Source organism: Ursus americanus, chromosome 25 (genome assembly GCF_024610735.1).
Source record: "Ursus americanus isolate L20-20 chromosome 25, mUrsAme1.1.p, whole genome shotgun sequence".
NCBI classification, from domain to species: Eukaryota; Metazoa; Chordata; class Mammalia; order Carnivora; family Ursidae; genus Ursus; species Ursus americanus.
This window is the reverse complement of record NC_142151.1, coordinates 43416486-43478121: the sequence shown is the minus strand read 5'-3', so window position 1 is coordinate 43478121 and position 61636 is coordinate 43416486. Positions and strand designations below refer to the sequence as shown.

At 45.4% G+C, this 61636-nt stretch overlaps 3 protein-coding genes across 9 annotated transcripts; all 3 read left to right on the top strand.

Annotated features, from left to right (window-relative positions):
• The first annotated feature begins 8805 nt into the window (after positions 1-8805).
• KRT5 (keratin 5) lies at positions 8806-14917 on the top strand. Its single transcript, XM_045800780.2, has 9 exons — positions 8806-9421; positions 9972-10186; positions 10966-11026; positions 11137-11232; positions 11816-11980; positions 12372-12497; positions 12770-12990; positions 13753-13787; positions 14248-14917. The coding sequence occupies exons 1-9, from the start codon at positions 8864-8866 to the stop codon at positions 14568-14570; spliced, it is 1800 nt and encodes a 599-aa protein (XP_045656736.2). The 5' UTR covers positions 8806-8863; the 3' UTR covers positions 14571-14917.
• A 16931-nt stretch (positions 14918-31848) lies between these two features.
• KRT6A (keratin 6A) lies at positions 31849-36774 on the top strand. Of its 2 annotated transcripts, XM_045800785.2 has the most exons (10): positions 31849-32158; positions 32219-32388; positions 33307-33521; positions 33867-33927; positions 34085-34180; positions 34306-34470; positions 34955-35080; positions 35915-36135; positions 36354-36388; positions 36502-36774. In XM_045800785.2, exons 1-10 carry the CDS (start codon positions 31849-31851, stop codon positions 36735-36737), a joined length of 1635 nt encoding a protein of 544 aa, XP_045656741.2. In that variant the 3' UTR covers positions 36738-36774. The 2 variants fall into 2 exon arrangements, with proteins under 2 accessions (XP_045656741.2, XP_045656739.2); XM_045800783.2 differs by having other exon boundaries at positions 31849-32388.
• An 11943-nt stretch (positions 36775-48717) lies between these two features.
• Positions 48718-61306, top strand: LOC123794628 (keratin, type II cytoskeletal 6A). 6 transcript variants are annotated; one of them, XM_045800790.2, is made up of 11 exons: positions 48718-49027; positions 49088-49257; positions 50176-50390; positions 50736-50796; positions 50954-51049; positions 51175-51339; positions 51824-51949; positions 52784-53004; positions 53223-53257; positions 53371-53499; positions 61185-61306. In XM_045800790.2, the coding sequence occupies exons 1-11, from the start codon at positions 48718-48720 to the stop codon at positions 61304-61306; spliced, it is 1650 nt and encodes a 549-aa protein (XP_045656746.2). The 6 variants fall into 6 exon arrangements, with proteins under 6 accessions (XP_045656746.2, XP_045656743.2, XP_087711553.1 ...); XM_045800787.2 differs by having other exon boundaries at positions 48718-49257; XM_087855427.1 differs by having other exon boundaries at positions 48718-49257; positions 53371-53520.
• Positions 61307-61636: the final 330 nt, after the last annotated feature.

The following is a 61636-nucleotide window of genomic DNA, read 5'->3' as shown; positions in this document are numbered from 1 at the left end:
ATCATCTCATAGCTCCAGAAGGCAGAGTCGGAAAGGGGTATCTGCTGGGCTAAATTCAAGGTGTGGGCAGGGCTGCGTTTCCTCCGGAGGCTGTAGGGGAGAATCCATTTCCTTGCCTTTTGCAGCTTCTAGAGGCCACACACCTGCCTTGGCTCGCAGGTCCCATCCTCCCTTCTTCAAAGATGGCCATGTTGGTTTTCTGGCTTGATGTCACTCTGACCTCCCCTCTGCCTCCCTCTTCCACATTTAAGAACCCTTGGGATTATGTTGGACCCACCTAGATAATCTAGGGTAATTTCCCAATTTTAAGGGTAACTGATTAACAACATTAATTTTTTTCTGCAGCCTTAATTTCCCTTTGCCAGGTAACGTAACATTGCCCAGGTTGTGGGGATTAGGGCATGAACATGTGCCCACCCCAGATGGTGGTAGGGTTGGGGCGGAAGGGGGACCCAGAGGAATGAGGAGGTGAGTATAAGGCCAATAGGAAGCTACTGTGTGTTCTTGAGCAAAGGAAGGCCATGCCTTACCAAGTGACTGGGGATAACTTCAATTCTCAGGGTTATTGTGAGATCATTTTCCAGACTCAGAACAATGGAGCCATGCTATGTCTGAGGTCTTGCAGACCATAACACGTTATTGTTCTCTGCTAAGGGCAGTGTGCCAACCTGCAGGAGGCCATGGCTGGTGCCAGAGTGAGGGCCCCCAGCCCTCGGGGATGCCCAAATCAGCTGGCAGCTAAGGACTGCCCGAGAGGTTGGATAGGTCATGACATTCTAGAAGGCTGGGAGGTATTGATTGCTACCGAGTGTCTCCCTGGCCTTGAATGGTGAGGCTGCCCCTTCCGGGGAGGTCTGGTGGGTGAGGAGGTAGATGGGTGGGACAGGCCCTTGGGGCAGACTCAAACAGGTTGGGGCTCCCAGGCCGCTGAGGAGGGAAGTAGGGCATGGTGGGGGCGGGGTGGGGGGGTCATCATGAATGAAGCTTTTGTTTACTCCTTGACACATACGCTGTCTGGGAAGGCTGATGGGTAAGTGACGAACACCCAGGCTTCTTAGATCCAGAGAGTCAGGAAGTCCCACCTTGCGGGGGCATCCTGGTGTTGATGGCCCTAGAGGTACCTCCAGAATTTCTGCATGAGCAGGGTTTAAGGACTGTGATCTGGTTGGGACGGAGCAATGGAATGGCAGAGCCGGCTCGGAGCTGGTGTGCAGAGTAGCACCTCGTTTTCGTTTAGGTGGTATGGTGACTTGAGGAAGCTTTGGTGTGTGGGCTGCTGATGGAAATCATGGGGTCCCCTTGGTATCACCACTTGGGTGCTGGTTGAGAACATAGGCACTAGGAACAGCCAGACCTGGGGTCAAACCTCAGATTTGCCACTTACTAGCTGATGACCTTAGACAAGACAGAATTCCTTTCTAAGGGTCAGAAAACAGGGATAAGAATAGCTTTACTGCCTATGGTAACGTGAGTAGTAAACAAAACAACGCATGTTCCATCTTAGCACAATTTCAGGCACACAGTGAGGCTCCCATAGCCATTGATTTCAAAAAAGAGCAAAAGGAGGGGCACCTGGGTAGCGCAGTTGTTAAGCGTCTGCCTTTGGCTCAGGGCGTGATCCTGGCGTTCCAGGATCGAGTCCCGCATCGGGCTCCTCCGCTGGGAGCCTATTTCTTCCTCTCCCACTCCCCTGCTGTGTTCCCTCTCTCACTGGCTGTCTCTCTGTCACATAAATAAATAAAATATTTAGCAAAAAAAAAAAAAAGAAGAAGAAGAAGAAGAGCAAGAGGAAATCAGGCCCAATGTCACCAAAAGAAATGAGGCTGCATATCTGAGTGAGATGGGGTTCATTTCTTTTCTGAGTGGGGTGGCCTCGCTCAAAGGGTTGGTCTAATCCCTCGGAGGCCACTTGGTAGCCCATCCATCCCGAAGAATCAAAAATGCCAAATAACCCTCAGGCTGGATCACCCGTTCTTATCCACTCATCTTCATGGCCTCTGTTCAACCAGAGCAAAGTTCGGGGGGGCCCTATCTGGGTGTCTTGGTGTAGAGAGTTTCAAGGGTGGGAAAGATGAGAAATAGAAGGAAAGGTTGGAGGCTGAACCAGGACATTGGGCCACACATGCGGGGGCTGGGAGAAGCGGTTGTCGGACACATCTCGGCCATCTGGGATAGACTGCTGCAGAGGCTTCTGGGCCTTTGCCCCGTGTCTGGAGCCAGGGACGTCGGGAGAGGAGTGGTAGTAGGCGATCCCCAAGCTTCTGCCCCAGGAACATTGTATTGGATGACCCCAGTCCTGTGGAGTCTTGCCCCAGAGTCCCAGCTGCCACGCCTCAGGTCCTGGCAATCCTGAGAGGGGTGGGGTCTCCCCAAGGACCACCCCTCTGTCCCCACTCAGGGATCCAGCCTCCTCCCTGCCAGGGCGGCTGCAAGATGCGGACACACGCTGACTGCTGTGCGGCATCTGAGGCTCTCTGTGCTTGCTGCCCTCACAGGCTAGCCGGAGACCAGAGCCGCTGCTGAGGGCCTCGTCAGGTCAAGTCAGAGTCATGGACCAACAACCTGATGATCAACAATGGTGAAGACAAGGGATTTTGGAGTCACACTTGCCTGTGTTCATATTGAGGCCACGACACTTCCCAGCTACTTATGTTATCTGGGCCTCAATTTCCTGATTCGTAAAATAAGGCTAATAACCGGCCCCCTCATGATGTTGTAAGGGTTAAATGAGCTGCTACATCCAGACCCGTGCCTGGCCCTCAGCCACTGCTGTCTATGTGTGCCTATCGTTCCCGCCTTCTATCACACCACAGAACACATCCTGAGCACGACCCGTCCCACGCTCTGAGTTGTTCTGGGATCACGGACAGTCCAGGTTCAGAGAGGTGCCCCATCCAGCCATTGTCGGACACCCATTTGGAACAGACTGCCCGAGAAGACTCTGGGTCTCTGCCTCATGTTTTGTGGCAGAGAAGCCAAGACAGAGAGAGAGTCAGAGAAAGAGAGAGACACAGAGAGACAGAGACAGGTGGAGAGACGAGGCAACACTCAGTGTAACTGCCCTTCTTAGCATGAAATGTGGGGAGAGAATGGGCCTAAGGGTGGGGGTGTGAATGGATCCACCTGGCTGGACAGGGGAGTTGATACTGAACGGCCATGGGAATCCAGGGACTGGGAGGGATGAGGGACAGTGGGAGCCCTCGAAAGCAGCTCCGGAGCATATGGACTTCAGTAGACAGCCAGCTGAGAGCACGATGTGGTAGGCACATAGGCAAAGAGTCACTTATGATTCTCAGTCCTTCTATCGGTGGGAGGAGGGATGGGAGAGGGGAAGGAGGTAAGGGGTTTCTGCTGCCCATCTGGCACCTGGAGGGACCAGGCCTGTCAGGGGCAGATGCCTTGAGGGGAGAGGGCCTCGGTGTTGACTTTGGCTCAGAGGTTAGTCTCCATCCAGCCCTTGCACAACCACTTGTTGTCCCCAGGCGGCTGATAGGGGTCACCATCCTGGGCCTGGCAAGGAGATTGGGGAGACCCAGCCCTGTCCTCAGACCCTGAGTCTCCCCCAAGGGCCTGTCCTGTTCGCTGCTGCACTCCTATGGTGGTGGCCCAGTGCATGGCAATCCCTCCCCGCCGACAACTGGTCAAAACACTTGTGTTAATGAAGCAATGCTGAAATGATTGGTACAAGTGCTTTCTCCGTTGCCTTGGACATTGTGTCTCCCTTGGAGAAGGCTAACCTATTTTCACCAGCCCTTGACAGTGATTGTTGGTCCCAGCAGACAGTGAGAGAGGCCAGTAGTTCATGTGCCTATACGGCGTGAGGACAGGACCTGGGAGTGCGGGGGGTGGGGGGGTGTGCCGCTGGGCAGAGAAGGTGTCTGTGTGCCTCCAGGACTGTCCCAACTCCCAGTGTGTTTCCTAAGATGGCCCTGGGTCTTCTCCCCACTTCCCCCACACCATTGTCTGTACCAACTCACCCCATGTGATTACAGCTCATGCAGAGTTGGGGGGGCACAAAGGAAACCAGTCTCTGTCCACCCACCCCCCCAGTGCCTTGCCCTAGGGCTGGACGAGGAGGCAGTGCACCAAGCCGCAGTCTCTGCCTCCACCTTCCCTTCCCTAGCGTGGCCGCTGTGGTGGGAGGAGGAAGGAGCAGGGAGGAAAAGAACCCGGCAGGCTAGGGATGCAGGAGGGGCTCCTTGCAGCCTCTGACCCCATCAGGATAGAAGCCTGGGATCAACGCGTCGCGTCCCTGCCTCTCCTTTGTAGAGAAAGTACTGCAAGTTCCCAGAGCTCCAGGCACACTCATACCCACATGTAAGGACCAAAGCAAATGCCAAGAAAGTGCTAAAAGCCCTTGTTTGCTTCTTTACCTTTTTAGATGCACAGATGCGAAGTTTGTAGGACAGTGCCTTGCATGCGGTGTGGCCTCTATAAGGGTTTATTAAAGAAAATAAAACCACCCTCCATGAGAAAGCCAAGCACAGAGGGTTTTGCTGTATATCCTTTTTTTAAGTCCCTCTGACTAATTAAAGTATTTGTTGATTTCCAGCCCATGGTTTCAATCAACCCAGGGGGATTTTCAAAGGCTTTGGTATGCCATTGGCAAAACACCCTTCAAATGAGGGAAGAGCATTCCCCAGACTTGCAGGGGCCTGTCGGAGGGCAGCTCAGAGCTCTGTCCCACAAGCTCCAATCGCCTGCTTAGTTGGAGGGGGGAGGCTGCTCCCCAGGGCCCCCTGCGTGTTTGCCCCACCCTTCCTGCCAACCCCAGCCAGCTCGAAATTCCAACTCCGGCTCGCACGGCCCCTTTCCTTCTGCGTCTGCAGACCGTGCTTCCTCCCAGCACCATGGGGCAAACTGCAGGGCAAGGCCAGGCTATGTGTCCGGGGTCCCAACAGTGCAAGGGCCACCCAAGGACCAAGACGTGGCCCAGAGTAGGCCCACAAGCCTCTCTACCTATGCTGTAGCTCACAGTTTGTGTGAAGCCCTCGTACCAGAGAAGTCAACCCAGGGGCCCACTTGTCACCATGACCCCCATAACAGCAACAGGACACCACCTCCGAACCCACCCAAGCCAAGGCAGAGTGTTACTTTGCTTGCGGACATTTGTGTTCCTACTTGGGTCTGGTTTCAGCTGTGGGGTTTGACAGTCCTGGAGAGTGGGGGTGGCCCTCCCAGCAGCACGAGGAGGCCCCCGGGGGCACAAGGCCACAGGAGGGTGGAGTGGTGTATCCAGTTCCCCAGTCTGCAGAGGGGCCGGGCTCCTCTATGGCCCCTGCAGTCCTGAGAATCTAGCTGAGATCAAAGCTGGGACCCAGAGTGGAGGTGGGGGCAGGATTCCGCTGACTTTGGGTGGAGGCAGGAAAATTCTTCCGTCAGTTCCTCCCTGAGGCAGGGCCTTGGAAGGAGGTGCCGGGGCTGGCACGCCGTCCACCTGCCCTTGCCCATCCTGCCGAATCTGGCTCCGTGCTCCCAGACGGGGCTGCCAGCTGCTGCCCAGTGAATAGGGTGATTCATGCTCCAGCTATTGCTCCCCACTTTTTGTGCTGAACATGCAAGGGATAGCAAGCCTGCAAAGGCGAGGGCACTACGGCTTTCTTTCTCTCCCAGAGGGGTGCGGGGAGGCTGGGGCAGGGCACAGGGGCTGCTAGGGACCTCAGGTGCAGAGTGCTCTCAGGGCCCGCGGTGCTGGGAGAAGAATGGAGCCAAGTGCAAAGGATGAAGAGTCATAAGCTCCATCTTCAGAGGGTGCCCAGGCTAGAGGGGGCAAGGGACCTGCCTTCTGGACATGGACCCAGGGACAGAAGCGGTAGACAGGACTCAGAGACTCAGCATGGGGTTAGGGAGCGCCTCACGCCAAGATCTAGGAAAGGAGTGGAGGGAGATGTCATACATTTGCCAGTTCAGTTCAAAAATGTTTGCTGAGCACCTCCAGTGTGTCGGCCTGGGCTGGGCGTGGGGCGGCAAAGTGAAGGGGAGCCAGGGCATTCCCTGACCTTGGCGAGTGTCCGGTTCAGTGAGACCTAGAGGCTGTGTGCAAAACAGTCTTCTGTTACCTGTCGGGTCTACTTCTCACATTTTCTATGAAAGGCATACAGATGGCAACGGGGCTCTGCGGAGGGGACCCCGGGCTGGAACTGCAGGATTAGCCCAACCCTTGCCAAAGGACACCTGGATTTACCCTTCTCGCCACTTGCTCTGTGAGGCACCCCTCTGTGTGGGAGGCTCAGGTGTCCTGCCTCCCTCTGCGGGGACACCCGCAGGGCCAGCCACTGCAGCTCACTTAGCCCTGCACTCGTCTTTTGCTGATGGGGAGCTGGGCAGCTCGTGCTGCCATGACTTGGTAACTCATCCTGTGGGCGCCCGGCAGAGAAGCTCAGTGAGCTCCGTGTAATCCCTCCCTTCCCGCCACAGTGAAATGCCAGGCCGGGGTGGGACTCTCCCTGTGGTGTTCCTGGGGCCTGGCTCCCCCCATCCCCAATATTTATAGCTGCCCAGGTCTGGCACTGCAGGAGGGGCTGCCTTACCTGCTTAGGGGAGGGTTCCCACAAAGCTCGGACAGAAAAGTGCTGCTTCCCCCCCACCCCCACCCCCCACTCCAAGTCAGGCACCCAAACACTCCCTGCCACAGTGACTCGCCACCCACACACCTTTGGTCCCTGGCATTGAATCTGAGCTTGGCACACTCTAGAGATTCTCAGACTGGCCTGAATGCATTCCTGTTCTCCCGAGTCCTTCTCTTTCCTCTACACAGCTGGCAGGAGGAGGGCTGGAGAAAAGAGAATGTCCCAGTGTCTTGGGAGGGGTGGGGCTTCCCCGAGGGCCGCAGAGACTGTACTCAGGACCTGTGCGGGGGTGGGAGGGTGCATGCCCTGATGGTGATCTCCCAGGGGAGAGGGAGACCCATGCTAGGCGTCCTCAGACGCCTGCCTTCAGCTTGGCTACGATCTCTCAGGGGCTGAGAGTCCCCCAATATGTCTCAGGGTCCCCAAGACACTCCCGTCTGTTCCCCAAGAGGCCACAAAGTGTGAAATTGGTGAGCTCGGTCAAGTTCATCTCTGAGAGTCTCAGGAGTTCTCCAGGCGGGGAGGCAACCCAGACCTCATTGCCCAAGACCTGTGAGGCGAGCTCTGGCCGTCGGTCTGTCTGTCTGGATTTACCTGTCCACTGCTTGCTCATCCCAGCCCTCTGGTGAACAAGCACATCTCTGCTGATCCCCAGCAGCTGAGAGGCATTTTCCCACAGCCGCGGCTTCCCTGGAGCCAACCGCAGGCCTGACCAGAGATTCTTGAGTCTGGGCTGGGTCCTCATTCCTTTACTCCTGAGAATGTACTCCCTCAGCCCGAGGCTCTCAATCCATCCCCTACCTCCCCAGGTGCGCCCCCCACCCCGCCCCAGCTCTTAATGGCCCAGTTCTGTGCCTGCTTCTGTTTTGGGGAGGACGAGAAGTGGCCCCACTCAGGTCTGCGTCCAAAAGAAGGGGCGTGGTTTAGGACGGACACTTGCTGAAACGTAACCAGACCCCTCTCTTCCAGGTGGGCTCGCGACACCAGCTGCCTGGTCCCCCAGATCTGCTCCCCAGGGCCTATCTGGCAGGACGATCCATAGTCTTAGAATTCCATTTTCCATTCGCCTGGCCCTCAAGGAAACTTTGGGGCTGGCGCTGAGAGAAAGCGCGGCAGTGCCCGCTGCTCGCAGCGGGGCGGTTCTCCGTTATAACAGGCCGGCAGATTCTCAACATGTTCCTGATGAGATTAGAAGCTCCTGCAGGTATGTGTTTGCGGCAGTCTCCAGCCTGTATCAACAGATACGATGACTCATTTCTTCCCTAGTGGAATAACTGAGGGCTTGCTGGAACACACCGGGGGGGCTGCGGGAGTGGGCAGAGCAGCTCCCTCTGAAGACAGACGTGACTGCCAGGCTGAGTCTAGGGACCTTTTATGAGGGATTGCATGGGTCCCCTGGATTGGCTAAGGCCCCGCGGGGCCCTGGGGAGGCCAAAGAGCAAGAGGGAAGGTCAAAGCCACAGAAAATACTGAATCAGGAGGAGCTGTGGGGGGATTGGCCTGCCCCTATAGGGCGCAAAGTGATATAGACCCAGGGCTGAGGATGTCCCACATTCTCTGTTTCTGGAGCTTGGGCTTGGGGAGCCTTTCTGGCCCAAACCCTGCCAGACAATCTGCCCAGTGGGTTCTGGGATAACTTTGCCTCCCCCCCAAAGAAAGAGATTCTGCAGTAAAGGACAGAAGTCTATTTTCCCCTCTAGCACATAGCTGAGATGTCAGGTCACGTTGGCTTTTCAAGTGCCAAGGTCCCTGCAACAACCCTCTGCCTAAAAGAGTCAAAAGAGCAGATCCCTGCCAGCGGGGGACTCCAATTCACGGACTGTGTACACTGTGCCGAGAGGGCTGATGATATCCCCGGTCCCGTAAGGAGCCCTTGGGACATTGGCCACATGCCCCCTTACTTTCTGGTGTCCTTCTGGGGGTGCCTGCAGCCCCAGGCCCCCCTGGTGAAGAGAGACTGGCTGGCAGCATCGCCAACTTTCTGCCAAGATATCGGCGCTGCAAGGCAAGGTTATTCCTAACTGAGCACAGCCTGCCAGGAAGCAAGCGTTTGCACCCCACACCACTGTGCAGGTGTGACGGTGAGCTCACAGCTGCCCCCCAGGCATGCCCAGCCCACTTAATCATTCACAGCTCGACAGCTCTCCCGCCCAACCCAGTTCTAGGGAATAAAAAGGGGGGATTGCCGTTCCTGGGTAACAGAGCCACCTTCTGCGTCCTGCTGAGCTCTGTTCTCTCCAGCACTTCCCAACCCCTAGTGCCCGGTACTCTTGCTCTACCAGGAACAAGCCATCATGTCTCGCCAGTCGAGTGTATCCTTCCGGAGTGGAGGCGGCCGGAGCTTCAGCGCTGCCTCTGCCATTACCCCGTCTGTCTCCCGCACCAGCTTCACGTCCGTGTCCCGGTCCGGGGGTGGCGGTGGCGGCTTTGGCAGGGTCAGCCTAGGGGGTGCCTGCGGAGCAGGTGGCTACGGCAGCCGGAGCCTCTACAACCTGGGGGGCTCCAAGAGGATCTCCATCAGCACTAGCGGTGGCAGCTTCAGGAACCGATTTGGTGCAGGTGCAGGTGCCGGAGGCGGCTATGGCTTCGGAGGTGGAGCTGGGAGTGGATTTGGTTTTGGCGGTGGAGCTGGTGGAGGCTTTGGGCTCGGTGGCGGCGCTGGCTTTGGAGGAGGCTTCGGTGGTCCTGGCTTCCCCGTGTGCCCCCCTGGAGGCATCCAAGAGGTCACGGTCAACCAGAGCCTCCTGACTCCCCTCAACCTGCAAATTGACCCCGCCATCCAGCGGGTGCGGACGGAGGAGCGGGAGCAGATCAAGACCCTCAACAACAAGTTCGCCTCGTTCATCGACAAGGTGAGTGGGATCTTTCGTGAAAAACCGCCACAAGTGTGGAATAAATGCCAAAGAAAGTGCAAAGAAGGGAGATTTTCTGACTTTGTGCACATACCTTCCTAGGTGGCCGTTACAGTTTTTTCTGTGTCCTGGATCTGTGGCCCATTTTCTTAGTTAGACGGCTTCGTTGGCTACTTGGGAAGAGAGGGTCTTACTTCCTGCCCTTCAGAGATGACCTCATAAGGGCTCTTTGATGACTGTGGGGCAAAGACAAGAGTTCTGTGCTTCCTGTAACAGGGCTGATTGACTAGAAAGGTAGATGAGTTCATTGGGCAGTAGCCTGAGTGTCTTCACAGCCGCCCAGCTGGGTCCAGTGCTGTCCGGGTGTCCTGTCTCCCCTAGAAGAGTGAGGGCAAGCGCCTCACTTTGCACCTCCCTTCTGGGAGCCCAGGGCCAGGCGCCGTGCATGGAGAGGTGGAGGGGACCAGCAGGAAATGGGAGGAAAACTGGTGAATTGATCATCGAAACATGAAATTCAAGTTTCTCCACCTTCACACTCTGCCCTCTCCAGGTGCGGTTCCTGGAGCAGCAGAACAAGGTCCTGGACACCAAGTGGACTCTGCTCCAGGAGCAGGGCACCAAGACCGTGAGGCAGAACCTGGAGCCCTTGTTTGAGCAGTACATCAACAACCTCAGGAGACAGCTGGACAGCATCCTGGGCGAGAGGGGCCGCCTGGACTCGGAGCTGAGGAACATGCAGGACCTGGTGGAGGACTTCAAGAACAAGTGGGTCACAGGGAGCAGAGAGGGGGCGGGTGATGTCACCTTGGCACCAGATGTACTTTATAACCAGCCTGCTGCGTATGCCTCCCCCATGGGCTAGACGCATGTCCCTTCCATGGATGCCTGTGGAACTGGAAAAAAAAACAATCCTGTCCCTGTTTAGAACGTACCAGCCCCAAACTCAATCCCTTGGTACCAATAGCATTTAACCACCAGCCAGAGCAACAGGCTCAGCACCTTGGTACCACCTGGGGAAACGAGCCGTCATGTAATCCTTGCTCTTTAGGGCTTTTCTCCCCAGTATACTCGAAGTCCACAGCATGGGCTCTCTGATGGATTGTCCCCAAACCCAACATAGTGGCTCAAATAATTTCTTTAGCCCTTACGGAGTAGTAGCTGGGTTGGTAGTTTTTTGTTTGTTTTTTCACAAGGCTATGGGAGTTGAAAAAAGCACTAGGGAAATTGGATATGGCATTGGGTAGAAATAACACAGCTTCTTTAATATTCTTTAAGAATATTCAAGAATATTCTTGAAGCAACTGAATGATAGCAATAACATAATGTTTATCTGGTAAGCAGTTACAGAAAAACCAATGTTCTTACAGGTGAGGACTTTGCCCAGGGGCTCATACTACCAGTGCTCCCTCCCTCTCTGGCTGTGTGATGTGAGAAGACCCTTCCCAGCGGGAAGGCAGGCTCACAGTGGTCTTCATGCAGTAAAGACCCCAGACCGCACCTGCCCTCACCCTCTGACCAGCACTTACCGTCCTTTTTACCACCAGGTACGAAGATGAAATCAACAAGCGCACCACTGCTGAGAATGAGTTTGTGATGCTGAAGAAGGTGCGTGGGTAGAAGATAGCTCGTAGCCCGGGGCTATGCTGTCTCAGGGTGTCGTTCATATAAGTCAGGGTAAAAATCGGGTGCAGTGCCAACCATCCCTGTTTCTCTAGGATGTGGACGCCGCTTACATGAACAAGGTGGAGCTAGAGGCCAAGGTCGATGCCCTGATGGATGAGATCAACTTCATGAAGATGTTCTTTGAGGCGGTAAGAAATGCCCCCTACTGGGGACCCAGAGACATGGGACATCACCAGGAATTAGGGGCTCCAAGATTGACTTCAGTGGTTCCTATGCTGTGAGCACACCTCTGTCTCTCCCTCCCCTTTGGTACCACTCACACTTTATTACTTATGAAGACAACCCTTTAAAAAAAGAAAGTCAAATTAAAAGCAAAAGACCTCTTCAATAGTCATTTTGCAGAGTGAGGTCTGGAATGCATTACTAAAGGCACAAGTATACCTTTCCTGGCCACCTCCCCTTTCTGGAGTGGCATCCCCTCTCTGTTTTCTCCCAGCAAGCAGTCCATGCAACTAGATTTTTTTAAGTTATGGCCCAAGAAGATGTGAGTCTGAGAGGTTACATGATAGGGGTTTCTTGGACGTTCAAAGTTGTTAAAGTTTTTTAAAAACTAATTTGAGTCATGATCTGGATTGTTTATTAACTTATCTTAATTTTTGATGTAGGTGGTTATTATTTCTTTTCTCAAGTTGACATACCACAATGAGTGGAAGATTTGAATGGACCCAATATTAAATAACACAGAATGACTGATTTCAAATCTCCCTGCAGGAGCTGTCCCAGATGCAGACCCATGTCTCAGACACGTCCGTGGTGCTGTCCATGGACAACAACCGCTCCCTGGACCTGGACAGCATCATCTCTGAGGTCAAAGCCCAGTATGAGGAGATTGCCAACCGTAGCCGGACGGAAGCTGAGTCCTGGTACCAGACCAAGGTGGGTGCTGTGGCAAATACATCCTGAGTGAGGGGATGGACATATGTCTAGGATTCCAGACTGTTGACAAAATGCTAAGAATGGGGCTCCCAAAACCGCTGAGGCCTTGTGGGGTGACTTGTGGGAACAGTCATGCATACATTTGCCACATAAATTCAAGAACCTTAAGGAGAATCTCATTCTGAATCTCACACCTGTGTCTCTATGAAAGCAAAGGCACTAAAGGGAAAATTATCTAAGACCAGGTCCACCTGGACAAAGCTGAAACCAGCCCCAGGTCTCAGATAACTAGACTACTTGCCACCTCTTGGTCGCTCCTGCCTGTGAGCTTTGAGAAACTATTTCCATTCTTAAATAAATGGGGGTCTTTCCTCTTTTCTGGTGGTTTCAGTATGAAGAGCTGCAGCAGACAGCGGGCCGGCATGGGGATGATCTCCGCAACACCAAGCAAGAGATCTCTGAGATGAACCGGATGATCCAGAGGCTGAGAGCTGAGATCGACAATGTCAAGAAGCAGGTAGGGAGAGGTCGCAAGAAGGCAAGGAAGGGGCCTGAGCTCTGAAAGGGAGATCTATTTTGTTTTGTTTTACTTTTTATAAACACACCCACACACCCACACACCCACACACACACCCCCCCCAGAGCTGGAACAAATACCAGCGTTACAATGTTCCACCATCCACAGTGACCTGGACAAATGTACTGGCTTCTCCCTGAAATTCCAGAAAGAGACACCTGAGGCCTAGGTCAGCTACTAAAGGGTTCCCACTCACTTCTTTCCCTCTGTAGTGCGCCAACCTGCAGAACGCCATCGCGGATGCTGAGCAGCGCGGGGAGCTAGCACTCAAGGACGCCAAGAATAAGTTGGCCGAGCTGGAGGACGCCCTGCAGAAGGCCAAGCAGGACATGGCCCGCCTGCTGCGCGAGTACCAGGAGCTCATGAACACCAAGCTGGCCCTGGACGTGGAGATCGCCACCTACAGGAAGCTGCTGGAGGGCGAGGAGTGCAGGTAGGCAACATACGGCTGACTTCACAAGTCCAGTATGGCCTCACATTTGATAAAATGGAGCTTCTTCTCCACTACAGGGTGTAAATCACACACACAAGTGACCACTATCTTGTGCATGATAATTACTCTTCACTAATCCAGTTTCAATCTGACACCTAGGCATACAGCTGACCTACACAATGTGGCCCCAACTCACTTTTCTGACCCAGTTCCCACCACCAGGATTCTTTCTCACCCTGTTCTCATGACCAGATTCCTCTCCTTCAAGCAATTCAACAAATGTCTTCCCATTCTTCAAGTACCCCTTCCTTCAGGAAGCCTTTCATGATTACTCCAGCTGAGTTAAATTCACTTGCCTTTGGATTCTCAAACTACTCCATTTTCTGCAATCTTCTGACACTAACCACCGCATCCTTCCTATTAGAGGTATTTCTGTCTATGCCAAATTCCCTCAGAGAACGTAAGCTCCTACCAGGCCAAAACTGCTTGATACATATTCATAGTTCCCACAGCCTCTTACTCATGCTTTCCATCTAATGGGTGGAGGAGGATGTGAATTACAATCTTCTTCCAATAAACTGTTTTTAGGTCAAACAGGCTGACACTCCTCTTCATTGGGAAGTCACTCTAGAGGGCTATCTCTTTCTCTAATTTAAGCAGCTTTGGGGCATGCAGGCTCCTTGCTTGTAGAACAAGCTCTAAACATGACTAGTACTGTCTTTGGGGAGTTTTTAACTCTTCCTTTAATTTTTCCCATTTTAGACTGAGTGGAGAAGGAGTTGGACCAGTCAACATCTGTAAGTAACTTTGAACAGACCTTCACAATGATGATAATATGGGGTATTTGGTGCCAACTCAGAATCCTATTGTTTCTACATACCAGAAACTCCCATCGCAGTATATAGTTTTTTAATACATTTAGAGAGAAGGAGGTAGTAGAGGGGAAAGAGCCCAGATTGAGACATGAACCAACATGGCTCATGTCTTATTTCTTGAAGCAAAGGCCCAGTGTTTCATACATCTGTACCCTCTCCCCTCGTTGTCCCTACCCCCTGAGGACTTAGCACGATTCCTTGCCTTCTAAGCTCACCAACCTTCTATTAGGGACCTTAACTAAATGGCATAGTCCTGAGCCTCATTTGCTACTCTGTGAAAGAGGCCAGGTACAATGCTAACACTAGTGGGATCAAATAACTTGGACGTGCAGGCTTAATCGAGCATACTGGTCTCACCAAGTTCTCCCTCCTTTCTCTGCAGCTGTCATCACAAACAGCGTGTCCTCTGCCTATGGCGGCGGCAGTGGCTTTGGCGGTGGCCTCGGTGGAGGTCTTGGTGGAGGTCTTGGCGGTGGTCTTGGAGGAGGTCTTGGCGGTGGTCTTGGAGGAGGTGGCAGCGGAAGCTACTACTCCAGCAGCAGTGGAGGCGTTGGCCTGGGCGGCGGGCTTAGTGTGGGGGGCTCTGGCTTCAGCGCAGGCAGTGGCCGAAGCCTGGGGATGGGCTTTGGCAGTGGTGGGGGCAGTAGCTCCAGTGTGAAGTTTGTCTCCACCACCTCCTCTTCCCGGAAGAGCTTCAAGAGCTAAGAGCCTGATGCAAGTCACTGCCACCCAAGAGCAGCAATCCAACCTGTGGTGACTGCTTCTTCCAGGTGGTTGCCCAAGCCAAGTTTTCTTTTTCTGGAGTGTGGTCTAGTCCAATGTATTGCAGAGTAGCATTCTTGGTCCAATCCCCGGTCTCTAGTCTCCTGTATTGTGATTCTATGCTCTGCTTCAAATCAGCCTTTAGGTCTCTATAGCATGGTCCTCAAGAGAAGAATCCAAAGTTTCCTGGTATCTAAACCTTCAGACCAGGGTCCCCATCCATATCCCAAATTTTGTTCTGGTTCTGACTACCTCCAGAGTGTGTTCAATAAAATGCTTTTATAATATAAGCTGTTGTGAAGAATTGTTTTTTCAAGGTCTACAACCAGCCTAGAGACTCCATGAGGGTCAATCTGTCCAGATGTGCTTGGTTCCTCTGATGATTCATGGGGAGAACAGAATGACCTTGAAGGCAAAGTGGCCGTCATGGGTGGTCCAGAGACTCCAAGAGGCATGAAAAGGTCTTGCTACAACCTCTAGAATGAAGGAGTGTCTGGAGGGCATGAATAGTAATGTCCACTGCATTACAACTTGGACCGATTTTAGAGCCTTTTGTTGGAGGGGGGCCCCATTCAAGGTGGGCTGATTTGCAAGTAATAGCACATATGGGCTTCATAAATAAGGAATACATTACCTTCAGAACTCAAAAAAAAAAAAAAAAGCCTAAAAGATGTTAGGCCTGTTCTAGTATTGTGGGTGCCAAGCAGGTCAGTAGCTGTTTCTTGACAGTGTCAGGGTGGCCTTCAGATTACCAGATAATTTCAGGTATTTTAACCGAGGCAGCAGGAATTCGCACTGTGTGTGGAGAAGTGGCCTATCCTCTTTGTGAGCTCCTTTGTATTTGCATGTCCTGAATGAGTATGCCCAGTGAAACTCTTCGGAGGAGGATTCATCAGTGTAATATCATACCTGTGCTCCTGGAGAAAGTCCAGGCATTTAAGATTTTGCCTGCAAAGATTGTGTGCAATGGCAGTGTTATGGAGGCATTCCCTGAACATCTGAGTTAAAGATGTATTGTGCCCCTTCAGGGGTGAAGGAAAACTGTGACTGAAAGGCTGTGGGAATGAGTATTGAACAGAATATTGTTAGCCAAATCCATGAAACCAAAGTATTTACCAGTTGCTGATTGGGTAGAGTCAGCAATTTCATTAGTGTTGGGTAGGGGCCTTAATGGGTATGACCATCAGATTAAGGCTCTGGTAATCAACTGTGAAGTACCTTTCTTCTTTCCAAGTTTAAAACAAAGTCAAATTGGTTGTTGAATAGAGAAATAATGTGAGCATAATCCCCCTTCTCTAAACAGATGCCATATAATGGGTCTCACTATTTGAAGGCCCTATTCTAATTTACATTGGGGCATATTAACTATTTTAACTAGGGGAAGGTCTATAGAGTTCCATTTTGTCAAGCCAATGTGTAAATGTCAAGGACTTGATTTATTTTTAGTTTGTTGCTTATTGTTTTTGACTGTGCGTGACCACTGTGTAATGTTTTAGGGGGCCATGGATGAAATATAGTCAAGTCAATAGCTCTGATAATTAGGGTGAGGCATACTTATCTGTTCTCTATTTTGGGTTCAATAACTCCTTCAAGATTATAGAGGTATCTTGTTTAAATTTAGTGAGATCCCAGGCAGAAGTGTAATTTGACCTCCAGTATGGATTAAGGCCACAAAGGTTTGCCAGTTAGTGTATTTTAGACATTAAAGTTAATTCAGAACCTATATGCTAGAGGCACAAAGCCAATCCATGCCTTTAAAAAAAAATCTCCTAGATGTATAAATTCTTTTAGTAAATTGTATTTCCAGTTGCATCAGATTGTGTTTCAGTTCTTTGTTTCCTCCGTTTCCAGATTTCTTTCTTTCATTCCTTTCTTTCTTTTCTCTTCTCCTTCTTCTTTATCTTCTTCTTCTCTTCCTTCATCTTTCTCTTTCTCTCTCTTCTTTCCTTCCTTCTTTTCTTTCCTTCTTTTCTTTCCTTCTTTTCTTTCCTTCTTTTCTTTCCTTCTTTTCTTTCCTTCCTTCCTTCCTTCCTTCCTTCCTTCCTTCCTTCCTTCCTTCTTTTCTCCCTCCATTCTCTTTCTTTTTCTTTTCTGTGTTTATTCAATATACTTGGGGGAAAGAGGGATTATTCTCTACCTTGCTCAAATCCATAAATGTCTTCCTCCAGAGAGCCTCAAGTTGGTATCATCAGGGTTTAGGGCCTCCTTCATGGAAATAGTTGAATTAACCCCTTAGTTGTGTCACAGCTGTAACATATGTGTTTTCCCCTGTAACCCTGAAGATGAGGCTCTCGTTTGGCAACAACATGGGAAGCAGCAGCAAAAGCATTTTTCAGGATCCTAGTAAACCACCTGCTTTTCAGAGTGTGGCCTTAGCCTGCCTCATAGTAACTGCTCTTTCTCCACATGAGTGATCACCTGATGGGACCATATATTGCACAGGTTATCGATCTTTCCCTTGAGCACTTCACAGAATAGAGACCAACACCTGCTTGAGACACACGCTAATGGTCACAGGGTAAGAGTCACTCTCATGATCTTAGCATCAGTCACTGTTTATGGGAGAATCAAGAAACACGATTCAATATGAGACACCCAGATAGGTTTGGGCTGAGTGCATCATCCACTGCCATTTTAAGGAGGGCCCCAGTCCCATATTCTTGTCTCTAAATGACAATTATTGACACTTCTGACATAGGTCAGTTAAGTCTATAACAGATGCCTTGGTGGAACTCAGTAAATGTAGCACAAATCAGTATAGCTCAGAATGCAAGTTTGAGACCAGGCAGCAACACAACTCAAAGAACCTACAAGATAGAAAGCGGCAACTCAAACTGAATGCTCTCAAGTACACAGCAGAGCTATATTACAAGGCAAAGCAAGAAAAGGAAGACCTCAGTGGTAACAGTCATCATCTAGACAACCTGCTCACAGTACCAATTATTGTGGCCCCCCTACAGAGGCAGGATGGATCTCCACTTAAAATTTGATTCAACTATTGAGATTGATGACAGTACACACACACATACACACACACACACCAAGATGGTATGAAAATATATTACTCACATAATAAGGCTTTCTGGGGAGAGAAGGGAAAGCCTCCCAACCCGATCCAAATATGGCTTGGAAAAGCAGGGAATGGAGATGGAGTGGGGTATTTATGGTGACTAGGGGTGAGGCCAGTCTGAGGAGTACCATACATGGCTTGAAGTTCCCACTAATCACAAAAGAGGGAACACCCAGGCTTTCTTATCAGTTTTCTCAGATGTGGGAAGAGGGGAAGAAGTAGGAATAGGGATTAGAAGCTGTCAAATATCATTACAGTAAAGGTGGTTCAACATTAAAAAAACACACAATTATGTAATATACAATTTTAACAGAATAAAAGGAGAGAAATCAAATGGTCTCTCTCTCTCTCTCTCTCCTTCGCTCACACACACACACACGCACACACAAACAGCAAATATTACACTGAATGGTCAAAACTTTCTCATTGAGACCAAGAAGGAGGCAAGGATAACTGTGATCACCACAACTATTCAACATTATACTGGAAATCATGCCAGTGTGATAAGGCAAGACAAAGAAATAAACATCTTAAGGATTAGAAAGAAAGAAAACAAGCTGCAGTTATTCACATATGACATGATTATGTATGTAGAAAATGAAAATATTCTCTAAACTATTAGAATTAATAAGCAAATTTATCAGTTACTAGAAAATTAATATAAAAGTCATTGGATTTCTATATACTAGCAAGACACACTTAGAAAATTAAATTAAAAAGATACCATTTTAGTAGCATCAAAAAATTTATGATATCTAAGGATAAAGACATGCAAAACATACACAGAAGGCTATAAAACCTTATTGAAAATGACTAAAGAAAATTAACAAAGAGAGGCATATACAATTTTCATGGCTTGGAAAACTTAATATTGTAAATATGTCAACCCTATTTGAAATATGGATTCAAAGCAATTTCAGTCAAATTTCAGGTGGTATTTTATGGAAATTGCTAAAACTATTCTAAAATTTGTATGGAAATGAAAAAGATCTAAAATAGTAAAAAAAAAAAATCTTTAAAAAGACCAAAGTTCTTGTAGTTCCAGATATTGAGACTTATTATAAAAATTTATTAAGTAAGAGAGTGTGCTGTTGGGAAATGACTGAAAAATGGACCAGTGGGACAATATATAGACTCAACAAACAAACCACATATAGACTCACTTGATCCACAACAATGGTGCCATTGCAGTGTGATAGGGAAAGAATGGTTTTGCACAACACATGGTATAAGGTCAATTGACTCTCCATATGGTAAAAACTGTATCATGAGTCCTAATTCATATCATACACAAAAATCAATTTTAGCTGTATTATATATTCTTATATGTGAAAGATAAAATGATAATGTATGTAAAAGAAACAATTTTTCATGATGACCTAAGGATAGACAAAATTTCTAAACATCATAAAAATTGCTTATCTTACAAAAAGTATAAACTTCTGCTCACAAAACAACATAAAAATAGCAAAACAGAAAGCCACAACCCAGGAAAAGATGTTTACATTACATATATCTCTCAAAGACATTGCATTCAAGAACATACAATGTTTATATGAAATTCAAAAGACTATCCACAGTAACATTCTTTTCTTTTTTCTTTTTTTATTTATAATAATTTTTTATTATGTTATGTTTAGTCACCATACAGTACATCCCTAGTTTTTGATGTAAAGTTCCATGATTCATTACTTGAGTATAACACCCAGTGCTCCACGCAATACGTGCCCTCCTTAATACCCATCACCGGCCTATCCCAATCCCCCACCCCCCTCCCCTCTGAAGCCCTCAGTTGGTTTCCCAGAGTCCATAGTCTCTGGTGGTTCATTCCCCCTTCTGTTTACCCCTCCTTCATTCTTTCCTTTCTTCTCCTATCGATCTTCCTATTTCTTATGTTCCATAAATGAGTGAAACCATATAATTGTCTTTCTCTGCTTGACTTATTTTACTTAGCATTATCTCCTCTAGTCCCGTCCACGTTGCTGCAAATGTTGTGAAATCGTTCTCTTTGATGGCTGAGTAATATTCCATTGTATATATGGACCACATCTTCTTAATCCAGTCATCTGTTGAAGGGCATCTCGGCTCCTTCCACAATTTAGCTATTGTGGACAATGCTGCTATGAACATTGGGGTGCATATGGCCCTTCTCTTCACTACGTCTGTATCTTTGGGGTAAATACCCAGTAGTGCAATGGCTGGATCATAGGGTAGCTCAATTTTTAACTTTTTAAGGGACCTCCACACTGTTTTCCAAAGTGGCTGTACCAACTTGCATTCCCACCAACAGTGTAAGAGGGATCCCCTTTCTCCACATCCTCTCCAACATTTGTTGTTTCCTGACTTGTCGATTTTTGCCATTTAACTGGTGTAAGCACAGCAACATTCTTTTCAAGTGGACATTCACAAAGATAGACCATATTCTGAGCCAGTTTTTTTTTTAAAGATTTTATTTATTTATTCGACAGAGATAGAGACAGCCAGAGAGAGAGGGAACACAAGCAGGGGGAGTGGGAGAGGAAGAAGCAGGCTCATAGCGGAAGAGCCTGATGTGGGGCTCGATCCCGGATCGCCAGGATCATGCCCTGAGCCGAAGGCAGACGCTTAACCGCTGTGCCACCCAGGCGCCCCACTGAGCCAGTTTTTTTAAGACTGAAATTATATAGACTATGTTTTATCGCGATGGTACATTAGATTAGAAATAAAAAGCAAAATATCTCAAAAATCCTAATTATTTGAATACTAAACCAAATACTTCTAAATAACCCATGCTAGTTAATGAGGGGACAGTTTAAAGGAAAGCGTCTAAAGGTCAGTCATTACTTATTGCCTGCTCCTTTACAGTAGAAACCCAGAGCAGAAGCCTGGTCACCAGTGCCCTTATCTGCAGGTCAATATGAGGGAAGATCTATGTTGGTGTATGTCAGGGTTGCCAGATTTAGCAAATAAATATACAAGATGTGCAGTTCAATTTTAATTTCAGATAAATGACATATTATTTTTAATATAAGTATATTCCATGTAACATTTGGGCATATTTATACTAAATTTGTTATGTTGTGTATCTGAAATTAAAGTTTAACTCTATGTCCTCTATTTTGGCTTAGTGGCCCAATTCATAGGTGACTGGGATAGTAATGCCTGCCCTGAGTATCAAGCCTGTAGCTGAGTAGTTGACCTCTCTAGAACTGGGGACTGGTCTGGCCTTTACTCAAGGATGTGAGGGAGGCCTGTAGGATAACCTGCTGTCATGGAACTTCTCATATGGGGAAGGAGAACCAGAGTCTGAGCCTGGCTCATTGGGAAGTTTACCTGTCAGCTTTTGGGATTTTGTGCAGCATGGAATTTCCTAAGCTCCTCTTTCACCGTGCCCTTGACCTCAAACTCTAGAGCTTCCTAATAGAAGGGTAGGGAAGTCACTAATATTCCAAAGTCTCGCCCAGCTCCAAAGCTTCTGCCTAGCAACCTAACCTGTTCAGCAGCCAGACCATTGCCCACTTGTGGACAACCATGCAATAAGGCTAGACTGCAACTTGACTCATGACCCAGGGGGGCAGTTCTCTGCAGTGGCTTCCAATTAGCAAAATATTATTATAACAGAATTGGTTATTGTTGTTCTTGTGGAATTTTTTCTTGCATTTTCTTATTTAGCATGTAGATAAGCCATGGTATGGATTGTCTGATTATCCAGATTCTAGAATAAACTTGTGTGAACATAGTCTAAAAAGGAGAAAGCCCATTTCTGTCTAAAAGTCAAAATTATGACCATGAGACTGATAACTGGGAAGATTTGAATACAACAATTCTTGCTTGTCAAAATTTGCATGAAAGTTTATGCTAGGAGCGCCTGGGTAGCTCAGTCGTTAAGCATCTGTCTTCAGCTCAGGGCGTGATCCGGGCGTTCTGGGATCGAGCCCCACATTGGGCTCCTCTGCCGGGAGCCTGCTTCTTCCTCTTCCACTCCCCCTGCTTGTGTTCCCTCTCTCTCTGGCTGTCTCTCTCTCTGTCAAATAAATAAATAGATAAATAAATAAATAAATAAATAAATAAATAAATAAATAAATATCTTTTTAAAAAAAAAGTTTATGCTAAAAATGGTTTCTAGATATTCTACCACAAAAAGAGAATGTTCCCAGTCAGAACCACCCTGATGCTAATCTGAGTCATCTGTCAACATGGACCATCTTTCAATTTCGTCTTTTAGTCAGTACATTTCAAAACAAAGTCTAACCAACACTGTTTTGAGATTTTAGTAATTATTTTTAAACTAGTACTTGGTAGAAAAACCTGAAGTGTAATTAAAATTGTTGGAGTTTCAGTGTGGATAAACTTGAGAGCTGAAAAACCGCAAAGGGGCTCAGTCTTTTGGAGACATCCACATTTTGTGAGCTTCACCTCTGGGAGTTCTACCAAGGGCAATGACTAGAAAAGAGTAACAAATGTGGTAGATATTAATCCAACTATATCAATAATCACTTTAAAAGTCAATAATCTAAATAGACCAATTAAAAGAGAGATTATCGGAATGTATCAAAACCACAAGACCCAAGTAAAGATTGAATACAAGAAACTAATTTTAAATATAAAGACATATATAGAGCAACAGTAAAGAGATGGGGAAAGATATACCATACTAAGACTAATTAAAATAAAGTTGGAGTATTTGTATTAATTTCAGAAAGAGCAGACTTCAGGGTTAGGAAAATAATCAGGGATAAGGAGAGGCATTACCTAATGATAAAGGGATAAATTCCCCAAGAAGATATAACAATCCTTAACGTGTATGCACCCAACTACAGAGCATCAAAATACATGAGGCAAAAACTGATAGACTAGCAAGGAGAAATAGATGACCGTACTATTATAGTTGGAGACTTTATCACCCCTCTATGATTAATGGAAAGTTCTAATAGGCAGAAAATCAGTAAGGACATAATTGAACTCAACAGCATCATCAATCAACTGGATATAATTGACATCTATAGAACACTTCATCCAACAGCAGCAGAATACACATTCTTCTCAAGCTCACACGGAACATGCAGCAGCAAAGAAAGAATAGAAATCATACAATCTATGCTCTCAAACCACAACAGAAGTAAATCAGAAGCAAACAACAGAAAGATAACTGAAAAATCCCCAATTATGAGGAGATTAAGCAACACATTCTATAACACATGAGAAGAAGAAATATCAGGAGAAATTTTAAATATTTTGAACTAAGCGAAAATGAAAATACAATTTACCAAAATTTGTGGGATGCTGCAGAAGCAGTGCTTAGAAAGAAATTTATAGCATTGAATTTATACATTAGAAAAGAAGAGTCATCTAAAATCAATAATCTAAGCATCCATCTTTAGTAAGTAGAAATAGAAGAGCAAATTAATTCCAAAGTAAGCAGAAGGAAATAAATAATAAAAACTAGCACAGAAATAAATGAAATAAAAACAGGAAATTGACAGAAAAAAATCAATGAAACCAAAATCTGGTTCTTTGAAAAAATAATGAAATTAACATGCCTCTAGCCAGGCTAACTAAGTGAAAAGAGAGAGAGAGAGAGAAAGAGAGAGAGAGAGAGAAAAGACACAAGTTACTAATATCAGAAATGAATGAGTGAACTTCACTATGGATCCCATGGACCTTAAAAAGATAATAAAGGAATACTATGAACAACTCTATGCCTACAAATTTGATACCCTAGATGAAATGGGCCAATTTCTTGAAAGACACAACCTGCCAAAATTCACATAAGCCTCTATCTATTAAAGAAACCATATCAAGGATTCATAGCCTTCCAAAATAAAAAAGAACATCAGGCCCAGATGGGTTCACTAGTGAATTCTATGAGACATTTAAGGAAGAAATTATACCAGTTCTCCACAATCTCATTCAGAAGAAAGAAGCAGAAAGAATACTTCCTAACTCATTCCATGAGGCCCGCAAAACCAGACCAAGACATTATAAGAAAGGAAAACTATAAACCAAAATCTCTCATAAACATGGATTCAAAAATCCTCAGAAAAATATTAACAAAACAATATCAAAAGTATGATTCATGAAAGGAAGAATTGATAAGCTGGATTCATTAAAATTAAAAACTTCTGCTTTGCAAAAGTCACTATCCAGAGAATGAGAACTCAAGCCACAGACTGCGAGAAAATATTTGCAAAAAAAAAAAGAAAAGAAAAATCCAATAAAAAGACTGTTGTCTGAAATATAAAGAGCTCTTAAAACTCAACAATAAGAAAACCAGGGGCACCTGGATGGTGTAGTCAGTTAAGCGTCGGATTCTTGGTTTCAGCTCAGGTTGTGATCTCAGGGTCATGGCATTGAGCCCCAGGTCAAGTTCTGTGCTTGGCATGGAGTCTGCTTGACACTCTCCCTTTGCTCCTCCCCTCTTAAAATAAATAAATAAATCGAAAGAAGAAAGAAAGAAAGAAAGAAAGAAAGAAAGAAAGAAAGAAAGAAAGAAAGAAAGAAAGAAAGAAAGAAAGAAAATGAAGAACCCAATTAGAAAATAGGCCAAAGACTTTAACAGACAGCTGACCAAAGAAGTTACAAAGATGGCAAACAAGCATATGAAAAGATGCCCACATCGCGTGTCATTAGGGAAACACAAGTTAAAACAATGAAATACCACTATGCACCTTTTAGAAGAGTGAAAATCCAAACTCTGACAACACCAAGTGCTGATGAGAACGTGGAGCAGCAAGAGCTCCCTTCCTTGTTAATGGGAATACAAAATGGGGCAACCATGTTGGAAACGTCCATACGAAAACCTACACGTGATGTGTGTAACCGCATAGATTCGTCAGCTGTCACAGAGGTACCGCTCTGGGGAGGGATGTTGATAGTGAGGGAGGCTACGCACGGGAGGGGTCAGGAAGTACATGCGAACTCCCCGTCCTTTCTGCTCAATTTGGCTATGAACCTAAAACTGGCTTAAAAATTAAAGTCAATTTTTTAAAATGGTGCAATCATTTTGGAAAACCAAAATTTGCTTACTCTGTGTGTGTGTTTATGGTACAGGTGCCTGGCTGGGCTGGTCATACACTAACTCTTGACGCAACAGTTCTATTTCCAGGGGCGCCTGGGTAGCGCAGTCGTTAAAGCGTCTGCCTTCGGCTCAGGGCGTGATCCCGGCGTTCCCGGATCGAGTCCCACATTGGGCTCCTCCACTAGGAGCCTGCTTCTTCCTCTCTCACTTGCCTGCTGTGTTCCCTCTCTCGCTGGCTGTCTCTCTGTCACATAAATAAATAAAATCTTTAAAAAAAAAAAAACAAAAAAACAGTTCTATTTCCAGGTATTTATTTGTGTTAACTGAAAACATACGTCCACATGAAGCCTCACGAGTATGTTCATCACCATTTTATGGAAGGTAATAAACTGGAAATACCCATCAGTCAGAATGGGTAAAGAAACTGTGGTATCTCATACCATGGCACATCACTCAGCAATAAAAGAGACTGAAATATCACAACAATCTGGATGAATCTCAAACACATTTTGCTGAGTAAAAAAATCGAAGCACACATCCATATAAATAGTATAAAATATACAAAAATAATAACTAATAAATAGATATATTTAAAGTGTATGCTGTATGATCCCATTTTATAAAGTTCTAACATGAACACATTAATAATCCAAGGTGGAAAAACTCAAAACAGTGACTGCCTGGGGGCAGTGGGATTATAGGAAAAGGACACAAGGAGGATTCCTGGAGTAATAGAAATGTTCTCTAGCTTGATATTGTGTGGGTTACAGAAGTGCATGCGTTTGTCAAAATTGATTCAACTTCCTACTTAAGATCTGTACATTTCACTGTACATACATTATATCTAATCAATTTCTTAAAAATTTTAAGAGAAAGAATGTCTCACTTTTCAAGTGTCTACGGTGGAGGTGGGAGAGAAAGCAGGGAACTGGGAATGGACTCTAGAATACCTAGTCAGCAGATTCGGTCGCAGGGTCCAAATGCTTGAAGCAGTATCGAATGATCTTCTGTGCTTATTTGGAAAAATCCAGGCTGTTTCCTGGAAGGAGCTGAGGAAAGGGCAGAGGAAAATGGGAAAGAAGTTAAATTTATCAGATCCCCCTGAGGCCTCCTTCACCACATTATTTCCCAGACTTGTGCCAGAGGATGTACTGATGGGAGAAAAAGGAAGCGAGGGCCAGACTCGGCTGGCAGTCTCCAGGCAGAATTCCTAAATTTACAGATTGCAGCAGTCCTACAGCCCTTTCAAGGACCTCCTCTGCTGCTTTGCCCCTGTCGCTTTGCTCTTGTTAGTGTCATTCTCCCTGAGAGCTGCGACACTCCCCAGGATATATTGGCAATGACCTCCAGAGCATATGTGCCACTGATACACACCTAAAGGGTCTCAAGACTGATGTTTTACTAGGCAGTAGTGAATGACCTTATCTTCGCAGCGGCTAGCTCCTCATGGCCCTAAAAGCCTTGCTTCCAAATTTCTTAGAGACTTTCGCCATCCTTAGCCCCCGCTAACTAGTAGGTATATGGAATCAGCTACTCCTCGTGACCCCAGTGCAGCTCCTTCTGCCCACAGGGTCCTGTCCCCGTGCTGTAATCAAAGCACCTTTTTGCACCAAAAACATCTCAAGAATTCTTTCTTGACCGTTTGCTCCCAGCCCACATCACATCATCGAATATCTGTCACTAATCCCAACCCCAGGCTTGAAGTGAGATTACAAAGGATTAACAGATGGCCGTTGCCACTAAATGCCAAGAAGTCTCAGAGGAGCACGTGTGAGGCATGTTTTCTCTCCAGGATATTCTCTAAGAGTCAGATGATTTTGAGATGCAGTTTTTGGGTAGGAATTACTGTAAATCATCCTGAATTGGGGGGAATTACCCAATGTAACCATCATTATGTAGACATTCCCCCCTTTACTGACATTAAGGGAGTCTCACTAGAAGGCATCTGTAGGAAGACATCATCCCACAGGCTGCGTCTCATTCAACCACTTACAGTATTTAAACCAGGTCTTTATGTGTCTCACTGGAGGTTTGCTGGAGTTTTTTTACCCAACTACATTTTTTTTTAAATGACACAAGCTAGTGAGGTGGACCCTTCAGTGGTGAGGAGGCAGGATGCAGAAAGGAGGGACATGAGAGAGGCCGTGGACAGAAACAGAAACCAGGCCACGTAGAGATTTTGTCGGCTCCTGGGGAGGCCAGGCTAGGCTCCTCTCTACCCTAGTTGTCATAGAGGACCTAGGACACATGACAGAAGGAGAATCTGGTCCCTCACCCTGCTCGTTCCAGGCATAATCCACACCAGACCTGCTATACAGCTTCTTGTGTCTTTTTGAAAGATCTTTCTGCCTCCAAAATTGCTTCTTGCCTCAGAGCCTCAAAATGCCTCACTTCCTCCAGTTTCCATACTGTCTGAACCGCTCTATATATCATAGAAGGCTGCCTTTCTACTCCAAGTTGGGTGCGACTGTCTCTCCATGTTGACTAGGGAAGCCAAGCATTGTCCCCTTCATCTCAGTCTGCCCCAGTCCCAGCTCAATTATGCACCTGTCATTTACTCAACCATTCAAATGCCCCTACCTACCCAATGCCGGTGTGTATGGGGTGAGTCAAAAAGAAATGAACACCTTCAAAAATCTGTTACACAGTAACTAGATTTTTATAGGAATATGCACCAAGATCAATGTTTAAAGGAACATCAGAGTTTTTCTATAATTGTACAAACACTCAATTTATGTCCCTGAAGGCACACGACACGCATCAATCCTATATGCTAATAATAGTAACCCAATTCATCCCAGACCCTTTGTGCATATTACTTTTGGCAGTTGAAATGACAGCCACAATGCTTCCCTTCATTTCCTCCAGGCTAGGAGGAAGAAGCAGGACAAATACGAGGTTCTTGACTTACCCCCACTAGAGGTCCCATGGAGTGACGTCAGGGGTTGGGACCACAGTTCCAGAGGCAGGCAATGCTTTGAACTGAGCGTCTCACTGAGCACCATAGAAGGTGTTCTCTCAGTGACCACTGGACCCCCTGACTGACCTGGGGTAGAGCCTCATCCCACTGGATAACGGGAGTTGTCAGAAACTTCCAGCAGCTGTAGGTAAAGCCACTCAGATTTCATGTCCAGATTTATGACCCTGTCACTGTGTTCTCTGCAAAAATGGATGGGCCGTGTGTGTGGAAATTGAGAAATACAAGGGCAGTTCTACAGTGTAGTGCATACTGTATGTTCATGACAGCCTAGTTACTATGTCATGCAGTTCTGGAAGTTTCCATACTGTCTGAACCGCTCTATGTATCATAGAAGGCTGACTTTCTACTCCAACTTGGGTGTTACTGTCTACAGTCTTTACACAGGTGGCTGCATGTGTTTTTCTTTCAGTGGGTGCTCCCTAGGGAGAGGACTGGGTCTGTGGGATTCCCTCTGAACAGCATCATCCTACACCGGGGCTGGCAGGGTTAGGCACTTAGTCTTAAACTTTTGATGGATGATGACAATAGTTATCCCTCAGTCTCATCTGCCAGCTCCACCCAGGGAGGCAGAAAGACAAGGCTTTGCATGGGCTCGGGCTTCTGGGTTTCCTTCCTGCCTTCCTCCATGCTGGGAAAAATGCAAGGAGTACAGGTGAACCCCTGGGCCCTAGAACAAAGGCCTTCTTCATTCCAAGGCCATCAGACAGCAGCACTGAATGGTGGCTGTCCTGGCAGAGGGAAGAGGCTGGGCTCGGCAGCTTGCTGGGGAGGAGGCCGGCTGTCATTGGCGTTACTCACGTTGCTTGCTTTCGTTTCTCTCACATACTTGCCTGAACTGTCACCCTCTGTTTGAATCTTGTTATGAAGGTCTGGCCTTCTCCACCCCGCTCCTCTGGGAAAATACAACCATGGGACATGATTCAGGAACACTGGGGAGATTTCACTGGAGAACTCAATTCTCTAACCATCCAGTGGGTCTGCACTGTCTGTGAGCACAGCCCTCTCCTGAGTGTGAAAGTAGAAACAGAGGGCAGAAGACTGGACTCTTGAGGAGGAAAAAGGACCACTTAGCCCAGGACGACTTACCCCAGTGTCAAAGTGGAATATAGAAGCCAGGCGCCTCCCTGCAGCCAAAGATACAGAAAATCAAGGGCAAATGAATCAAGTACAAACTTGACCTTTTAAGGTGGCAGGACAGGAAAAGAGTGAAATCAGAAATGGAACTGCCATGGGGCCCCACCTCCCTAACTCCCCCTCCACTGTCATAGGAGCCTGCGGCAGCTCTCATGAGCCCTCCTAGCTGACCTCATTCATGGTCAGGGTCACCAGCATTGGTTCCCAGGACATCTGATTCCCTGGCAGGTAGTGATGAGAATTTCAGAGAAAAATACATCTTTATATATATTAAAAAGACTATAATATAAAATAATGTATTACAGAATGCCGTAGAAATCTATAGATAGGAGAAATACTCATGTCAGGAAATGAAACATAATACTTTATATTGCTGGTGTTGTCTGGTGGACATGCCAAGCTGGGAAGTGGATGATATGTTCAAGTTAAACCATCCTGTGACCGGCTACCTGGTTGAATGTGAGGTCCCTGCTACAATGGAATTACACACTTTATTCAGGGATGAGTCTTCTCCCACCCTGGAAAAGATGTCAGGTCAGTACTGAAGGAGGCACTGATCTGGTCACCTGTGTTGGTGGATGGCAGCCTGTCCCTGTATGCACAGCCCCAAGAACAGAAGAGGGCCCCGCAGAGGGTGGCCCAGGGGAGCTTGACTCCACACAGGACTGAGCGAGCAGCCTGCTGGGTTCCTGCCAAAGACACAGATCGTCCTTCTCTCTGGCCACAGTTTCCTTCCAACCTCTTAGGCAAGGAGCCGCATCCGCCCCAGAGCAAAGATTCTTCCCTGTCCTGCTGCTCTGAGCGCCAGCAAGCTTCTAAATCAGGCTTCTGCTTCTGCTGCCCTTCTGGCTTCCATGGTGCCACACCGCTTCTGGGAGCAAGGGCAGACCCCCACGTGTGGCTCCCAGGTCCTTACCAATATGCCACAAACCTGCAGCGTGGGTTTCATTTCTTCCGCCCCCATCCCCTCCGCCACACACACAGCTGCACCTGTGTTCCCGTTCTCGAAGATTCTCGGGCACCCCCGAACCCACTAAGCTTCTTCCTACTTGCATTATAATACGGTTATGAGCTCCTCTTGATGGAGCACTTCCATGCAGGCCCTATGCTAAGGCCTCTGCATTATTTCCTGCAATCCCCACAACGCAGTGAGCTAGGTATTATTTTCACCCTCACTTTACAGCTGTAAAAATGAATAATTTTCAAAAGACACACACGAGCTAGTTAAGGGCCTGAGCGCTCTGTCTCCAGAGCCCAGGCTCTTAACCAGGGGTCGATATACTTTTTCTTTAAAGGGCCACATAGTAACTCATTTCGGTTTTGCAAGCCATGCACTCTCAGTGACAACTACCCATCTCCACCATTGCACAATGAAAGCAGCTATAGAGCTAAATCCTGGGAAAACTGTGTGCTGCTCCCACCTGACTTACCAACCCTTCCCACCCCTCCTGCATCGTCTAAGCCAAACCTAGAGCCTCTATCCCAAGATAGTAGAACAGAGCAGAAGGCCATGCCATGGGAAGGAACACTCCTTTCCCAGAAGTGGGCGGAAGCCCATTTCTTGGTCAGCCATTGTGCAACCAGGGTGGAGAGAAGGGAGCTGTTTCCGTTGTCTTGAGAACGTATCTCTTCCCTATGCTTAGATAGCACCTCCTTTGGACAGGAAATGACCTGCCCTCCTGGATATTGTGCACCCCAAAACACTGGAGAGATGGGACATTTCTAAGATAGTAACAAGAGCTTTTCTCAGATCACCTCAATGGGCGAGTTTGTCCTTCCTCTGCTGGTTGCCATTTACCCTTGTGTTCTCACACAACGGCATGCCTCAATGCTCCGGGTGCTCAGTACTTAATGTGTGGGCTGGGAAAAAATGGACCTCATTCCTCTCCAGGCCAAACATCACTCTTCTTTCCCTCTGAGGTGTGTAGCCATTTCAGATTTCAAGTGCTGAGATTAGAAATAAAATTTGGAATCTACTTGTGACATAATCACACATGTAAGGGCACATTTGTATGATTCACTGTTTCTATATCCCCTCAACTTTCTGTACACACCCCATTAAGGTGTCTGCTTCTTGATTCCTAAGAAGTGTCTGTTAGAATAAAAATTCAGTGAAGTCCTCAATGATTTTTGTCCTACTCATTTTAGATTCCTTAAGTTCTAAGTGAACATTTCAAACAGAAGAGAAAAAGGTGTCTGTGGATTCCAGTTGGAAAGAAAATTTTGCATAATAACAGATCAGTGGAAGCAAACACTAGAAAGGGAGGTGCACAAGTCAGGTTTCTAGGCAGAGTGACCTTTGGTGATGTCTCCTGTCCTCTGAGGAAACTGCCAATTGGCCAGCTTATCACACAGAACAGAGAGCAAATGCTGACTGCATAGTGTAAAAACTCAACTCTCTTGTCCCTTTGCTTTTCAAAGAACGATTATGTCTCCAAAATAGCCCCCATTTTCATGCCCAGGCCACTAGGAAGAACAGCCAGGAGCTCCAGAAGGACAGGTACAAACATGGTGAAAAACACTGCAGGCCACTTCTTGCTCAGGCCTTTGGGCAAATGCCTATAAGAACTCAGAGTCAGTCCCACCCTGATGGGAAGGGTGGTGCTGGTAGAGGAGAAAACCTGTGTGGGAAGGGGGCACACAGAGGAGCGTCTGAGTAAGCAGAAAGAAGGGACAATTATCACAGATCAGCTCCTTGTCTCCTTTGTTTGAGAACATGACTAACTCATGACTTCAGTGAATTCATATCCAGTCTTATTGTGTTAGGATCAACAAGGCTGGAAGGCAGGAGAATTTCTCCATGACTAAAGGAAGCCAAAGAAGCAATCTTCATATTTCATACCTTTAAGAGGCTGGGGCTGATCTCACTATTTGTAAAGATCAGCCCTTCCCGATCTGCAAGCTCACCTTCCAGGACGGAGCCCAACCCATTTCCATCCTATATAAACTGCTGCCGGGAGGTTCATCTCACAGATCTGCTCCTCTCAGCTCTACCCTCCAGCCTCTCACGCTTTCTTCAGCCCTCTCCTCTTCAGGAACCATGTCTAGCAAATCCACCATTAGGAGCCAAAGCGTCAGCCACCGTGGCTTCAGCGCCAGCTCAGCCAGAGTCCCAGGGGTCTGCCGCTCTGGCTTCAGCAGTGTCTCCGTGTCCCGCTCCAGGGGCAGTGGTGGCCTCGGTGGAGTGTATGGAGGAGCCGGCTTTGGCAGCAGGAGCCTCTATGGCCTGGGGGGCTCCAAGAGGATCTCCATCGGAGGGGGCAGCTGTGCCATCGGTGGCGGATATGGTGGCAGAGTTGGAGGTGGCTTTGGCTATGGAGGTGGAGTCGCAAGTGGATTTGGTTTTGGTGGTGCAGCTGGTGGTGGCTTTGGGCTCGGTGGTGGAGCTGGCTTTGTTGGGGGCTATGGAGGCTCTGGCTTCCCTGTGTGCCCTCCTGGAGGCATCCAAGAGGTCACCATCAACCAGAATCTCCTCACTCCTCTGAACCTGCAAATCGACCCCACCATCCAGAGGGTGAGGACTGAGGAGCGGGAGCAGATCAAGACCCTCAACAACAAGTTCGCCTCCTTCATCGACAAGGTGAGCCAGGAACACCTACCTGCACTGGGATTCCAGAGTCCTGACACTAGACAAGCAATGACTGTCTACCAGGGGGAGACTCAGGAGGCAGGGAGAAGGGGACTGAGACTAGCTCTCCCCTGGGATGCCAGTTGGCCTCCACGTTCACAACAGGCAGCAGGTGATGGAAATCATTTAAAACCACTGGCTCTCTTACGTGTCCTTCATCCCTGCCAGGGAAGAATACTCTACTTTTCATAAGCATGAAGCAAAATAAGGCAGTGAGAGAATGGAGTGGGTTAGCTTTACCTTCTGAAGACTCCTAGAATCAAAAAATAATGCCAGCGGAAATCTCCTTGAGGACTCTGGGCATGAGGAAAAGAGTGGGAAGAAAAAGAAAAGAAAGGATTTCTGCCTGGATTAGAAGAAAAAGACTCAGAAACATCTATGTATCCATAGAAAGGAATGTGTAGAACCAGAGCATGACCATGAGGGCGTTTGTTGTAGAGGAGAACTATGTACTAAAACAGAAGATATTGCACTCCAATCATTAACTGAATTGGATTTAATCATTAGATTCTGCACAATTCATATACTTTTAACTGAGGTATGATTTTTTTTAAAAATCGTGCAATGTAACAGGGAAATGTGTGATTGTGCTTTTCAATGAAAAGAAAAGACAAGTTGAACGCTACTGACAGGTGACATAACTTAGCCAGCGAGAAGACCTCATAGGTCCATGGAAGAATTTCACATTAGGATCACTGGGGTAGGAAGGAAATAAGTTTGGGGGGACCAACACTGTCAGTCTGATCCTCTCTACATGCTCTGTAGTAGCCCAGGAGCTTGGTGACATGCCAGGCGTGCCTGGGCTCCTGGCAACTCATATCTCTTTCTCCATTGCTTTCTCTGGCAAATAACCACCTTGTCTTCCCCCAGGTGCGGTTCCTGGAGCAGCAGAACAAGGTCCTGGACACCAAGTGGACTCTGCTCCAGGAACAGGGCACCAAGACCGTGAGGCAGAACCTGGAGCCCTTGTTTGAGCAGTACATCAACAACCTCAGGAGACAGCTGGACAGCATCCTGAGCGAGAGGGGCCGCCTGGACTCGGAGCTGAGGAGCATGCAGGACACAGTGGAGGACTTCAAGAACAAGTGAGTTCAAGGAGACAAAAGGGTTCAGTTTCCTGAAGTGCACACTTGAAGACGACCGGGTGACCAGGTCCAGAGGTGGGCACGGTTCCATAGGGAAACAGGTCCATGGCAATGAAAACCACAAGTAGTGCCTAAAAACAACCCCAAAAGAACAAATGGGCCATCGAGGTGGGTGGGGAGAGAAAAGATATTAGGAATTGAGGGAACATAAAAAAACCATTTTTGTGGCTCAGTGGCAGGAAAGCTCAACTTAGAGATATCTGTCTTATGGAAAGTTGGGAACCCAGGCTGATCTTGCTGTATCATCTTCGCCACTGGCTCAATTGTGTCTTGCTCTAATTCCAGATATGAAGACGAAATCAACAAGCGCACAGCAGCGGAGAATGAATTTGTGACTCTGAAGAAGGTGAGCTGATGAGGATCAGGGGGTCATGTTCCTTTGTAGAGGGTGAGGACTCTGGGTCTGTGCACACATCCAAGAGTGGACTAGATGGGGAGACTAAAAGGTGTTCAGACTGGGAAGGAGGGCTCAGCTGACTTCAAGTTGTTGGCTTATTTCCCAGGATGTGGATGCTGCCTACATGAATAAGGTTGAACTGCAAGCCAAGGTAGACGCTCTCACAGATGAGATCAACTTCACCAGAGCCTTGTATGACGCAGTAAGCATCTCCACTCCTCTTTTATTTGCCCTGATGGGGCTCTGCAAAGGGTGGAAGATCTGGGGGATTGGATACCTCTGTAAATGCCACAGGAAAAAATGATCTGATAATCTTCTGCTCTGCAGGAACTGGCTCAGATGCAAACCCACATCTCAGACACTTCCGTGGTCCTGTCCATGGACAACAACCGTAACCTGGACCTGGACAGCATCATCGCTGAAGTCAAAGCCCAATATGAGGAGATTGCTCAGAGGAGCCGGGCTGAGGCTGAGTCCTGGTACCAGAGCAAGGTGAGCCTTGAGTTGACAGCTGTGTCCCCTACCTGAAAACCAGCAAGACTATAGACTTCTTTGCTGAGAAGTGTGCTGTAAGGAAGCTGATCTTTTCTCATAGGATGTGTACCCTGCACTCCTAGAGCAGGCATTACAGTTTTTCTGTCCAAGCTCAAGAAGTCAAAGAACCCAAGTGCAGGAGGACAGCTACATAGATAAGGACCTAGTGAGCTTTGCTTTTGTCTTCACCCTGATGCCGGCTCTCAGATACAGGATACAGAACATTGCTGGTCCCCAACTGAACTAGGCAGTCAGCGGTCCATTCAAAAGAGGGTCTGTGATCAAGGTACAGGATCCTGTGACCTTGCCACATCAACTTTCCCTAAAATCCCTTGGGGAGAAGCCACTAGGTGCAAGTGTGTTAAATGCCTGGTTCACAAGTCAAGTCACTGTTGGCATGTGAAAGCCCGTATACACTGCCTTCTCTCTGTCTGCATTCCAGTATGAGGAGCTGCAGGTCACAGCTGGCAGACATGGGGACGACCTGCGCAACACCAAGCAGGAGATTGCTGAGATCAACCGCATGATCCAGAGGCTGAGATCTGAGATCGACCATGTCAAGAAGCAGGTATGGTGGGGGGCTCTGGAGAGGAAGAGCATCCTTTCCTTGCTACACCACCAAGTGGTCATCAGTCACCATTTGGGAAACACTGGGAATTGAGGGAATAGCAGAGAGGAGGACACACCGCTCCCACTCTTGTGAGTTCCCCCAGCTTGGGACACACGCATGCCAACACTACAGAATGATGCAATCACCTGACAGGAGCAATCCCAGTTAGTCAGACTGTCAAAAGGTAGTCTTGGGGCTTTTAAAAGAGATTACTTAAGGAGAATGGTTGGTTTAGGAATATAAGAAACAAGTGAGGAAAGGAAAGGGGAGGTCAGAAGAGGGTCAAGATTGTTCCAAATCTGCTGAAGATTCTACTGAAAAAGAAAGTTGAGCAAGGACCCAGGGTGAAGATCAGTGTTACCCAAGTGAGTTAGAATCCCTTAAGAGTGAGGAGGGCAAGCTCTCCACAGCTAGATGTGAAACTCATCTCCTTGAGTAAGGATGCTCCTAATTTTGTATAAGTTAGTGTGGCATCCACAGAGCTCATCAGAAAAGGTGCTGGTCTGGCTTTGGAGGCAGCACTCAAAAGAAATGAGTGGGTTCATTTCTTCCAAATTGCTGGTATTTTGTCCAGTGTAATGCAGGGTGGTTAAAAATAGAGGGCACGGGTTTTGTCATGTGGCTCTCAGATTAGCTAATTTGTGCAGAAGAGAAAAGGGCTGTGCAAAAAGAGGAAAAGTCCCTTTCTATGATATTGGGCTCTGGAACTCTTCCTCACTTTCTACAAGAAGTGTGGCTAGTCTCCTCTGGAGGACTGAATCGCAAGTTCATTGTCCTGTGTTCCTCCCCTAGTGTGCCAACCTGCAGTCCGCCATCGCTGATGCTGAGCAGCGTGGGGAGCTGGCCCTCAAGGACGCCAAGAACAAGCTGGCTGAGCTGGAAGATGCTCTGCAGAAGGCCAAGCAGGACATGGCCCGGCTGCTGAAGGAGTACCAGGAGCTGATGAATGTCAAGCTGGCCCTGGATGTGGAGATCGCCACCTACAGGAAGCTGCTGGAGGGCGAGGAGTGCAGGTGGGTAACCCACACAAGCCCGTCAAATATCTTGGATCCAGGGTCACGTTGTCTTGGGCAGAAGTTGAAGGCACCTTACTTATGGCCATAATGGCTACTCTCAGAGAACCATTTCAAAGGCAGCTTCCCCAGGGGCTCTCCTCACATTGGGGCTTCCCGCTCTGGTCCCCTGGGAGCTCTCTGAGGTCTCATGCTCCCTGTGCTCTCTCCCTTCCTAGGCTGAGTGGGGAAGGCGTCGGACAAGTCAACATCTGTAAGTACTTTTGCTTGCCTCCCTCCCTTGCCCTTGTGCTCTTCTGACTGGCCTGAGGCTGGCAGAGAGAGCTCACTGTGTCCTGTGTGTCTTTGTCCCTCTCTCCTTCACAGCTGTGGTGCAGTCCACCGTGTCTGGCGGCTATGGCAGTGCCAGCGGCATGGGTGGTGGCTCAGGCCTGGGCGGAGGCAGCGGCTACTCCTATGGCAGTGGCCACAGCCTTGGAGGTGGCTTCAGTTCCAGCAGCGGCAGAGGCGTGGGCGGTGGCTTCAGCTCCTCTGGAGGCAGCAGTTCCACCATCAAATACACCACCACGTCCTCCTCCAGCAGGAAGAGCTACAAGCACTGAGTCCTGCCATCTGGTCTTGGTCCCACGTTGTCCCCGTCTACAGCGGCATTGCCCTCTCTCAGGGTACTTCTCTCCTGCCTCTGATTTCTCTTACTTTCTGGGTTGGAGCTAAAGTTGCTGAGTGCCTTCGTTTCTCCTTTCTGTCTCTACTGATCCACCTGAGCTTCCATTGCTCACCATCTGAAGGTCACTGCCTGGGTCCCACTCCAGAATAGGGCAACTTCTTATTGCTTTTACTGGCCCAGGAATTCCCCATCTTTCAAAGATTGAGGTGCTCCCTCACAATGGTTATGAAAGCACAAGTAACCAGGTGTGTGATAAACAGGATTTGTATCCCTGTGATATTTTCTGTTCTTTGCTCTCTTCTAACTTCAATAAAGCAGATTTATATATAATTTATGGTGTAGTGTGACTTGCTTTATCACTTTTGATTCTTGAGGTTTTTTCATTGGACAAATGCCTTATCACGTGATAGATACTCCCAACACCCGTGTACTTTACTCCCTTCCTTCAGACAGTTTCAACAAAGTGCAGTTTGGTATCCTGATGTTCAGGATTCATCCCCAGATCAGTTTCCATATAAATTTTTGGCACGTGGAGTGGCAGGGATCTGGTCTACCATCGTTATAAAATTATTTTTACTGCCTATATTAGGTAGTAGCAGCTTAGTCTCTCCTACTTGGTCTTTGAGATTTCTCTGCCACCTGCCCCAGTGGCTACCCATAATGCCCAAAGAAATATGTTACTGTCCAATTATAGCAAAAGAACATCGGCACGAGAATAAGATATTTGATTTTTGCTTGCAATTGCCTTCATGACCTAGAAACCTGCCTGCCAAGGTGTATGAAGAATAATTAAAATGTGTATGTTCCTGAGCTGGAATTATACTTCCAGACATTTATCCTGAGAAAATAGTACAAATGCAGGAGGATATATGTATGTGGATGTGAATTCCAATAATCCTCACAACATGAAAAAATTGAAAATTCTACAGCTGGACACATTAAGGGTCCAAAAACTCAGGCACAAAACTTACATGCTGATTTCTTGACGTGTGAAGGCAAAACAAGAATGGAAATTCCCTCTTCCTTACGTCATAAGCTTCTCATAGTGGCTCAAAGGAGTCAAGTCCTGTTGCTCTGATGAGATGGTCTCGCATCCGTTCTAGCTATGCCTTGGCCTGCTTTGACTTCTAAGAATGGTTAAAGGAAAATAGGATACAGTGCAGGGATAGTCTATTAATTTCTACTTCCCGAGGGCCAGTTACTGTTTTCAGTCTGTTTTCTTAATGCCCCTAACCCCAACTCTCAGTACAAGAGAAAATCTCATGGATTGGCTAATTTATAAAAGTGTTTCTGGATCCTGCTGTATCAGTATCCTGCTGTGTTCACCTCTAACCTTTCCTGCAGGGAGCAGAGGTAGCCTTTCATTTTGGCACTGACTCACTTTCTGCACAGAATTTACCTAATACCAGATTTATGACCTTTGGCTCCCAAAATCTAAGCCCACTCACCACACACTAATATTACCATGAGGAATAATGGAAAGTGAAATAATTGGCAAAGAATTTTATCTAGGCTATAGCAATACACAAAAATATGCATGTATGGATTTAAATTAAAATCTTATGGTGCATGGACATCAAAACTATAATCAAGAAAAACTACAAACAACTCCATACTTACATATTTGATAATTTAGATGAAATGAGCCAAATTAGAAAGACAAAAAACTACTAAAGATGACACAAGGAGAAACAGATAATGATAATAGTGCTGTATCTATTAAATAAATCATATCAGTAATATATAACCTTCCAAAAAAGAAAGCACCAGGCCTGGATATTTTCATCGGTTAATTCTACCAAACAATTAAAAAAGAAATGGCACCAATTCTTGGCAATCTCTTCTAGAAAATAGAAGCAGGAAGAACACTTTCTAATTCATTCTGTAAGGACAGCATTACTTTAATACAAAACCAGATAAAGACATTTCCAGAAAGGTAAAGTACATTCTAATATCTATTATGATCATGGACATGAAGACATTCAGCAAAATGTTATCAAATTGAGCCCTATGATGTATAAAAAGAATTCTACACCACAACAAATGAGATTTATTCTAGACATGTAAGGCTTATTCAACATTCAAAATCAATCAACGTAATTCACCATAGCAAAAGGCTAAGGAAGAAAAATCATATGATTACATTAATTAATGCAGAAAAAAAGTTATATAACATAATCCAACATCCATTCTTTTTTTTTAAGATTTTATTTATTTATTTGACACAGAGAGACAACCAGAAAAAGAGGGAACACAAACAGGGGGAGTGGGAGAGGAAGAAGCAGGCTCCCAGCAGATCAGGGAGCCCAATGCGGGGCTCGATCCCAGGACTCTGGGATCATGCCCTGGGCCCAAGGCAGGTGCTTAAAAACTGAGCCACCCAGGCGCCCCCCAACATCCATTCTTGATTTAAAAAAAAAAAAAACCAACTCACCAAACAAGGAGTAGAGAACAAGTTCCTCATCCTAGAAAAGAACATTAAAAAAAATTTATAGCTAACATCACACTTACTGGTGAGAGACTGGACCCTTTTCTTCTGAGGCTGAGAATAAGACAAGCATGTGTTCTCTCTCCACTTTTATTCAACATCATACTGGAAGTTCTAACCAGTGCAATAAGATGAAAGAAAACAATATAAGTTATACAGATTAGAAGTGAAGAAATAAAGCTGTCTTTATTCCCAGATGACATGATAGTCTATGTATGAAATCTGAAAGACTTTGTCAAAAATCTCCTGGAAAAAAACAAGCCAGTATAGCAAAGTTGTAGTACACAAGATTACTATTTTAAAAAGTCATTTGCTTTTTTATACACCAGTAGTAAAGAACTGAGTGCTGAAATTTTTTAAAGTATCATTTATCTTTAGTACCAAAAGATTAAGTACTTAGGTATCAACCTAATAAAATATGAAGAATATCTATGTGTGGAAAATTATAAAATATTGATGGAAAAAATCGAAAGTGTAAATATATGAATAGATATTGTATATTTATGGATTAGAAGATTCAGTATTATTAAGATGTCATTTCTTCCCAGTTTGCTATATAGATTCAACACAATCTCAATTGAAATTTTAGCAAGCTTTTCCATTGATTATCAACAAGTTGATTCTAAAATTTATGTGGAAAGACAAAAGACTTTTGCAAGGTTAAGTAAGTGAAGCACAGAGGACTTACTTAAGGTAGTTAAACTTTTCTGTATGATACTGTAATAGTGAATTCACTACACTCTGAATTTGTTAAAACTCACAGAATTTTGTAGCACAAGAGTGAACTTTAATATTTGAAATTAAAAAGGAGGAGCGCCTGGGTGGCTCAGTCGGTTAAGTGTCTGCCTTCAGCTCAGGTCATTATCCCAGAGTCCTGGGATCGAGCCCCACGTTGAGCCCCATGTCAGGCTTCCTGCTCAGTGGGGAGCCTGCTTCTCCCTCTCCCTCTGCCACTCCCCCTGCTTGTGCTTGCGCACTCACTCTCTCTCTCTCTCTGTGAAATTAAAAAGGAACATTTATGAGATTAAGCAATCCCAGGATGGAATGTAAAGTGTGAAAAAAAGAGCTACTGTATTACAAATGTATGAAACAACCCCATGGAAGGGGTTAGAGATAAAAAAGGCTGACCTAAGTAACTTTGGAAATGAATGGAACCTGTAAGACTAAAGGCAAGAGGAGCTATACATAAACACTGTAGTTAATAAAGTCAGTTCCCACAGGGATAAGGTATAATAATTATGAAGCCACTATACACATATAATGGCATTGAAAAATTAAGTAAACGGATGGCAGATGCTTAGAGCCAGGTTTCTCACTGTTGGTGCGAGTTTACATATAAGCAAAGGAAAAAGCTAAAACTATCTTTACGGTAATGAATTAAAACTGTAGACACCAGCATGAGCTTATGGTTAGTTTAGTATAGATACAGATGGTTACATATTGTAACATTTATAGATATGTGTATATGCAGGGAAATGCTAGAATGTATACATTGGTTTTTTCGCTCCACCACCTTAAGGCACCTGGAAACAATGACACTCCGGTACCAATGAGCACATCTAGCACCCAGATCTTGGTATCTAATACCATGACCCAATATTAGTGTGATGGTTAATTTTATGTGTCAAGTTGACTAGGCCACAAGGTGCCCAGATATTTGGTCAAATATTATTCCAGGTATTTCTGTCAGGATGTTTTTAGATGAGATTAACATTTAAATTGGTAGTTTGTATGGAGTCGATTGCCCTCCATAATGTGGGTGGATCTCATCCAATCCACTGAAGGCCTGGAGAGAACAGAAGGCTGACCCTCCCCTAAAAAAACAGCTCTCTTGTTTTGATGGCCTTCAAACTGGGGCATCAGCATTTCCTGGCTCTGCAGCAGCCTTCCAGCCCTCAGACTTGAAATGGAACAGCAGCTGTGCAGATTTTGGACTTGCCAGCCTCCATAATCACACAAGCCAATGCCTTGTAATAAATCTCTTTTTGTATATATATATATATATACACACATACATACAAAGATCATATATATATATATCTATATAGATATAGATATATGCAAAAAAAATTCGTTGTAAGGAATTGGCTCATGTGATTATATATATTATATATATAAAACATTTATTTACTATAGATTTATGATATATAATTATATGTATTTATGTGTAATTATGTGTATTGTATATGTTGTAAATCTATAATGTGTTTTTATACATATACATATATGTATATGCATATATATGTATATGTCTGCTCTGTTCTGCTTCTTTGGAAAACCCTGACTAATACCATTAGGAATAAAGAAGGCTCTTTGGAGAAATGACTGATTCTAGGACTGGGGTGGGAAATATACAAGATAACCCTAGAGCATCTTTCTGTGCCAAAAATTTAGGAAATAATCAAAAAGCCCACTGAAAGAGCTCCTAGTGGCCAAACTGGGACAGTTTGTACAAGGAAGGGAAAGAAAGAAAGAAGGAAAGAAGGGAGGGAGGGAGGGAGGGAGGGAGGGAGGGAGGGAGGGAGGGAGGGAAGGATGAAGAAATACTGGATTGTAATGCAAAATATAAAATAAATAATCATGAGCCCATACTAATATTAATAAATGATTAAATTAATTAATTAATGAGGGAAGGTACACTATTCTCATGAATTCCCAATTATTTACATAGATGCTTCTCCTTTCAGCAGATAGTAAGTCCACCCCTCTTAAGTGTGAGCTATGCATAATGATTTTGTTCCAAAGAGTATGAAGGAAAGGGTTAAAAGAATAACTTTATAATAACTTTACAAAAATCTGGCAAACACTTCCTCAGGCAGATGATCAAGGTTAACATCAGCAGTGATAAGTCCTGTCCATAGCATGTACCCTTGATACAACGCGATGAGAGTGGCAATATCACGTCTGCAGTCTTCCTCTCAAAATCCCATCACATCAGTGTCATCATGAAAAAAACATCAGACAAATCCCAAATGTGGACACCTACAAAATATCTAGCCACTGCCCCTCAAAACTTTCAAGGTCATCAAAACAAGGAAAGCCTGACAACCAATCTCAGCCAACAGGAGTTAAGGAGACATAATGACTAAGTGTAATGTAGTATCCTGGATGAGATCCTAGAACAGAAAAAAGGACAGTGATAAAAGCTAAAGAAATCCAAATAAAGTATGGACTAGTTAATAATAATATATTTATATCAGTTCCTTCATTGTGACAGATGTACCATACTAATGTAAGGTATGAATAATAGGGAAATTGGGTGTGTGGGGTCTACAGGACCTCTCTGCATTATCTTCAAAAATTTTTTTATAAATCTAAAATTATTCTAAAATAAAAAGTTTATTACAAAAATGCTTAAGGTGTGGGGCTCAAAGCGACATCTGTATTTTTAGGTAATGCCAAATTTGTAAACAAAATTATAACACAACTAAGGTGGGGAGAGAGACAGAGAAATAACTGAAGGACAGACGCTAAAGCAATACTACTGGTTATCTCAAGTTGTTGTAAACCTAAATAACCTGTATTTATTTTAAGTTGTGTACTTTCTGAGTATTTCAATGTTGAGCATGTATTATTTTCATCATTGAAACATATTTCAAAAGAGAAAAAAGAAAGAGTCCTCCAATGATGTCCTAATTATAGGAGATCTGAGATTAAATGTGGTTATGCTTCTTGGTACAAAGAGAGAAAAGATTTAACTCTAGATTTGAAGCCCTTGTGAAGAAAACATTGGATTTTATTCCTTTCCACACTGAGTGCTGAATAAGAAGGAATGGATTTCTTTTGCAACAGCAAAGACTTGCTTTTGAGGCAAGGAATGAGCTGTCAGTACCAATGGTGGTTAGATATTAGATTTGACTCCTAAGAAGCCTAGCCTATTGCCTTCTTCAGTACAGAAGCCATGTAACTGGAAAAGATAGGAAATACATCTTTTAAATAACACCCGTAAGTAGAAGAACTCTTTTCTAGATAGACAACATACCCAAAGTCTACCATACCTGAATCCTCTGTGATCCAGCATGATTGCTAGTGGGCAGTCCAATGTAGATTCCAGCTGCATTTAGGTAGAATCCTGACCACATTCCAATGCTTGGAATCACATCTCATAGCAGGGAAGGGCGCAGCATAGTAGGGGAGGGAATGCTTCAGGGAGGGTTCGAGAGCAGGCTGCACTTCTCTGCCCTTCTCCATGCTTCAGGAGGCAGTCCTTACAAACTTCCTATCTATCTATTCATTGTATGTGACTTTATGAGAAGCTGGCAGTAGATCCAAGGATGGGAGGACAAAGGGGTTGAGGCATCCATCTCTGGAAGTAGCTGTCCCCTTTTTGACCATGACTCCTGTTGGGCGGTCTTTTCTCAATGCTTTCACTTACTAGACTTCAGGGGCACCATGATGCCTTTGGCACTAAAAAGTAGGGATGGGGCAGGAAAACCACCGTCTTTAGGTCTTGGAGGCATGTCTACTCAGAGGTTCCATTTCCCCAGCACTTTTACAGTCCCCAACCTCTTCATGCTCCCTTAGCAGGCCACTTCTTTAAGGCTTCTGTCATCTGTGTCTGTACTCCTCTCACTGAAGAAACTCTACTACATCAGTCGTGGTAATGGAGGACCTTACGTTCCTGCTTCTGTTTGAAACTGCCAGCCTAGAATTTATCTGGATGTCATGAAAGTTTTCTTTCACCTCTTTCTCTCTGTCCATTCCCTTTACCTAATTTGTTTTTCTTCATACTACTGGAGAAAGTAACCCCAAAGAAATCACAAACCGCATTCAGTAGACTGATTTTTAATCATGACATTGCTACTGCTATTTTTATACTATCATAGGTATGGTGCAGGATAAAGCAAATGAGTAATATGTTTATGTCATTCAGGGCCAAGATTTCAGTGTGAGAAACAATAAATACAGGTATAAAATCAACCTGTAATTTTCTGTTTGAATTGAAAATACTACTACAAATGTTTGATTTGTTTTTAAATATATTTTTACATCTTTCCTAGTTCTGTCCATTGAAAAGATTTCAAAGCCGAGACAAGCCAGTAACAATGAGTGCTCTTATCATCCGAATTCTAGTTTATGAATATTATTTCCCAATAAAAGGAACCAGAGCTATTTGGCAAAATGGCTGATTCCATGTCTGTTACAAGGTAAGTATAAGATAAGCTGGAGACACCTCATCTCAGAAAACAAGGAAGCTATTGAAGCTGAATGGGTCTCGTCAAGAGGACACAGAAGCCAATCTGAAAAACTCCCATTGGCCCGAATTGGGACACTTTAAGCACCCAAAGGACTAATGGCTGCAACAGACTAAAACATATCAAATATATATTTTTTAAACTGTGAATTTATAATTACACCAAAAATTAAAACAAACTACCAAACTAAAAACTACCTTGATTACCTTTGGAAATTGCTAGGCTCCCAATCCATTAGTCTAAAAAGTAATTTTAAAAGGGAAAGAATCAAGTACTTATTTTGACTCTTCTAGATGAATTAACTATTAGTTTACCGAAAGAGTAAACCTAAAGAGTCCTTTGTAGATGAGCCCTGGCTAATAAATGCAGAGGCAGGATGCTAAATCAGAAAGTTGCCATTTCGCAACCCCTAATGAAACAGTGACTCTAGGAAGTGATCCGTGAACACTACAATCTTAGATGAAATTTTATTGTGTACTTTTCAATAGAAGGATGGGGCCGAACCACAGAAGTCCCCCGATCAGTCTTCATACACCAAAAAATTGGACATCTAGTATTGTGTAGCTCACGATCTGATGCAATCAGGAGTACAGAGCACAGCTAGTACTAGTCTTGCCCGAAACAATGGAAATAAATCTAAGCAACTCCAGGACAACTACCAGTATGCAGGAACACTGGGGCTAGAAGTTACGCGACACCAACAGGAAACAACGAGCCAAATCCAGAATGTAAGCATTCTATAGAAAAAATAATTTCTCCACAAATCAATGGCTTATGAAAGAAAAGGACGGAGTTTGTTATCAAATAAAAGAACTTTAAGAGACATAGTAGTCCAATGCAATATGTGAACCTAGTTAAGATGTTGCTTCCAGCAAACCAGGATAAAATGACATCATTGAGATAATCAGAGAAATTCAAATGTAGGGGGCTATTAGATACCATTTAAAAAGGGCTGCCGCTGAAGAGAGCTATAGTATCGTTATGCAGTTAGCTTAAAAAGTCTTTATTCCTTAGACCTGCCTGCAAGTATTTGCAAGTGAAATGCTTGATGTCTGGATTTCCTTTAAGTTCAACAAAAGTAGTAGAGGATTTAGATATAAAAAGAAGGCGGATTAGAAGAAACAATAATGAGAAAACATTGATAATCGTTTAATCTGGGTGATCGGTACCCGGTGGTTTATATGCTATTCTCTGTGACTGTATCCACTCAGAAACGTTCAATGATACAAATTTTGTTTAAGCAATTAAGTAAGTTGTCACACTGATGAGAGCATTTAATTTAGGGTTAAATTTCTACTGACAGTAAATATGATGTCCTATAGACATCTGGCTCTGGGGAAGGGAGGCCCTGAGGACAAGAACATCTGCACTGAATAAAACTGTTTTCATGAAGCGTGAGAGAGGAAAAAATAATATTTCTACTTTAAGTTACTAGCTTGATATTTTGGTTAGTATGATATTTTAAATATAAATATGTGAACGGGAGACTTCTGAATGGACCTAGCAGATGAAAGGGAAGCATTTCCCCTTTTTCAGAAATTCCCTGAAAACGACAAGAACAAGAAACACAAAGGTAAACTCCACCCTCAACTATCAAAATGAAAAGATCTTAAAATCCCTCAATTAAAAAAAAAATAGAAGAATATTCTCACAGAAATAGAGACACGCAAGCACAGCTGTTAAGAAAACTCAGAGAAAAGATGGCCACGGCCACACGTCTCAGTGAAGGACGCTCTCCACCAACCGACAAATCAAAACCAAACAGCATGGTAACCACAGAGAACAGCAAACAAAGCTAACGCAGGTCTCCCTACATGCCAGCCACTGCTGACTCACTGAACTCCTGCCAAGTCACTGTAAAGGACACTTCATCAAGCGCAAATCCAGGAATCCCTTTTTGCAACAGTCAGAACTGGGTGTGTGGGCCGGAGGCAGGACCCCATTTGTCATGAAGTTTCTAGAAACTGTGAAGGCAGGGCTGAATAAGGAATCAGTCGAGGCCTATTGGCAGCATTTTGTTGGTGAAGCAAAGAAGGCTGAGAATGAACTGTGAGCCACTCTCCAGTGACCTTTGTTGTTTGGTCTGAATTAAAGCGTAAAGGAATTATTCGCACAGCTCTGTGTCATAATGAGAATCACTGTGAGCCTGGATATGGCCCTGGCCAACCTCCCAGAAGTCTTCCTGCAAATGGCAGGCCCAGAAGGCGCTCGCCTCATTCAGAGATGAGCACTGGTCAGAAAGGAACCATTCCAGGACCCACAATAGATACCTTACGTTAAAAAACACAGGGAACTAGAAAAACAAGAGGCATGTGAAAAACACTCAACAGAAAAAAGTTCCAATAAAATATTACCCAAAACTCAAGGAAAGAGACACCATGATAAAATAAGAGAATGAAGGGGCCAATGAGTGGGATAATAAAGGAGAAAATGTGAGCTTGTAGAGCTCAGGAAAGGAGCAAAGAAACAAGACAGCCATAATAGAAATGAAGACCAAGTTGGAAACAGACAAGGGGGTCAAGGCCTTGCTGAATGTACAGAAATAGACACGAAGGGGGGGCAGGGAGAGGAAAGGGGAGCGAGCAGGCAGGAAGCAGTCATCATAGAGAATGAAGAGAATACACCAATAATGAAAGAGAATGAGAATGAAGAGAAAACACCAATAAATACAAGACAGGAGTAACCGAAAAGAGAATATGTGGGGGGGTTATATATACATAAATACGCATACAATGTATACTTTTAAAAAAACATGGGCTCTCTCTGTACATATACACTCCCGCCCAATATCTCTCTCCTTCTCCTTCTCACTCTCTCTCATAAACACACACACACACACACACACACACATACACATCACACACATGCCAGGAAAAACACAGAAACATACCCAAGGGAGGTTACTACAACGATACACAGGAACTGGGAACGCTGCTTGCGTCTGCATGTGGGAACTGGCTGGCTGGGCAATGGCCTGGAGCATGTCTTTGTCCCTTGAACATCTGTTACTTCTTCAATATTTAAATATACAAGTAAGTGTGTAAGTAATCATATTCAGTAGATTAATAGACAGTGGACAACATCTACATCTGGAACGTTTAAATATATAGCATATTAAGTTTCTAGTTTGAACTACCACGTTCTGGGATATAAAGGGAGCACAGTAGGGTGTCAAGTGAGACATCATGAATATGCAGTTAGAAAACTCCAAGAATGAAACATTGCAGGAGACACATAACCTGGTTTCCTTAACAAATAAACTGTAAGAAAATTATGAAGGAGGATCTAATGACTTAAAAGATTTGAAAGATATATGATCTAAATGACATATCCCCCACGTACAAAATGTATAGAGCTTATGTGGGTCCTGATATGGACAAACAAAATATAAAACATAAATGATCCTCACAGGAATATTTGAAGATTGAATAGATACTTGTTGATGTTAATGAATATATAAAATTTTTAAGATATGAAAATGATATTTTGGTTATTTTTTTTAAAGAGTCTCTCATTTAGTCATAAATATGGAATTACATACCAAAGAGACAATACGATCTCTGGTATTTGTTTTCAAATAATTTACAGTTGCTAAGGAATAGGGTGGGAATATGGAAGCTGTAAGATGGACCATGAGATAATGACTTTTATATAGCCAGGTGATAAGAACATAGGGACCGATTATGTTGTTATTTTACTCCCTATGTGGGTGAAATTTTACATAAAAGGAAAAAAGTCATATTTAACTTCATTAATTATGGAAAAGAACAAGAATATTTCTATGACAGCATATGCAATGGATTATTTCAATGTCCTATCTCTGCTGGGTACAACACAGGTGGAGAGCAAAGCGCTTATACCTTCTGATGCACTAGCATAACACGCCGATCCTTTGTTTGAGACAGTGACTAACTCCTCGCTCAGTGAATTAAGAATAGTCTCATTGTACTGAGATCAAGTCAAAGCTGGAAGACGGGAGATATTTTTCCCTGACTAAAGAAAGCCAAAAATGCAATCTTCATATTTCATAACTTTTCTAATAATCCAGATGTGACATCACTGTTTGTAAAGCCCAACCCTTCCCGATCTGCAAGCTCACCTTCCAGGACGGAGCCCAACCCATTTCCATCCTATATAAACTGCTGCCGGGAGGTTCATCTCACAGATCTGCTCCTCTCAGCTCTACCCTCCAGCCGCTCACGCTTTCTTCAGCCCTCTCCTCTTCAGGAACCATGTCTAGCAAATCCACCATTAGGAGCCAAAGCGTCAGCCACCGTGGCTTCAGCGCCAGCTCAGCCAGAGTCCCAGGGGTCTGCCGCTCTGGCTTCAGCAGTGTCTCCGTGTCCCGCTCCAGGGGCAGTGGTGGCCTCGGTGGAGTGTATGGAGGAGCCGGCTTTGGCAGCAGGAGCCTCTATGGCCTGGGGGGCTCCAAGAGGATCTCCATCGGAGGGGGCAGCTGTGCCATCGGTGGCGGATATGGTGGCAGAGTTGGAGGTGGCTTTGGCTATGGAGGTGGAGTCGCAAGTGGATTTGGTTTTGGTGGTGCAGCTGGTGGTGGCTTTGGGCTCGGTGGTGGAGCTGGCTTTGTTGGGGGCTATGGAGGCTCTGGCTTCCCTGTGTGCCCTCCTGGAGGCATCCAAGAGGTCACCATCAACCAGAATCTCCTCACTCCTCTGAACCTGCAAATCGACCCCACCATCCAGAGGGTGAGGACTGAGGAGCGGGAGCAGATCAAGAACCTCAACAACAAGTTCGCCTCCTTCATCGACAAGGTGAGCCAGGAACACCTGCCTGCACTGGGATTCCAGAGTCCTGACACTAGGCAAGCAATGACTGTCTACCAGGGGGAGACTCAGGAGGCAGGGAGAAGGGGACTGAGACTAGCTCTCCCCTGGGATGCCAGTTGGCCTCCACGTTCACAACAGGCAGCAGGTGATGGAAACCATTTAAAACCCCTGGCTCTCTTACGTGTCCTTCATCCCTGCCAGGGAAGAATACTCTACTTTTCATAAGCATGAAGCAAAATAAGGCAGTGAGAGAATGGAGTGGGTTAGCTTTACCTTCTGAAGACTCCTAGAATCAAAAAATAATGCCAGCGGAAATCTCCTTGAGGACTCTGGGCATGAGGAAAAGAGTGGGAAGAAAAAGAAAAGAAAGGATTTCTGCCTGGATTAGAAGAAAAAGACTCAGAAACATCTATGTATCCATAGAAAGGAATGTGTAGAACCAGAGCATGACCATGAGGGCGTTTGTTGTAGAGGAGAACTATGTACTAAAACAGAAGATATTGCACTCCAATCATTAACTGAATTGGATTTAATCATTAGATTCTGCACAATTCATATACTTTTAACTGAGGTATGATTTTTTTTAAAAATCGTGCAATGTAACAGGGAAATGTGTGATTGTGCTTTTCAATGAAAAGAAAAGACAAGTTGAACGCTACTGACAGGTGACATAACTTAGCCAGCGAGAAGACCTCATAGGTCCATGGAAGAATCTCATATTAGGATCACTGGGGTAGGAAGGAAATAGGTTTGGGGGGACCAACACTGTCAGTCTGATCCTCTCTACATGCTCTGTAGTAGCCCAGGAGCTCGGTGACATCCCAGGCGTGCCTGGGCTCCTGGCAACTCATATCTCTTTCTCCATTGCTTTCTCTGGCAAATAACCACCTTGTCTTCCCCCAGGTGCGGTTCCTGGAGCAGCAGAACAAGGTCCTGGACACCAAGTGGACTCTGCTCCAGGAGCAGGGCACCAAGACCGTGAGGCAGAACCTGGAGCCCTTGTTTGAGCAGTACATCAACAACCTCAGGAGACAGCTGGACAGCATCCTGGGCGAGAGGGGCCGCCTGGACTCGGAGCTGAGGAGCATGCAGGACACAGTGGAGGACTTCAAGAACAAGTGAGTTCAAGGAGACAAAAGGGTTCAGTTTCCTGAAGCGCACACTTGAAGACAACCGGGTGACCAGGTCCAGAGGTGGGCACGGTTCCATAGGGAAACAGGTCCATGGCAATGAAAACCACAAGTAGTGCCTAAAAACAACCCCAAAAGAACAAATGGACCATAGAGGTGGGTGGGGAGAGAAAAGATATAAGGAATTGAGGGAACACAAAAAAACCATTTTTGTGGCTCAGTGGCAGGAAAGCTCAACTTAGAGATATCTGTCTTATGGAAAGTTGGGAACCCAGGCTGATCTTGCTGTATCATCTTCGCCACTGGCTCAATTGTGTCTTGCTCTAATTCCAGATATGAAGACGAAATCAACAAGCGCACAGCAGCGGAGAATGAATTTGTGACTCTGAAGAAGGTGAGCTGATGAGGATCAGGGGGTCATGTTCCTTTGTAGAGGGTGAGGACTCTGGGTCTGTGCACACATCCAAGAGTGGACTAGATGGGGAGACTAAAAGGTGTTCAGACTGGGAAGGAGGGCTCAGCTGACTTCAAGTTGTTGGTTTATTTCCCAGGATGTAGATGCTGCCTACATGAATAAGGTTGAACTGCAAGCCAAGGTAGACGCTCTCACAGATGAGATCAACTTCACCAGAGCCTTGTATGACGCAGTAAGCATCTCCACTCCTCTTTTATTTGCCCTGATGGGGCTCTGCAAAGGGTGGAAGATCTGGGGGATTGGATACCTCTGTAAATGCCATAGGAAAAAATGATCTGATAATCTTCTGCTCTGCAGGAACTGGCACAGATGCAAACCCACATCTCAGACACTTCCGTGGTCCTGTCCATGGACAACAACCGTAACCTGGACCTGGACAGCATCATCGCTGAAGTCAAAGCCCAATATGAGGAGATTGCTCAGAGGAGCCGGGCTGAGGCTGAGTCCTGGTACCAGAGCAAGGTGAGCCTTGAGTTGACAGCTGTGTCCCCTACCTGAACACCAGCAAGACTATAGACTTCTTTGCTGGGAAGTGTGCTGTAAGGAAGCTGATCTTTTCTCATAGGATGTGTACCCTGCACTCCTAGAGCAGGCATTACAGTTTTTCTGTCCAAGCTCAAGAAGTCAAAGAACCCAAGTGCAGGAGGACAGCTACATAGATAAGGACCTAGTGATCTTTGCTTTTGTCTTCACCCTGATGCCGGCTCTCAGAAACAGGATACAGAACATTGCTGGTCCCCAACTGAACTAGGCAGTCAGCGGTCCATTCAAAAGAGGGTCTGTGATCAAGGTACAGGATCCTGTGACCTTGCCACATCAACTTTCCCTAAAATCCCTTGGGGAGAAGCCACTAGGTGCAAGTGTGTTAAATGCCTGGTTCACAAGTCAAGTCACCGTTGGCATGTGAAAGCCCGTATACACTGCCTTCTCTCTGTCTGCATTCCAGTATGAGGAGCTGCAGGTCACAGCTGGCAGACATGGGGACGACCTGCGCAACACCAAGCAGGAGATTGCTGAGATCAACCGCATGATCCAGAGGCTGAGATCTGAGATCGACCATGTCAAGAAGCAGGTATGGTGGGGGGCTCTGGAGAGGAAGAGCATCCTTTCCTTGCTACACCACCAAGTGGTCATCAGTCACCATTTGGGAAACACTGGGAATTGAGGGAATAGCAGAGAGGAGGACACACCGCTCCCACTCTTGTGAGTTCCCCCAGCTTGGGACACACGCATGCCAACACTACAGAATGATGCAATCACCTGACAGGAGCAATCCCAGTTAGTCAGACTGTCAAAAGGTAGTCTTGGGGCTTTTAAAAGAGATTACTTAAGGAGAATGGTTGGTTTAGGAATATAAGAAACAAGTGAGGAAAGGAAAGGGGAGGTCAGAAGAGGGTCAAGATTGTTCCAAATCTGCTGAAGATTCTACTGAAAAAGAAAGTTGAGCAAGGACCCAGGGTGAAGATCAGTGTTGCCCAAGTGAGTTAGAATCCCTTAGGAGTGAGGAAGGCAAGATCTCCACAGCTAGATGTGAAACTCATCTCCTTGAGTAAGGATGCTCCTAATTTTGTATAAGTTAGTGTGGCATCCACAGAGCTCATCAGAAAAGGTGCTGGTCTGGCTTTGGAGGCAGCACTTAAAAGAAATGAGTGGGTTCATTTCTTCCAAATTGCTGGTATTTTGTCCAGTGTAATGCAGGGTGGTTAAAAATAGAGGGCACGGGTTTTGTCATGTGGCTCTCAGATTAGTTAATTTGTGCAGAAGAGAAAAGGGCTGGGCAAAAAGAGGAAAAGTCCCTTTCTATGATATTGGGCTCTGGAACTCTTCCTCACTTTCTACAAGAAGTGTGGCTAGTCTCCTCTGGAGGACTGAATCGCAAGTTCATTGTCCTGTGTTCCTCCCCTAGTGTGCCAACCTGCAGTCCGCCATCGCTGATGCTGAGCAGCGTGGGGAGCTGGCCCTCAAGGATGCCAAGAACAAGCTGGCTGAGCTGGAAGATGCCCTGCAGAAGGCCAAGCAGGACATGGCCCGGCTGCTGAAGGAGTACCAGGAGCTGATGAATGTCAAGCTGGCCCTGGATGTGGAGATCGCCACCTACAGGAAGCTGCTGGAGGGCGAGGAGTGCAGGTGGGTAACCCACACAAGCCCCTCAAATATCTTGGATCTAGGGTCAGGTTGTCTTGAGCAGAAGTTGAAGGCACCTTACTTATGGCCATAATGGCTACTCTCAGAGAACCATTTCAAAGGCAGCTTCCCCAGGGGCTCTCCTCACATCGGGGTTTCCCGCTCTGGTCCCCTGGGAGCTCTCTGAGGTCTCACGCTCCCTGTGCTCTCTCCCTTCCTAGGCTGAGTGGGGAAGGCGTCGGACAAGTCAACATCTGTAAGTACTTTTGCTTGCCTCCCTCCCTTGCCCTTGTGCTCTTCTGACTGGCCTGAGACTGGCAGAGAGAGCTCACTGTGTCCTGTGTGTCTTTGTCCCTCTCTCCTTCACAGCTGTGGTGCAGTCCACCGTGTCTGGCGGCTATGGCAGTGCCAGCGGCATGGGCGGTGGCTCAGGCCTGGGTGGAGGCAGCGGCTACTCCTATGGCAGTGGCCACAGCCTTGGAGGTGGCTTCAGTTCCAGCAGCGGCAGAGGCGTGGGCGGTGGCTTCAGCTCCTCTGGAGGCAGCAGTTCCACCATCAAATACACCACCACGTCCTCCTCCAGCAGGAAGAGCTACAAGCACTGAGTCCTGCCATCTGGTCTTGGTCCCACGTTGTCCCCGTCTACAGCAGCATTGCCCTCTCTCAGGCTACTTCTCTCCTGCCTCTGATTTCTCTTACTTTCTGAGTTTGAGCTAAAGTTGTTGAGTCCCTCAGGTCTCTTCACTGCTGATACCTGCCCCACCTGATCATCCATTGCTCACCATAGGTCAACCTCTGCTTTACATCATAATAAACCGCAACTGGGGCTCAGGTTGTTACCAAAATATTACTCTCTTGCCTCCATTATTTTGTATATGAGGTTGAGAATCAGAAGGAAATTACCTTTGCCCATTTTCTTTACAGAAACACTGCCTGGGTCCTACTCCAGAACACGGCAACTTGCCCTTTGCTTCCAGGTACCCAGGAATTCTCTACGTTCCCAGTGTTAGGTTCCTCCTATCTTGCAATGGTCTTGAAAGCAGAAGTGACTAGTTCTACAATGTACAGAGTCTGTATCCCTGTGAAGTTCCCTCTGCTCTTTGCTTTCTTCTAATTGCTAAATAAAGCAGATTTACTATATAATGCATCGTTTTATGGCCTTGATTTGTCACCCGTTGTTCTTGAGCTTTTCAATGAACAAATACCTGTTTATGTATTTAAAATACTCCCAATCCCCAGGTACTTCACTCTTTTCCTTGAGACAGGCACAAAAGCCTGCAGTTTAGCATCCTGACACTCAGATTTCCTTCCTAGATAAGATTTCATTTAAATGTTTGGCAAGTGGAATGGGAAGAATCTGGTCCACCATCATTGTATACTCTGCTTTTTATCAGCTGTACCAGGCAGAAGTGGCTTGGTCTCACTTGCCTTGTCTCTAAGACCACCTCACTACATCCCCCAGGGATGAACCTTACATTATCAGTTGGAGAAATATATTTCTGGCCTATCAGATCAAAAGAACATTTAACAAGGGATACGATATTTAATTTTTACTTGGAATTAGCTTCATGACCAAGAAATTTGCCTGACAAGGTGTATCAAGAGAAATGGAAGTGTACTTACTTCTGAACTGCAATTATCTTTCTAGAAATGTATACTGAGGAAATAGCACAATTGTGGGAAGAGGTATGTACACGGATGTGAATCCAAACAGTCTTCACAACATGGGAAAATTAAAAATACTAGAGGTTCTCAAATTAAGAATCCAAAGACTCAGGCACAAAACTCATATGCTAATTTCTTGAAGTGTGAAGGCAAAACAAAAATGGAAATACCCACCTTGTCCCACCCTAAGTCTCTCATGAAAACGGATAAAGCTGATTCCTTGGTCCTCGGAAGAGATGCTTCCACGTCTCCCCTCTGGTGTGCCATGGCCAGATTTGACTTCTATGAATGGAAAATGAAAACTCAAGGTATGGTGCAAGGGCTCATCATTCAACTTGTCCTGCCCTTGTCCACATCATTCCCTATTTCTTCAGAAGTGATCATTATCTTCCTAGCCCCCAGGCTCTCACAACACAAGAGAAAATTTCTTCAATTCCCTACTATATAGAGGCTGCTTCTGGATCCTCTTGTATCAGTATTCTCCTGTATTCACTTCTGAGTGTTCCTCCAGGAACATGGGCAGCCTCTCACATTGGTACCTCCTCATTTTCGGTCAGAACTTCCCAACAACAGATAAAGTGATAACTGGGTTCCAAAATCTAAGGCCATTTAACTTTCATATTATTATACACTCAGGAGGAGTAATGGAAAGGAAACAACTGACCTGGAAAATTATACAGGATATAGCATCTACCAGAAAAACAAGTTGCAAAAACAGTATATATACATGGATTTATTTAATTAAAATCTTATGGTGCAGGTGAGGATAGCAAAATGGCAGACTGGAAAACTTCAAGCTCTCCTTCTGCCCCCAGAAACCTCAAAAAACAACCAGAAACTGAGTAAACTCTGTAGGAGCTCTGGAAAACTGTCCAAAGTTGATAACAACCAACAAATGGCCAATCAAGAATATGCAACTTCAAAATTATAACAAAGCCTTTTTTAAAACAATTTTCTGAGCCCTTGCTCTACCCTCTACCTATTGCAATTTTGGTCTTGAGTAGGCAGCAGCCTGTTCCTGAACTCTTCCCCAACCTCCCTCTTTCCATTCTACCCTTCACCCCCTCCCCACCCTCTGCCTCTAATACTCCCTACCATATACACCTTCACACAGAGAGAAGTTGTAGACCCTATTTGCAAATAACCATGTAAGTCTCTTCAAACATGTCTGGAAGAGTTCCTAAGAACTAAGGCAAGGTTCTTAACTTTGTTTCACATAAATCCAAATGTAGATAAGAGAAGCAAGAGACACAGCAAGGAAGAACTTCCAGGAAGACTACAAACCCACAGAGTCCTGGGGCAAGAGGTTATAGGAAGAGACAAACAATAGACCATCTGACCATCTAAGGTCTAAAGACTAAGTGGAATTAGTTTTTTTGGAAAATGAGCACATTTAAAAGTTGCTCTGTGTATGAGAGAATTTAAGGAGTCATGCATATATCCAGGAAGACACATGCTCAGTAAAGTCTTGAGAAGATCTTATGTATTCATGTTGTACTGATCTCTAGGTTCAGAGTAAGCCTAGCTAAGTGGTGAAAGAATGTCTCATCACAGGGACAGTATGCAAACATCAAGAGATTAAGTTTCCTCAGTTTTCTTATTTTGTTCTTTTGTTGTTGTTTGTTTCAGCTCCTGGGACACAAGAAATTATCTGTCAAAATAATTGTTGAGCACAAGCTAAAGAAGCAGCCTGATGTTGAAGTTTTATTATATTCCAGGCACTGTTGACTCATTTAGCACAAGTAAGTCAATGTGAAGGACAAGTCATCAGGTGCAAATCCAAGAATCCCTTATTTGCAACAGTCAGAACTAGGAGTGTGACCTGAGGCAGGACCCCATTAGTCATGAAGTTTCAAGAAACAGTGGAGGTAGAATTGAATAACAAATCAAAGACAAGGCCTATTGGCAGCATTTTGTTGGTGAAAGAAAGAAAAAAAGCAGAGTGACTGGGAATTGTAAACCACTCTGCAGTTGTTGAGTAGGGTGTTTTAAGGAGCAAGAATTATTCACCCAATCTGTTAGCCTGCATATGGCCCAGCCCATTCCCCAGAATACTTTCTACAAACAACTGACGGGTCAAGATAGAGTTCATCTCATTCATGGATGAGCAGTAGTCAGAAAGGAACCGTTTTAGGACCCACAAAAGACAACACATGTTTGAAAATGAAGTGAATATGTAAAACGAAAGGCAGGTAATGATCACTCATCAACATGAAGTTACTATAAAACAAAATTGCCAAAATTAATGAAATAAACCCGCTATTAAGTTCGAGAATAAAAACCATATAATGAGACAATAATAGCTAAAACTTCACTTACAGAAGTCAGATATGAGGCAGAGAGAAAAATAAAGCCACAATGCAAATGAAGGCCAAATTAATATCAGTACAAAGGGCAATAGGTATGCCAAATGCACAATAAAGGACATGTAGGAGAATACTGAGAAAAGAGAGTTTCATGAGTGGGGGGGTGGTCAAAGAGCATTAAAGGAGAGTCAAGGGGAAATACAGATAAAGAAGATAAAGTAGGCGCAACACAAGCATAATTGGAACACCTGAAGGAAGTGTGTATACACACACACACTCATATGCACGAAAAGTCCCCTCAAAGGACAGAAACATCTTCAATTACATGGCTGGGGGCTTGCCTTGAGAATTTGTTTTGATAGACAAAGATGCATTACTTAGTGATTTCTAAATTTGTAGATATTGAAGTAATAATATTCATTCCTTTTTTAATGTTTGTTCCTTTTTTAAGATTTTATTTATTTATTTAGAGAGTGTGTGTGTGCAAGTGGGGAGAGGGGCAGAGGGAGAAGGAGAGAATCTCAAGCAGACTCTGTGCTGAGCAAGGAGCCTGATGTGGGGCTCTATCTAACAACCTTGAGATCATGATCTAAGCCAAGATTAAGAGTCAGTCACTTAACTGACTCAGCCATCCAGGCACCTCAAGTGACAATATTCATTCTTATACACTTTCAACTACACCTACTTCTGGAAAAGTTTAAATATATAAAATAAACTTATTACCCTTCTAGATTTGAGTTCCCCTTGACAGGAACACAGAGGAGAGAGTAACATATTCAATGACACCAGTGGATGCAGTGACAAAACCCAAAGAATAAAAAATTCTATGGGACAATTAACCTAGTTTATGTAATAAATAAATTGCAAGAAAAAAAAGACAGAGGGTTAGATGATTTAAAGGACATATTATTTGGGGGATACATCACTCAAACAAATATGTATGGACCTTGTTTGGATCCTGAATTGAACAAATTATTTTAAAAAATCAATAAGAATGCAGGGAATTTGGATGTTAAACCCTTCATGATATTAAAGAATTACTGTTAAACTTTAAGATATAAAAATAGTATTTTGGTCACTTTTTAAACAGTCTGCCATTTTGACATAAAAAGTGAATTATTTACTGATAAACATATAATCTTCTGGAATTTCCTTTCAAATAAATTTAAGGTAGGTGAAGAAAGAGGGGAAATTATGAATGAAATAAGGTTAACCTTGAGATACAATAGCAAAATCTGGGTGATGGGTATCCAGGGCTTTATTAAGTTCTTCTTATACTCTTCTACCTATTCAATGTTTTACATAGCTGAAAAAACAAGTCAAACTTCACATATTTGCAATTGTTGGAAAATAGTAATCTTTTGTTAGGGCAAAATTGCCTTTAGATTTCTAGTTCTCAGCCGTCACAAAAGACCAGGTTGGAGAGGAGAGCACTCAGGACATTCTGATACACAAGCAAAACATTCTGAACCTTTGTTTGAGACAAAGTCTAACTCCTGGCTTCAGTGAATTCAGAATAGTCTTATTGTATTGGTTTCAATCACAGATCAAAGATAAGAGAATTTTTCCCTCTAAAAGAAGTCAAAAAAGCAATCTTCATATTTCATAACTTTTCTAATAACAAAGATGAGGTCTCACTGTTTTTAAAAAAGCCACACTTCTCAACCTGCAAGGTCACCTTTCAGGATGAGCCCAGCCTAGTCCTCCCTGTACAGTGGCTACTAGAAAGCATCTCATGTTCCTCCTCCTTTCAGCTCTACCCTCCAGCCTCTCACACTTTCTGCAGCCTTCTCCTCTTCAGGAACCATGTCTAGCAAATCCACCATGAGGAGCCAAAGCGTCAGCCACCATGGCTTCAGCGCCACACTTCAAGTCTATGAGTGGCCAGGTCTAGTTGTGGGCATGATTGCTGAAGTGCACATTAGGGGAGAAAATGAGAGAGTAGTCACTTTCTAGTCTCCATGAACTGAAAGTTCAATTCAAGAATGATTCATTTAGTGTGAAATGTTGGGTCAAGACAGGCTCTTTCCAAATTCTTTACTCATTGATTCAAGCATCTCTCCTCTTCCTCTTTTTAGATACAAATGAGAAATCAATAAACATGAAGCAGCACAAAATGAATTCACCTGAAGATGGTGAGCTTATCAAGATTAGGTGTCTCAGTCCCTTTGTTGAAGGTTGGAAGAGTAAAAAGCAAGAGACAAAATTGGAGGAAAAAAAAATATTTTAATGACATTGTACTCCTGAGCTTTGCCTTCAACCTCTTCCTGATTGTAAATCCCAAGGATATGAAGAACATCACTGTTTTTTGCAAAACTAGGTGCTCAATGATCCTCCAGAACCACTCAGTTGCGCAACAGCAAATAATCTTGTGCCATCTACTGTTCTTAGAGATGTAACATCATTTGGTACAATCTTATTAGGTGATTGGGAATTAAAAGCCAGTGTTCATATGTGAAAGCCCATACCTACCTTTCTTTCCTTCTGAACTCCTGCAGGTCAAGGTCGGCAGACCACCTTGCTACACAGCACCAAGAAGGAGACTACTGAGCTCAACCAAATGATCCTGAGACAGAGATCTGACATTGATGACACCAAAAAGCAGGTAGGATGGAGCAGAGGGTGGGAGTGGGGAAGGGAAGAAAAGTATTATTTCCTTGCTAGACTATCAGCCAGTCATCGATCATCATTTGGACACATCTGGGCACTGGAAACTACAAGGGAGGAAAGACCATGCTGTCCTTAGTAGACCAAGCTGTCTACCTTAGTAGCTGCCACTGGGTCTCTCAGGGAGAGTGGGTCCAATCCCAAGAGCATGATACAAACACATAGAAACATCTCTCCTGGTCACAGGAGTAGAGTATGGGCTAGAAGTATGGAAATATGATTGATCTTAAAGGAATGATTGTATTGGGAGCTGCAAAGGAACAAATGGGGAGGAAAGGCAGGCCATAGGAGTTGAGAAAAGATGTTGCAAATCTACTCATGATTCAAAAAAGAAAAAGAAAAAAAAAGAGGGAAGAGTGAAAGGGGAGAACAAGCTTTCCCAAACATGTGATCTGAGGTGGGATGAGAGCAGGGTTTCAATAGTCTCATGGAAAATTCACTTCCTCAATGGACCATATTTGTAATGTACAAATTTAGTCGTGGTCATGCTAGATACGTTTGTCTGTGGTCCAGATTTGACTTTGGAGACAACACTCAAAAAAAAAAAATCCAGTTGTCCAGTTCTTCTAACGTGTAGACTGGAGACTCCATCAGTCACCACTCACGTCCTCATGCAGGTGGTTAATACAAAAGGCATAGGACTTTGATAACAAGCTCAGAGACGTGAAAAGGTTACCAGATAGTCAAACAGCTAGACAGGAAGATTCAGGGTTCCCTCTCCACAAATTCTATGCTCTAGGACTCTTTCTCACTAGAAAGAAGAAGTGTGGCTAGTCTCCTCTGGAGGACTGAATCGCAAGTTCATTGTCCTGTGTTCCTCCCCTAGTGTGCCAACCTGCAGTCCGCCATCGCGGATGCTGAGCAGCGTGGGGAGCTGGCCCTCAAGGATGCCAAGAACAAGCTGGCCGAGCTGGAAGATGCCCTGCAGAAGGCCAAGCAGGACATGGCCCGGCTGCTGAAGGAGTACCAGGAGTTGATGAATGTCAAGCTGGCCCTGGATGTGGAGATCGCCACCTACAGGAAGCTGCTGGAGGGCGAGGAGTGCAGGTGGGTAACCCACACAAGCCCCTCAAATATCTTGGATCCAGGGTCAGGTTGTCTTGAGCAGAAGTTGAAGGCACCTTACTTATGGCCATAATGGCTACTCTCAGAGAACCATTTCAAAGGCAGCTTTCCCAGGGGCTCTCCTCACATCAAGGCTTCCCGCTCTGGTCCCCTGGGAGCTCTCTGAGGTCTCATGCTCCCTGTGCTCTCTCCCTTCCTAGGCTGAGTGGGGAAGGCGTCGGACAAGTCAACATCTGTAAGTACCTTTGCTTGCCTCCCTCCCTTGCCCTTGTGCTCTTCTGACTGGCCTGAGGCTGGCAGGAAGAGCTCACTGTGTCCTGTGTGTCTTTGCCCCTCTCTCCTTCACAGCTGTGGTGCAGTCCACCGTGTCTGGCGGCTATGGCAGCGCTGGTGGCTATGGCAGTGCCAGCGGCATGGGCGGTGGCTCAGGCCTGGGTGGAGGCAGCGGCTACTCCTATGGCAGTGGCCACAGCCTTGGAGGTGGCTTCAGTTCCAGCAGCGGCAGAGGTGTGGGCGGTGGCTTCAGCTCCTCTGGAGGCAGCAGTTCCACCATCAAATACACCACCACGTCCTCCTCCAGCAGGAAGAGCTACAAGCACTGAGTCCTGCCATCTGGTCTTGGTCCCACGTTGTCCCCGTCTACAGTGGCATTGCCCTCTCTCAGGTTACTTCTCCTCTCCTGCCTCCGACTTCCGTCGGCCCCTAAGTTACAGCTGGAGCGGCCCCATTCTCATTTCCACTGTCTACACCTGCTGTACCTGAGCTCCCATCATGCACCATCAGAAGGTCAAAAATCACTGACACTCAAGACAAGCACATGTCCATTGGATGTAACCCTCTTACGATCAGCTGTCTCCGTCTTCCACGATTCTGGGGAAGACGGAGACCTATGCCTGTCTTGAAAACCGAAACTCAGTGTGGATCATGTTACA

Bases quoted from the DNA above. Each gene is read 5' to 3' on its own strand.
- KRT5 (XM_045800780.2), top strand. From the start codon at position 8,864: ATGTCTCGCCAGTCGAGTGTATCCTTCCGGAGTGGAGGCGGCCGGAGC. The intron at 11,233-11,815 runs GTAAGAAATGCC...ATCTCCCTGCAG, and splicing joins TGAAGATGTTCTTTGAGGCG to GAGCTGTCCCAGATGCAGAC. The intron at 12,498-12,769 runs GTAGGGAGAGGT...TTCCCTCTGTAG, and splicing joins TCGACAATGTCAAGAAGCAG to TGCGCCAACCTGCAGAACGC.
- KRT6A (XM_045800783.2), top strand. From the start codon at position 31,849: ATGTCTAGCAAATCCACCATTAGGAGCCAAAGCGTCAGCCACCGTGGC. The intron at 33,928-34,084 runs GTGAGCTGATGA...CTTATTTCCCAG, and splicing joins AATTTGTGACTCTGAAGAAG to GATGTGGATGCTGCCTACAT. The intron at 36,389-36,501 runs GTAAGTACTTTT...TCTCCTTCACAG, and splicing joins CGTCGGACAAGTCAACATCT to CTGTGGTGCAGTCCACCGTG.
- LOC123794628 (XM_087855427.1), top strand. From the start codon at position 48,718: ATGTCTAGCAAATCCACCATTAGGAGCCAAAGCGTCAGCCACCGTGGC. The intron at 51,340-51,823 runs GTGAGCCTTGAG...TCTGCATTCCAG, and splicing joins AGTCCTGGTACCAGAGCAAG to TATGAGGAGCTGCAGGTCAC. The intron at 53,005-53,222 runs GTGGGTAACCCA...CTCCCTTCCTAG, and splicing joins CTGGAGGGCGAGGAGTGCAG to GCTGAGTGGGGAAGGCGTCG.